Source organism: Nycticebus coucang, chromosome 12, assembly GCF_027406575.1.
Source record: "Nycticebus coucang isolate mNycCou1 chromosome 12, mNycCou1.pri, whole genome shotgun sequence".
Taxonomy (NCBI): Eukaryota; Metazoa; Chordata; class Mammalia; order Primates; family Lorisidae; genus Nycticebus; species Nycticebus coucang.
Window position 1 is genome coordinate 76116288 of NC_069791.1, and position 72089 is coordinate 76188376.

Consider the following 72089-nt stretch of genomic DNA (forward strand, 5'->3'; position numbering starts at 1 on the left):
CCTCTGTTTGCTTATTTCTCTCCATCTCTCTTCATTCATTCTTTTACCCTACTCTGTCCCCCTTCCACCTCCATACACACACTCTTAGGCTCTCTCTCTCCCTTGCTCTTCCTTTCTGCACAGGAATAACAGAAGCTTTCCCCATCTGTGTGCCCCAAGAATCTCTCATGTATCTAAAAATTTCCTTGCTAACTCTGTTACCAGTAGGTGAAATATCAACATTCAAAGATCCATCCTTTTTCATGGAGATACAGTCTACAGAAGCCCTTGATGAATGGGTGAGTTATTCCAGAAAGAGTGATGTGTCATAGCTAATTCATCAGATACCTATGGATCATTCACACAGAGCACCAAGTCACTGGGAGGCAGATGGGAAAAGAGATGCTTCTGAACTCACCATGAGCGAGGCTTCCTGGGTCTGGTGGTGCTGGACCGTGGCCAATCATGGCTATGACACAAGTCTCTGTTTCCTTCTGGATAGGTAAGTTCTAACCCTGTCTCCATGTTCCTGTGTAACCAAAAGTCACCTCTTTCTGAGTTCTTAAGTGTCCACAGTTATCACCAAATAAAATGTGAGACAATGTCACTTCAAGCTCCAGAACAATGCAGAAGGCAGAGGGAAAGTAGAAGCGAAGGGCAGAGAATAATGTGAGCAAATCTGCTTCATGGATTTGCTCAAGGCTGGCCACCTGAAAGTGTCAGTTACTCAGAGTTAGACAGTACGCGGAAATGCCGCAGACTTGAGGCTTCCATTCCAGCTTAAGTGTTAATAATGCTCCCTTTACTCTCAAAAGTGCCAGGTTTATATCAAAAATTATATGTTTATTCTGTTCCTAGTGAGTACTTCCCAAGGACTCAGAAAATAGGCACATTCTGCCTCTATCAAGCATGGGCCTTTCAAAATCTATTTTTAAATTTTTCTTTAGCTGCAGCCAATCATATTCAAGCACCCATTTGACCAAGATACGTGCACGCAAAGCATCAGGCAGCAGCGCAGAGAAATGGCAACCATTATCTCAAATCACAAAGCAAAACGCATTCTTGCACCCTGCACCTCATGTTTAGAGAGTTGACACTGTACTTTAGTTGTTGGCCTCAGTCCACCCGATCCCCTAAAATATTCAAAGCCAAAAAGCCTTACTGATGCTTTGAAGCCAATATGGCTGAATTCAGCTTCTGCTAAAAATGCTTAAAATAGAAAGTGATGGAAAGGTTTCTAACACCAGGTATTGCTGCAGAAAAGCTTGATGAATGTTTGGGGATTTTCCAACCGGGGCACTTGTGACCAATCTACAATGATGACTGTCATCCATAAGGTTGCAGGTGGGGAGGTGCCAATTCCCTTTCCAGCAGTAAGAGACATAATATTCAGTCCTGTCATTGGTCAACAGACAGGCATGCTCCCTCCTCCTTCTTACTCTGAAGAATTCTTTCCCCCAGTAGAACAATAATTTCTTCATCTCGGCTCTGTAAGACCTCCATTTTATGAGATCTTGGAGGCCCAAAGCAGCTATCTACCATCCAAAACAGCCTGCACTTTCATCTGCAGCTAAGGATCTCCAACCCCTTTTTCAAACAAGCATTATTACAACCATTTTATAAAACCCAGACAGAGAAAGCTCCCTGGTGCCTCTCTGGAGGTCTTCTCAGCAGGCCACACAGAAACTTCTCTGTTCCTGCTCCCACTTGCCCCCACTCATGGTAGGAGACGGGTTCAGGAGGATGAGAAGCTGAGCAATTGTCTTCAAACCACATGCCAAAGGGAGGGCAGGGTGGTGTGCTAAATAGTGGCCCCCAAAGATAAGATTAGGTCCTAATTCCAGAACCCATTAGAGTAAGCTAAGAAGCTTAAGACGGGGAGATTGTCCTGGATTATTCAAATGGGCCCAAAAAGCAATCACATGTGCCCTTACAAAAGGGAAGCAGGGGCAGATGTGACCCACGCACAAGAAGATGTGACCGCAGAGGCAGAGATTGGAGTAATGTAGCAATAGCCAAGGAATGCAAGCAACACCAGAGGCTGGGAGAGGCCAGGAGGGATCCTCCCCTAGATCCATAGAAGCACAGCCCTGCTGACAATTTCATTTTGGAATTCTGGCCTCCAGAACTGTAAGAGAATAAATATGTGTTGCTTTAAGCCCACTGGGTTTGTGTTGACTTGTCACAACAGCAATGGGGCTGTAATGCAGGTGGTCACTGTGGTGTGGCAATGTCAGACCAAGAGGCTTGAGGCTGCAGAGGCCGTGGTGGGGGGCAGTGCTGGGGGAGGGGCAGGAGCCGCAGGCACCTGCAGATGACACAGAGGGGCTCGGATTAGACATCTGTGGGCTCTGGTCCTGGCTTTGCCACAGCTAAACAATGTTTGGCATTGCTTAGCCTCATTTGCAATTCTGAAAAGAAAGCAATAATGTCCAACTTTCAGAGTTCTGGAGAGAAATATGAGAGTTGATAAAATAAAAAATATCTCACATGTAGCAGGTGATTATTTAGTGGTAATGACTATCAAATCTAATGCATGAAAAAATAAATGTATTTCAAAAGACGAGTGATACAGCCCATCTTAGGGAGAGAAGCAATTTTGTTTGGGTACCAGCAGGGAAGACACCTCCTTTTCTCAGCCACCTCTCCCCTTCCCTGCCCTCCACCTCACACCCTGCATGGCTCCTGTGGGTTAGAACAGAAACATAGGAAACTGAACTTTTTAATTCAACAAGAAAGGGGGGATTTAAAGTCTCCAGAAATGAGGGAATGTTCTGGGTTTGATTGTGTCCCACAAAAATATACGTTGATATCCTAATACCCCAGCGCCTATGAATGTGGCCTTATTTGGACGTAGGGTCTTTTAAGGTAAAGCTGTATAGGATGAGGGTGTGCCATAATCCAGTGACTATAAGAACAGGGGAATCTGGACACACAGACATGCACGGGGGAAAGAGACCATGTGAAGACGGAGGAGACACATGGGGAGAACACCACCTGATGACAGAGGCAGAGATTGGGGTGATGCCTCTGCAAAGCCCTGGCTCAGAGGCCTCCAACAGGGGCCACAAAGGACAGGGAAGGCTCCTCCTGGGCAGGTCTCAGAGGGAGTGCAGCCCTGCTGACACTTGCATTTTGGACTTCTCAATTCCACATCCAGGAGACAAAAATATTCCCTTGTTTCAGGCCACCCAGATCGTGGTACTCTGTTACAGCAGCCCTTTAACACAGAGATCGGGTGTGCTGGGGCATGAGAGACCAGAGACAGCTCCAACAGGCTGCTGGGGTCGGACAGGAGAGCGGTGGCCCGGGAGGAACTCCTGCTGGAGGGAGTGGCTGAGGGATGTTTAGGGAATTTATTGTTTAACACCCACTTCCAGATGATGCTGTGAGCCCAGCCTTCAGCACTGTCTTCTGTTCCCCAGGAATACCCTTGGATACCGATCTGCTGAAGGGAGGCAGCCCGGGACTGCCTGTTTGCTCACTCTGGGCAGAGAGAAAACACCTGCTGGATATCAGAACAAAACCTGAGCCCAAACAGGAGTCAGAGGAAGAGGCGGCCACCAGACAACACATAGCCCCACCGGAACCCCAGAGAAGAGCACGGTTTCTGCTTGCCTGCTAAAGGGCCAGGTGACTTGTTAGAAGGCTTGGGGGCCCCCAGGTGACAGACTGTGGACCATATGGGCCACATTCTTATTGCCAGTCATTATCTGAAGATGAACGGGGGTTGGGAGGTGGGGGGAACTCCAAAGAACAATGAGTTGCTCAAGTGTTTATTTCGACAACTGCTTCACTCTCGTCCACTAGCTGCCCCACACTGGCTTAAAAAGTCACTGTGCTCCTACCTCTGGCCTGGGGATGGCAGCTGGCCTGACTCTGAGATTCCTGCCCCCATCTCTTCTCTCCTCTGGAGAGCAGCCGTGCTCATGAGGGGACGCCAGCCTCGCTGCACCCTTCCTGGAAATCCCCCAACACTGCTCATGTGCCCGGCGCCTGACCTTGGCAGCGCTCCGGAGAGCAGGAGATCAAAGGAGTGAATGTGCTCCTTTCTGGTACTTCAATCAGGGAGAGAAGCAATTAAAATATGAATTAATCTAAGTGAGATGAAAATGCAGATGTAGAACAAGAGCATCCCGATCACCTTGAACCTGCACTGTGCACAGTTTAGCTCCTGTGATTAAAGACATTTTCATGCCATTAAAAACCTTCTCTTCTAATGTTAAAAACAGTATGTCAGTCAAACACTCTGAGCAGCCTCTAGCAGGACTGCCCTCTCCTCGGTTAAGTTCCTTGATCCTTTCAGAGTTCTGGAAGGGTGAGGAGGCACCAAAGGAGGGAATATTGGGGGACTGGGAGAAAGGCAGAAGTGCAGGATGTTGAATTGAACAGAAAGTGCCTCCTGTCACGTAGGTCCTCTTGGGGTCCTTGACTCTATTATACAGCCTGAGCCACGGCTGCCAGATGGGAGGACAGAGCTGGGGAACCAGGCAAGAAGTCCATTCCCAGAATGCCACAACCCCTCTGCCCTTTCTGATCGCCCTGTCATTTCTATGAACCGTAGCATTTGCATCTAGAGTTTTGGTTCTGCTTTCTCTCTGGTCTTAAGGGTGTAATGTTCACCCTTTGGGGAAAGGGCGAGTCTGTGACCCCGAGTGCTGGGGTGCCTGTAGGGAGTGTCTGTTGATAACCTCTGAGCCCCTCACTCTCCCCGGACTCCTGCAGGGGCCCTGGATTTGCTTCTTCCTGTTCATACCTTGTATCTGACCTTTGCTTTTTCTTCTGTTTCTGGCTACACATTCTCTCCTGGCTATTGTCAACAGGATTTGTCAGTCTCAGGTTTTGGGACTTAGAACTTGGAAGACTCATTCTGAATCTTCCTTTGTTACTTTTCAAGCCAGATTTCCTCTGGGAACTGTGGACCCGTCCTACTTGGATTGGAGATGATTTCTCTATCTTCCCTTCTGTAACTCTCCTAAGACCTACCAGTAAGATTGGACCCAGTGGTAAATCAGAACCTGCAGCCCCACTCACCCGAAGAATAAGTCAGGAAGGTCCACCCCCCTGGAGGTCATGACATCCTTTCTAGGCTGGGATAGGGGCCCTCTGGCCCCTGGGGCCCTGGGGCCATTATCACCCTCAGGCCAGGTCTCACCATCTCCAGAAGTTCCTCTCTAGATCATGAACACACAGATCCCCTGGATATTCACGATTTAGCTAATGTGTGTCTTACTCTAGATCCTCTCAAGAAAGGCCAGATGCTTAACATTCACACACTTTTAAATTGTAAACAGGGGCAATCATGGCAATAAGACTGTCATTAAAACTGTATGGAGCCCCAACATTTTGAAATGTCATTGTAATTGACCATAGTGGCTCTGCCTTAAACAAATGTGATGCAAGATGCCACTCATGTTTCCTCTCTGCCTCTGAACAGTCCCAGAGCAGAAGATCTACCACCAAGCTCCAGCCTCCCACATCCTGGGCCCACCTCTCTGCTGGCAGCTGCACCCCTAGTCCTCACCCAAGTTCATTCTCCTTGTGTTCATGTACCTCTTCTCATCTTGGAAAATTTCAGCAGGAGCCCGAAAGGTCTCTTTACTTCTCAAGGTTAAAATGCAAAGCCCAGAAGACTCCAGAAGGGCCAGCCAGCTTTGTACTTATCTTCTCAAGCCTGCCCAACCTGGGCACTTTAGTTCTTTGAGGGAAAAGGTTATCTTTTAAATAGAAAACATGATCGGCCACCAGAAGGGTTCTACAAAAGAGCTTTCTCTTTAATATGAAGATTTAAGAAGTATAAGGCATCAAAAAATCCTTGAAATTGTCCAACTTAAGGAAGGACAAGTGTGAGGGGGTTTCATTTGGTCCCTCCCCAGACTTTGTTTCCCCTCTGTCCTTCCCCTACTGAGGTCCACATTGTCTCAGCAGGGGATATGGAAGGAGAGGACCTCAGCTAGCCCTCTGCTTACCAGCCCTGGTCACGGGCCTGTCCACCTGCTCCCAGTTGTCCCGCACTGCTTTCCTTTCTCTTTCAGCATTTTTGAAGGCTACCAAGAATAAAAAGTATTAAGAGAGCAAGCATCCACTGCAACCCCAGCTCCCTGAGGGACATAGCTATGTTTCCTTATCTCTAAGGCAGTATTGAGCCTAACCACAAGAGATGTTGTGAAAATTAAATGAGATAATATGTGGAAAGTGTTTGGAATCACTCCTGACCCATAGCAGGCGTTCAGTAAATGTGAGTTGCTATTACTGTGGTTATTGTTATTATCACTACCATTATTACTACTTCTACTGTGAGCAACGAATTTCCCACCTCCCTGTGGATCCCTCTCTTTTTGTCCTGGCCCCATGCAGAGCACCACCCACTACTTCACTTTCTGTAAACTCCCCCCACCCCCACCCACCACTGCTGTGTCTACAAGTTGCTGTCAGTCCCCCTCTCCCAGGTTGCCCATTGCCTGTCACCAGCACCTTATAGCCAACAGTCCACTATGCTCCTCGCTAAAGTATGGCCCTCCTGCAAGAGTTTCCTATCCATTTGCTTCATCCTTTGATCTACTCCAACCCTCATCACATTTGGTACCAGCCTGGGAAATCACAGTATGAGGCTATTTGCTTCTTTCTTTAGTGTACTGAGCTCCCAGAGGGTTAATTTGCTTCACTATTGGGATCGGGGCCTGAGGTTTATTCCATCCAGTTGTGGTCTCCTTCCCCTGGTCATTGGAGGGTATAGAAATGGAGGGACCTGGAATGGAGGTTGTAATTCTCCCTTTTCACAGACTCTGCAAATAGCCAGCCTGACCAGGAGCTGGAGCAGAAAAACCCAGTGTTCTAGAAACATTGAGCCAAGCATGCTGAAATTGCTATAATTGGTAAATTGCTTGTCATTGGTCAATAAGCCCTGCTTAACCTCCATCTATTTCCTACAACAGAATACTTCAGGCACGTACCCCAAATGTGTGTGTGTGTGTGTGTGCCTGTGCACGCTGAAGATCTGAACATGAGAACTCGCCCGTCACCAGTGAGATGGATTGGACCATAATTGATTTTTCACGGACAAACGCTTTACATTTTGGTAAACCCTTTGTAACATCTTAGTCAAATTAAACTGAGCCCTTTCAAGTCAGATTTATAGTCCATAGGATTCCACTTAGCTGAGACAGGCAGTGCAATTTCAGGGCAGTTTAAAGGGTATTTCATTTAGACACAGAACCAATCCTTGTCAAGGCCCGTAGGTAATAAGAAATCTTCCTCCTCTTATTTGCTTAGAAGCAGTTGTCCATTCTGGGGGGGCTGAGCAGCACATGGAACATTGTGAGTGGTTCACTGTAGATTTTATGACCCATGTTCATTGAAGGGGAAGTGACCAGAAGAAGAAATAGAAAAGAAGGAGCTTGCCTAAGGCATGTAGAGTCTTTGTAAAATTTAAGGAACGGTGCCCACCTTGTGTGCACAAGACACCTCTTCATCCTGGCTGCAGCCCCTTGCTGGGCACAAGGCTCAGGATCAGAGCACTGTGTAGATTTCCTCCCCCACTTGCCCCTTGGACCAGCACCCTTGAGCAGGCTGCAGCCTGAGCAACTGTACAAAGCAGCTCTGGAAAAGTGATCTTAGGAACTTTATATATATGTACTACCTTCTTTAATGCTCAGAAGTTTAAGTTGCTGTCCCCATTTTACAAACAAGAATGGCTGGAAGAGATTAAACACCATGTTCACACAAACATAGGTTGAGCTGAGATTCTAGCTCAGGTCTGTCTGAGTCCCAAGCTCTCCCCTAGTTCACTACATAATAGGTGTTTAACTGAAGGGCTTGAAGGGCTTCTTTCCAAAGGAAAAGGAAGAACTGAGTCTGAGCCTCACATCTTTGAAGGTACTGTTGGAAAGGGGAAGCGAATTTTCTTAGGTGGTCATACAGCTTCTACTTCATGACAGACATGAGGTGGTGCAGTTTTGTCTGTCTGCCAAGGTCAGTCTTGCACCAGACTGAAACCTCCCTTTTGTTGACCCAGAAGAATGACAAAAGTAGTGCCCAAGTCAATGATTGCAGGTCCCTGCTCTACAGGACCCCATGGGCAAAGCCAGAAAGAGAGAGGGGGACTGGGGCCATGTCACCCCTCCAAGCCTCAGTTCCACTCTCAAGAAGTACAGCTGAAGTCCTTGTTCTGCTCATCTTTCAGAGTTTTGAAAATCAAAAGATGAAGTGAGGGGACTAAACACAATTGCAAGTGGAATTAGGAAATAAAAAGTGTTGCATTTTTAACAAAACTAAATTTACCCCCATTCGAAGAACTCTCATGCTGAGATGAAAACTGCTACTGCTTTGTTTTTAAAAATGTCCCTTATTTATTAAGAAGGTAATAGATGTGTTGTGTGTGTGAGCGTATGCATGTACACGTGTGTATGCACACACACACAGTTTTATTGTAATTTGTTTATGTTTTATAAATTCTTGATTTAGAAAACAAATTAAAATGAGTCAAGCCTATTTTGGTATAAAAAACGTGTGTGTGTTTTACATTTACAGGTCCATGGTCCCAACACCATGAGAACCATTGCCTTAGAGGAGAATTAAAATTTCCTGAGTGCCAGACACATCATTTAATACTCAATGACAACCCTGCAAGGTAAGTATATCTGATTCAAGATACGTTGCTACTCAAACAATCTGTTTATCTGGTCCACTCCTTCACGGTTAGGAAGTTGAAGAGTCAAACAGAGGCCTCTCTAATGCCAAAATACCAGAGTCTTCCTTTTGTTTGCTTTTCACTTTGCTACATTGTTTAATGCTGCCTTTTCTTCTTATACTTCCACAGAGGGGTACTCAAAGGAGATGTTCTGGTTTAGAATAGAATCTGTAAAATTTCATTATTCCCCACCACCCCCCCGGTTTTCACAATGTCAAATATATACGGCTCCAGAAAACACGTTTGACCCATCAAGACAGATGTTTGGAATCTGTAACCCAATGCAACCAAAAGAAAGCTATTGGACATTTTTTTTGTTTATTTTATTGAATTTCTTTTATTGTGCTTCCTAGATACTGCATTTGTTTAAACAAACTTAGTTTTATTTATTATTTGATTCAGGTTCATTGAGGGTAAAAATAATCAGGTGACACTGTTTGCATGTTAGGTAAAGAAAGACCCTCTTATAGTTGTGTCCTGCCCCCAAGAGGTGTGCCATACTCTGTAACCCCCCATTTCCCTCCCTCTTCCCCTCTCTTTGTTCCCTCGTTCCTCCCCCCACCTTGAATTGATTTTAAACCTCATTCCATGGGCTTCGTGAATTGCCTAAAGGGTGTTTCTTAGAAATTCGGGGACCCGCTGAAAATTAATCTGCATAAGCCAGGGGGTGGATTTTGTTTTGTTTTATTCTCTGCTGTGCTTTCTACACAGACCATAATAAATACTCAAAAAGAATTTGATGAAAGAATAAAAACTGACTCATTTGAGTAACTGATAAAAACTATGAACTATCTTCCCAGAAAAACAAACAAACAAAAAACCCACACATAGGCATGCGAGCAACACTATACATAGCATTTTCAGGGTCAATGACCCCTGAAGTCTATCTGTGGATACACAAAGGCTTAGACTATTTTCTTGTGAAGAAATAGCCCTTGACATTTTCCATGATGGTGAGAAACAAGGCCCTTTGGCTCTGGACTCTTTCTTCCATGTCAGTGGGCAACTGGCCAGTGTGAGGCCATGGACACTTTGGATACTCCTTCTGAATGCCCCAGGCCTTAGCAGACCTGAGAGGGTAAAAGAGGAATAACAGCCATCACTCAGTGAGGTTATGTATAAGCTGCCAGACACTATGTGTTTTATTTTACATACAAGTAATCAGACCTCATGGCAACCTTACCAAGGATGGTTTCCATTTTTCGGGTGGTAAAATTGGGTCCTGGAGAGGTTAAGTGACCTACCCAAGGCCACACAGCTAGGAAATACCTGAATCAGGATTTAGGGCTGCCCAAATCCAAAGCCCTTCTATTCTCCCAGTATGGCAGACTGCCTCATGACTTGCAAGGAGCACAGAAATTTTGAAAGCCTGTACTATCAGGTTTAGGAGTATATTCACTCGTGAGTATCTCCTAACTTAGACATCCAAACTCAACAAGCAAATAATGAAAATAACCAGGTAAGAAATGAACTTTACAAGGGTCAAAAAGTTTGTGCTTTTGAATGCATCACTCTTCAATTTTCTGAATTTTAAATAAATTTTCTTCACTGACATTTTTTCTTCAAAGACCTGTATATAATCACAGCCTGTTTCAGCTATGTCCCTTGGGATCAAGGGAGAGGGATTGGCATCATTCAGAAGCCTGGCCATGAAAGCAGTTAGGCCCAGGTGACAAGAATTAACCTACTGTATAGGGCTGAGTCTTGAGTGGGTGGCCAAAGTCGTGTGGTAAACTCAGACCTGGTAGCCAAGGAGTTCCAGTTCAGTGGTGAGATCTGAGTAAGACTGAAAGTCTTGAAAGTCCAGCAGAGGAGCCCTTTTCCCTGTCACAGTATCTGGGTTCTTAAATCTTTTATCCCGGGAAAGGGTAGTGACAACAGCAAAGTGGGGTCCCAGTGAAGATGGCTGGGAATAAGATCACAGCTCTGCTCTCAATCACATGCAATATTAAGGCCATTTTATATGATCTGGGTAAAGACAGAGACCATTGTGGGATAACTATGAAGAGGGGACACAGAGTTTCATGGGGTCCTGACTCCCTAGTCCACTTACACTAGACACAATATCAAGGGATGCAAGACCACACCTGTCACTTAGGTCAAGCTATCTACAGGGCAACATTACCTTGTCTGGGCTGGCCAAGGATACAGGGTTGTGGATTCAGGTTCTGGCCCCAGGAGCTCAGCAAAGACAGATCTTCGGCAGGCAGGTAGGCAGGTACAAAGGGACAGTGGTGCTAATAAGTGCTTTTATGTTGCACAATGCCAGAGAGCACCATTGCTATTGGACTCCATCCAAACCCAAGGCAAGAAAGGAAGTCTACTAAAAGATGATAGCAAAGAAGTCTGCAAGATGAATGCATTCCATCTAAGCACACTTGAGAGGCAGACCTTGAAAACCCACACCCAGTGTTTCTAGGGCTTGACAAAACAATGAAAGCTTCAGAACACCAGGGTCCAGTCTGCTTTGTGAAATGGACTCTCCTGGCAACAATTCCTTCATTTAACATAAAAACCCACTAAAGACACAAAACATGTCCAAAAACAAGATTTGGGTTCCAACATGAGCTAATACGATTGCAGAGTTTAAGAAAAAGAAATTATTGTGAAAAATCTCAAACACACAAAAGTAGACTAAATAATTCAATGAAGCACTATGTTACCTCAGCAACCATCAACTTTCTGCCAATCTTGTTTCACCTGCCCCGCTGTACTTGTATTTTCATTTTTTAACCACTCTTTTCTTTATACCCTCAAAATGCATCCCCCTAGAGCAGTGGTTCTCAACCTTCCTAATGCCACAATGTATTTTCATTGTTACAAAGGGGTCACGACCCACAGGTTGAGAACTGCTGCCCTAGAGACATTCTAATGGGGACAACTGATTCCTGTTTAAAGTAACCATAATTTTTTGTAGTTGAGAGAGCAAGGAATTTGTAAACAACATACTCTACTCATTAAATCTAAATTTAAATTCAAAAGGGAGAGAGAAGGACCTCGACTCACACATCAAGTAGACTTTCTTTCAATCCAGAATGCAGACTCCCAGGGATCTGTTGACTCAAGCTGTATTCCCTGAAGTACTAGGGCCTTTTATATTAGTTTCAGTAGGGTAGTTCTGGTTCTTATTTGTAGCAGAGCTTGGTAAATGAGAGGCCACCTGAGAAGCAATTAAACTAAACCAGAATTTCCTGTTCATTTCATCTTGTCCTTACATAGTTTACACATCAATTGAACTGGGAAGAGCCCGTGGTGGTTTATGATGATTACTCCAGTAGGGGTCAGTGCTTAATGAGTTGGGTACTTATCTGTGACCCTGACAAGATGGCTGTAAATGAACAGATAAGAGGACCAAAGGGACATTTTTCTCAAAGCTGCCCATGGAATCAAGATAACAGAAGCTGAAGGAGTTAGGTACACTACAAAGCAGACACTGAGGGAGGTCACTACATTGAAACACCCAGGGTTAGAAAAATAGTTTGTTTCTCTCTTGTTTAGTTGTTTGAGTTCCTTTGTAGATTCTGATGTTAGTCCTTTTGTCAGACGCACAGTTTACAACAAAAGTCCTGACAGGATTCACGACTATCCCCAAATGTGGCAATTTGGCATGTTAAATATTTTAGTTGGAAGGAATTGAGAAATGGCTGGTGCAGAAAGGACTTTCTGACCTTCCCTTGAAGCAGGTCATGGGACCCTTGTGTGAGAGGTGACCTCCTTATACCAGAGGGAGAGGATCATTCTTGTCTCTGAAAAGAGGGCACCAAAAGGAATCTGATGCATAGTCCTTGCCAAGTTTCCCCTACTTTACACTTCTGAGCTTAGACCCTCTTTGTCCTATCACATTTTCCCAGAAATCTCCATTCTTCATCAAACCTAGTATGAAAACAATTAGGTTTAACTGTTTATTTGGGTCTTCATATCTGTACAAAAATCACTGTGTCATGTAAAACTTCAAATGTTAAATAAATGTATATGCTTTTCTCTTATTCTTTTGTCTTTTGTTATAGGAGCCCAAGCTGAGAACTTTGTAGAAAGTTCTTGCCTCACAGCATCAATGCCAGTTTAGAGAAATAATACAATGAAGCATACCATCACAGAAACATACTGAAAATGGTAAAACAAATCAGCAAACAAAAGATTTAAGTGTGCGTCCAAGGTAAAGAGATAAATTCATAGAGACATATCCTGTGGCACCAGCAAAATGCTCAGTAATTGGCAAACTGAAGTAGGTAATCTTTGTTCCCACTCACTATTACCCAGTTCCCCCCTCTACCCCATACTGATGTTGTATAACAAACAACCAAATTGTGGTGGCTTGCAGCAACAAATATTTATTTCAAGCTTGTGGGTTTAACTGTGGCTGTGGTTTGGCTCATCTTAGCTGGGCTCAGCTGAGCTACGTTGGATCCAGGTTTACTCCCTGTATTTTCATTCCAAGGCCCAATCTTAAGGAGCAGCAGCCCTCTGGGGCATACTTTTCTCATTATAAAGAGAAGAAGCTTAATGGGACTGGTGGAAATTTGCCAACTTTTTCGACTTTCAGCTAGAAACTGGCACTCTGTGACTTCTACTCATATTCCAATTATCAAAGCAAATTGCATGGTCAATTTTAAAGATAAGTGGAGATATACACTCTACTGACTCTAGAGGAAGGAACCAGTAAGTCATAAAGAAAAGGGCATGGATTATTTTCTGAATATGAAGAGTGGGAACACTCATTCACCCTTCCGTGACAACCATGCCAAAATCCAATTTCTACCATTCCCCAAAATGTGTGTCAGTGTCTCCACACAGTTTAGAACCAAATACATTGTCTTGTGGCCATTTCTGTAAGAGAAACAATAATCTCAAGTTCTCAGCAACCTTAGAACAAGGCATGGGATTTTTCTGTTCTCAACAAAACATCAATTAATTACTTTTGTTACAGAAAGGGACAAGCCAGATACCAAGCACATTAAAGTAGAAAAAGAAGCTCCACTTAATCTAAAACACATTATTTGGGGTGGAGACTACCCATGTCTATTAAGTGCTTTAATAGAAGATCGTCCTTTTAGTTGAAAAGATTGAACTGGAAGGGTTGCACTCTTTTGGTAGTTAATTTTGAAGATTGATAATTGTCCATCTCTTTCTGGGATACTTGAGAGAAGCCAGAAAGTCCTATGGGATTGACACCAGAGGCAACCATTCCATCTCATGTTACACCACGAGTGTCCCATCAGAGAAGATGCAGAGGACAGAGGATTGTGGAGATCAGACAGCATGGCATCTCATGCGCTCGCCTGCTCACCCTGGGGGATCTGCATCACCCAAGACACAGCTCGCAAACTCACAAGCCTTCAGATACTAGATTTCTCACACAAATGAGTGGAACCAGTTGGAGGGCAAGACAAGAACTATGTTCTCAGGAGGACTGATGGCAACTGACACTCAGACTTAGTCTTGAAGAGACATCCACAGAGGGTCGTAAGGACTGAGACCATGTGGAGGGCACAGTCCCATCATTAATTAGCCCCAGCTAACTTTGCCAAATGCAAATGGGGGCCTATGTTGCCAGATATAATTTTCAAGAGAAGTCAGAAATCGAGACAAAATCTCCTATTTTTAAATGTTGATAAGGATAATAAATTTAATTTAAAAAAAGAAGAAGGAGGAAACCAGGAAGGGAGGAAGGAAGAGAGAGAGGGAGGAGATAAGTCACTTTGCGGCTCCATCCAGTGGTGCCAACAAAAGTCATCTGCAAACCAAGGACAGCCTGAGTGGCCAATCTGTGACCTCTGTGCATGAGATGACACTTTTACTCCCATGGGTAGCTGGGGAAAACCTTGGGACACTGAGCAAGGAGAGATGAGCTTTACTGCCAACTTCTCCTGAGTCAGACCTTCACATACAGCACCCTCATTTTGTAAGAAGTGATATGAATCCTATAAACAGCAAATCCATATTAAAATATAAATACATGAATGCATTTTTAAAGCAAAGCATACACGATTGAGTAATTATTCACTCCTTTGAATTACCCATGCTATTACTCCCAGGAGTGTGGAACACCGAATTTAATATCAATATTTAAATTAGGATCCATTCATTAGCTCAATAAAAAGAATGAGTGTGTGTTTATGGAATGTCCATTGTGGCCCAACAGTATGCAAGGCAATGCATAGACTGTAGAAATTAAATGCAAAAATCCACTGAGGCAGTAGATGCTGTGAAAAGAACAACTGTGTAGAGAGATGGCATATTCTGGCCTCACTCCTGCTCTCGCCTCACAGGCTGTGTGCCCTGAGCAATGAACCAACTTAATCTCTTAAACTTCCCATTCTTCACAGAAAGATGTAGGTACTTCTTAGAGCTAGGGAAAGTTTCCATGATAGCATATTTAAACTCTCATGTTCAATGCCTGGTGTTCATCAGACATTGGGAAAATTTCATAACATTTTCGTGCCTCAGTTTTCACATCTGCAAATGTGGATAATAATAGTTTCTAGCTCAGAAAATTGATATGAGGAGTAAATGAGATTAATGTATAGTGAAGTCTGGTACGTAGTACTCAATATATATGAACATTACTATATATTTTTAATATTATTATGTCAATCTTATGATAGGAAAAATGTTTGTTTGTTTTTTTAAGAGACAGAGTCTTACTTTGTCGCCCTCGGTAGAATGCTGTGGCATCACAGTTCACAGCAACCTCCAGCTCTTGGGCTTAGGTGATTCTCTTGCCTCAGCCTCCTGAGTAGCTGGGACTATAGGCACCTGCCACAATGCCCAACTATATTTTGCTGCAGTTTGGCCAGGGCCAGGTTTGAACCCGCCACCCTTGGTATATGGGGCTGGCACCCTACTCACTGAGCCATAGACGCAGCCTGAAAATGTATTTTATTGTAATGGTTCATCTATATACCAAATGAGATATTTTCTTTTATTTTTCTTATTTATCTTTTTGTTTAATTGAAAACAAAATTTTTTTTTTTGAGACAGAGTCTTACTCTGTCACCTAGCCTAGAGTGCTGTGGTATCAGCCTAGCTCGCAGAAACCTCAAATTCTTGGGCTCAAGTTATCTTCCTGCTTCAGCTTCCCAAGTAGCTGAGCCTATGTAGGTGTTCCAGGAGCCCCCGACCCAGGCTGGGGGCCAACAAGGGAGATGATGCTGATGGAAGAAGGAGACTTCATACCAATTTAATGTATGAAGTTAGGTAGCCTGGAGAGATGTACATTGCCTCACATGCCCAGTGGCAGCTTGAGGCAGTGTAGCAGCACTACAACTCTGCAGAAACTTTTTATTGATCTCTAAAACAAAGCATTTGTGAAAAAAAGCAAAGGTGTCAAAATTCATAAATAGGAAAAAAGGAATCCCAAGCCCCTTGGAAGGTTGGGTAGAAGAGTAACAGCTACTTAATTGGGAACATGGGATAATAGTTTGTCAACAATGGCCCAATAATACATTTAGAAAGGGGGAAAGTAAAACAAGTTTCATCTCCACAGGGCAAACAACCCAGCTTCCCTAATCTAACTGCTGATCAGGAATCCAAAGGTCTCATCCCCACCTGCCTGCTGATTCTCCATGCAGGCATGGTCTTGATGACCTTACCCTGTCTGGGCTGCCTTGGGGCTCTTTTGTCTTCAATGGTCTTGATAAGGAGCTGCAGGGATGGCCTGAATTCATGCTTTACCCTGAATTTGGGTGCCCACAGAGAGATCAACCTGTCTACCTTCTACAGGACTATGAGCACTCAACACAATGCCTGGCTAATTTTTCTATTTTTAGTAGAAATGGGGTCTTGGTTTTGCTCAGACTGGTCTCAAACTCCTGAGCTCAAGGGACTCTTGAGCTGCCTCACCTACCCAGACTGCTAGTATTACAGGTGCAAGCCACCAACCCCCAAAATGAGATATTTTCCATAAACAGAAATGCTTTTTACACTTTTAGGAACTTGTTGGCCTATCAGCTCACACCTTGTCTGTGGGTGGAAGTAATTAAATGTTTTGGTTTAAAAGAAAGAAAATAAGGCCTTCTCTCTGGGGTAAGAAGGATAGTCAAAGAAAAACATGTGCCAAGAAGAAAATGAGCTGCATAATTAAGTGTCCACCTGACTTCTGGACAATTAATATAAGTTTCCAGTCTTTCCAAAAGGAGTATAAATTTCATTCCTTCCAAAGGAGTGTGAATGAGAAAGGCAGGCAGGCTGAGTTACTCTTGACAGTGATCAGCCCCATGTCTCCAAGAGAGTAGCTTAATGACTATATTCCTCAGTTTCCCTTTTATGAGGATAACATTTAATTGTCTGAGAGGTTCTTAGATATCCTTGCAGCATGACACTTCATAGAAACAACTAATTCTCCATCTCCTTTGAGGTTTGTTCTCATGGCATCCAGACAGCCTGTGCCATACATGTCAGAGATGTATGTGGCCTGAGAGGCAGTGAGGAGGAGGATACAGGGAGGGGAGAGGGCTGCTCAGGAGACAGAGAGAGCAGGGTGGCAGTTTGAGAGTGGCTTAATAGAGAGCCCCACCTGCTTGGGAGGCAAAGCTGGCAGAAAGCTTTATTTAAAATGAACTGAGACCCCAGAACAGTGAGAGGAGACAAGAAGCGAGCTGAAGAAGGGCCTGGAGAGAGGACAGTTTTAGGAGAGGAATGGAGTCACCATCTGTCACCTCCCTCCTGTCACCTGGCAAGGAAGGAGCTCCCTGTGGTGAGCAACCTGTCCTGGAGCCTGAGTCGTGAGCCGCACCTGTTCTGCACTTTCCCTAGGCCCCTAGGACTTATGTACCCTGCTGTGGGAGGTGATACTGCGAGACATGTTGGTGGAGTCCCTGAGCTGCTGGAGGCTGGCGAGACAGAGGAATGTCTACCTCAAAGAGTGTCCAGGTCTGTGGCCACAAAACATGGGTCAAGAGCTGGAAGCTGAGCTGGATTCCAGACATAGTCACACACACCCCGCCCTCCCCCCACACACACATGGGTCCTGGCTCAGCACAAACTCACGTTATGTCCACAGACAGGGACATGTGTGTGTGCACACAGTTGCAGAAAGGTGTGCATTCAAGAAAAGGACAGGGAAAGGATAGAGATATTTCCTTATTCCCAAGGTGGTCAAGCAAAGAATTTTAGAAACAATCAAAAAATATATGTTTTGTATTGACATTAAACAGACTTTTCCAAACCCCAATGGCCCATACCAATGCATTTTGCACCTACCTGGAACTCAAAATGTATTATATGGAGAAATGAAGGCAAAGAAGAAAAAAAGGAGGGAGGGAGGGTGAGAGAGGATATCTGGCTTATTTCAAAGCAGAAAAGACTAGAGAAGGTGATGATCGTTTTGAAGGTCAAATTGCTTTTCCTTCAACTTGACCCACAAAAGAGACCAAGACATAAGTCTCTTTTCCTAGAAACTTTCACTGGGGGAGAAGGGTGACTGGGTCCAGGATGGCTTAGACTTAGCTTTTTCTCCATGTCCTGTTGTATCCTAAAATGTTCTCTTCTATTTGGGTGGTTAGAAGGGTAGAAAAGTTAGAATCTTTCTTTTCAGTGTTCTTTGCTTTGAGAGGTGGCCAGGTGACCAGTGATGGAGTCGAAGCAGGTTTGCCGAGAAAGGAAGGCCACGCCTGGAGATGGGGGTGGTGGGTCCTGAAGGAGTCTATGTAGCTGGACCAGAACTTTGACCCAGAGCGTAGCCATCTGTCCAGGAATTCTGCTCTGTCTTTATGCCTCTGTTGTTTTCTATTGCTTCTCTTTTTCTTACTATTTGGTCAAGTTTTTGTTTATTTCTAACATTCAGCCTCTCTCATCCACGCTAAGGAAAGCAAGAGAAAGTTATCTGTGTGCACGCATAGACCCGTGCCAGCAGATTAAAGCAATGTGACGGCCTTATTGAAGCAGCACAGTCAGAGTAGGGGGAATCCAACCAGGACCCCTCAACCCCAAAATAAGCCCAACCTTAGGGGACAGAGTTATTTGCTGAGCTAATGGTCCCATTCTTGAGATTTTCTTTCAGGTACTAAAGGTTTAAAGATTCTGGCTCTCTTTAAAATAAGGAATGCAGCATTTGTTTGAGTTCCTGAAAATAAGAGATTGTTTTCGAGAAGCCACAAGACAAAAATAGGAAAACCCCAGAGAGTCAGCACTGTTTCAAACCCAGCCCACCAGCACCAGCTATGAAACACGGGGACAAGCAGGAGTCCCGAGCCTCCCACAGCTGCAAAGCAGGGAGGACCAACAGCGTGTGGGGGCCCCGCAGTCTAGGCCCTTTGGCAAAAAAAAAAAAAAAATGTTACTGGGGACTAATGAGCACAGAGAAAAGTAGAGAATTATTTTCTCAGAGCTGAGAAACCAAGTCTCTGCCAGCATTTTCCTGGTCCCTGAGGGGCACCTGTTTCCACAGCAACCACAACCTAAGGAGAATGCTGCCTTCCAGCTAACCATCCAGGGAAATATTTAGCCCAGGCCGCCAATTCGGAATGGCCAGAAAGAGCGCTGAGTATGAGACACAAACCTCACTGGGGCTTAGGGAGGCTAAATTGGGTCTGTAGTTAGAGGCAGCTGTCAGCACTAAACATGATGTCTGCTGCCCCTAGTGACTCCTGACTGAGGTCCTGCTGCTCCCACCCCACTCAGCCTGGTCCCTCCTCCTGGCAACCTCTACCTGATAATGGAGTTGGTGATGGCCAAGGTGATGATGACGATGACAATGACAAGGTAATGATGACCATGATGATGACAAATGCCAATGATGATGAGGATGACAATGATGATAACAATAGTGACAATTATGGTGACAGTGACAATGATGAGGATGATGACAAATGCAAATGAAGAGAGCAATAACAATGAGGATGATAATGACATGACACCAACGACAATTGTGATGACCAATGCCAATGATGATGACAAAAGTGAGGATGATGATGATGACATTATGATGATGATGACAATGATGGGGAGGAGAGAATAACAGTAATCATAACAGAAATGAACACTAGTTGCTAAGTGCTGCCTATGCATTTTCTTACTTTGTTTTGCCATAGTTCTTTGGAGTAGATTCTATTCTTGATCCACTTTACTGTTGAGGAAACAGAAAGTCTGAGAGGTTACATAACCTGTCCAGAAGCACACAGCCAGCCAGGAAGACCTGACACCCAGCTCTGCGTAACCCCAAAGTCATTTCTTTGGGGAATGGGACAGCTTTAGAGATTGGATTCTGCCATTCTAGGATGGCCTCAATCCAATCCCAGTTTAACCTTTATCAGCTGTGAGTCAAATACACACACTATATGGCATCACTATAAAATAAAAACGGCAATAGTAGCACCATCCTGGGTATGTTTTAAAAGAGTTGAAGCAGTGTCTTTCAAACTTCCATGTACATACAAAAATTAACTGGGAATCTTGCTAAAACACAGTTTCCACTTTGACAGGTCTCAGGTGAAGCCTGAGAGTCTGCATTTCTGATGAGCATCTAGTCGGTGCTGGTGCTGCGGGTCTGCAGACCACACTCCAGTTAGCAAAACTGCAAATCCCTGGGGATGGTGCCTGACAAGCAGCAGAGAAGTGTTTGCTGTTATTGTTACTCTTATTATTTAGCTTTCCCTACCCGTACCCCACAGACCACATGACTTTTTCCAAAGGGCTGTATTCTGACAGCCACTTCACCCCCTCGGACTGCTACTGACCAGACCCCCTGGCATTTATTTTCCTCACCCTGACCCCCATTTTCTCTCTTCCTTCCCCCTGGGGTTGGACCCCTGTGATGAATGTCAGCCTTGGTTAAACCAAAGTTCCTGATTCTGGAAGGGGAGGAAGAGGCTGTGTCCACCACCCTCTCTATATTCCGTCTCCCTTCCCTGTGCTGTGCCCACCTCCCTGTTTCTTGCTCGTTCTGAAGGCCTCACGAACTTCGCATACCTGGGCCACAAAGCAGAAATCCAGACAAAACTTAAATCACTTTTAGAAATAAGTCAACCATTTTTACTAGACGTCATTTTGAAACATGGCTGAGTGACACTTCAGTTTATGTTAATTTGTGAAAATAGAGACACAGAAGCCGTAAAGTTGCAGTCAGCATAAGGAGCTACTTCTGTGACCAGTTGCTTCCATGGATTAAATAACTGCACCTGTGGCAGCTGTGCCTCTGCTGGGACCTTCACCTCAAGAAGAAAACAAGGGAACGTGCCTGTTTTCTCTCCTCTGTGACCCAAGTAGGAGGTCAAAGGGGGAACAAAGTGACTGTGTCCACGTGCCCACATGGATGGTCAGCAGGTTGGGAAGCCCAGATCTTCCTTCAGGAATGACTTGTTGCTTAAGGAGCTGTGGGTGCTGTCAGCAGGTAACCAGCAGGGTTCCTCCACTTTGGGGTTGCCTCCTGCATAGCAATGCCCAGCAAAGGGAGGAGTGTACAACCTGGCATCTCCACCCAAACACAGACAACTCTGGAGAGCTCTCCTGGCTCTAGAGCGCCCCGTGTAGTCAGTGGAGACCATCACTGCAGCACAGCATCACACCTCAGCACCTCTGCCCATTCCTGCTTCCTCTCATTCCCATGGGTGTTCACCCCAAGGACATGCTAGTGATGTCTTATGTCTGCTGTAACTGCTTACGACAGATTTGGTGTCTTCAAACAACAAAAATGTATGTTCTTGTAGTTCTAGAGGTCAGGAGTCTCACTGTGTTATAATTAAGATGTTTGCAGAGCTTTAGCCCTCCTAGGCTCTCCTGGAGTATCCATTTCCTTACCTCTTCCAACGTCTTGAGGCTGACAGCATTCCTTCATTTGTGGCCTCTACCTCCATCCTCAGAGACGGCAGTGCAGCATCTTCAAATCTCTATGATTTCTGCTTTTGTTGTCACCTCATCTAACTTCTGATCCCCTCTCCTGGGAGAACCCTTGTGGTTACATTGGATCCCTCCAGTCCTGCATAATCTCCCATCTCACAAACTTTAACTTATTCACATCCACCAAGTCCTTTTTGTCATAAAGGTAACATACTTGCAGATTCCAGGGATCAGGAGGCAGACACTTTGGGGGGTGGGAGGGGCTAGAATTCAGCCTTCCACAGACACTCCTTAATAAACACAGTGCACCTGTGACTCCATCTCAGCAACTGCTCTCCAGAGGATGAAACCTGCACTGCCATCATTTAGAAATATGGTTTTCACAGTCCATCTTATTTCAGCTCTAGATTATTTTCAATGAAAACAAATGAGAAAGGGAATAGCTATGTAGATTATCTAAAGCAAGTGACAAGTCAAATGACAAATCTTCCTTTGTACTCTATGACACTGTGTAGAGTTAGCTTTAAAGAATCAGTGTGTGCCCCTCTGTATAGTAAAGAATTAACTTTAGCTTTACCCAAAGAGAGGTCTGACCTTTGTCCTGGGCTCCTGGGAGATGATCTCTAAGCCTTCAGAATGTCCTGCCTGGGAAGAGTTCTTTCATTTACCTTGAAGGCCTTGGGCCGCACCAGTTAGTCTAACTATGTGATTTATGGTGGGGATTTTGGCCATATGGTGTCCGCTCCAACGCCAAAGGAGCTTGAGACAGGTCAGTCATTTTGGTGGACAACTATGTCTATGTGATGAAACACCAATAAGAACTTTGAATTTAAGGCTCAAATGAGCTTTCCTTGGTGGCAGTACTTCAAGGATCTTGTCACCCATCATTGCTGGGAGACAACAGTGCTGTCCAAGACTCCAGTGAGAGAGGACAACTGTGAACTCCATGTGTGACGCTCTCCTGGCCTCTGTCGCAGGCCATCTGCTCTGTGTCTTTTTGCTGCACTCAACTGTAATTATGAATCTGATGACTTTCAATGAGTCGAGTCCTAGCAAATTGTCAAACCTGGGGGTGATATAGGGGCCCCCAAATTTGTGCTTCACACCAGAAGTGATGGTGGTCTTGAAGTCTATTGAATTCTGCACTTTCTTTAGGCATTGCATCCAGATTTCTCCAGAAAATTTTCCCCCACCGGAACTTTATGTCTTCTTTACTTTAATAGTTCTAATTACTCAGTCACCCATTCCCTGTATCCACTTTCAAACTAGAGACAAATGGTTCTCTTGCTGGTGCAAAGTACAGCCCAGAGCAAAGCTGGGTCATTTTTTTAATCTTCATGGGACCTGGGAGGACAGAGAAATGTCTTGTTCAACAATTTGGACACAGAGTGAATTAAAGATTATAAACAGTTCAACTGATTTTTATTGTGCTAAACTCACAAACCAGAAATGCAGAGATGAGAAGGATCCCCTCTATAGACACAGGACACATGAAAGAGACAAATCCCAGCAACGGTGTGGTGAGTGATGTAACCATGCAGGTGCTTATTACAAATGGAAGGAAATGCCAGGGGTGCCTTTTCTTTGCAATACCTGCCAGTGAGCTCAGGAAAAATATCATATCAACTACATTTACCTTCATAGTCAGCAAAGCTTCTGTTTCCCTCTGTTGTTGGCCCTACATTTTTCTTTGTGTCTTTATTTTAATACCTGGAGTGTGGATTTATTTTGACTATTTTTAGTTTTGAACTTCCATTGTACAGAATTAAATAAATCATAATTTCAGCTGAAGACATACTGCTCACTGCTCCCTGCATGCTGTGGTGTTTGCTTGCTTTGTATGTTTGTTTACATATTAATTAATATATTTTTAACAAGGTAAGAAGCACCTGTCAGCCCACTCTCAAATCAAAAACAAACCTGTGACAATAACTTACATTTACATTTATTCTCTATTTCAAAACAGCTATAAAAATGTATACTTTCTTTTGTCCTCAGAATAAAATTAATAAGCTATTATTCAAAAAATTTTTGAGAATTTTCAAAATATAGGCTAGCCTAAAGACAAAAATATTACCTGGAATCCATTTCCTCATCTTTACCTATTTCATCAATGGCAGGTATTATCCTATTCTGGCATAATTACATTTAAATATTTTTCTATAGTTTTAAGTTATAACATATGGAAAGTTTCACATCCTGCTTTTTTTCACTTATCATTAAGTATTAAATACTTTACTTAAATATTTCACTTAACAATATAAATTAAATTCTTTCTTATTATTTTTGACACTCAACGTTATAAGCCATAATTGGATGGTGCCATAAGTGATTAACTGGTAGACTTATTTTAGACATTTAAGCTATGTTCTTTTGCAGGGGAGGTAGGGTAGAGGAAAATGTGATAAATAACAGTACCAAACAACATTTTATGCACAAATATTATTTCATTTTTAATTCAGTTTTTTGTATATGGTTCCAAGTTTTAGAAATTAAATGTATAGATCAAAGAATATTAAAATTTTAAAGTTGTTAAGGCATGTTCTTAAATTGTTTCCCAGTCACATTACACCAAGTAGTAGTGACCTTGGAAACAAGGCCTGTTGTATTGTTCCCACACCTTTCTGAGCTCCTCTCTGGCCTTCCTCAGACCAAAGTGATAGCCCACAAGGGGCCCATGACCTCTGGCCTTCTAGCTCATGCTCCAAGTACCTGGGGTCTTGGAACTGGTACTGTGGCTCCTCTAGGTACTGTGGCTCCTTCTGGGGTTTCTGTATCTCTTCCCTGGAGCCATGTTGGGCCTCAACTGCAGTGTGCACACACCCCTAGGCCTGTTCGTGGGTGGGTGGACACCTCAACAAATCTTGGATGTGCAGTCAGACTTTCCCATCATATTGACAAAATCCCTCATGACATGGATGGAGCTCTGGGTGAGAAGAGGAATGTGACAGGTCAGGAGACAGGAGCCAGGGATCTCTTTCTCCACATCCCCAAGTTCTATCAAAGAACTCCTGGGAATCCAATTATGTAGGTGTATTTGTCCAGGTAGAAAGACTGAAAGTTTAATTTCACAGTTTGTTAGCTTAATTTCAAACTTTTAAATATTTAGACATATGGTATGAGTGTAAGGACCTCCAGTTCTATTCCTGTCCTGGGCCCTGCACTTGTTGAGGAAGAAACTGACAGTCATTTCCATTCTTAGCAACCCTTCTGAGCATGTCTGCTCACTGACATTATAAACTATGATTATCCTTCACTAATTTGGTGGGTATAAAATAATCTCATGCTTGCTTTCATCTGGATTTTAAAATTATTTGGCCATTCATATTTTAGGGGGTCCCAAAGGTTGCTCATAAAGTCACCATATGTAGGGAAAATGGGAAATTCTAGCTACATGTACCTTTATTAACAAAACATTCATTGCAAAATTTGACATAATATTTACAAAATATTCTCTGTGTTGGCTACCTCTTTGTATGATATTGGTATGTACTGGTAGTCAATAACTGCATGAGGAATTAATTCATTGAAATAGCCTGGAGTTGGGTGGCGTCTGTGGCTCAAAGTGGTAGGGTGCCGGTCCCATATGCCGGAGGTAGCAGTTCAAACCCAGCCCCCGCCAAAACCCACAAAAAAAAAAAAAAAAAAAAGAAATAGCCTGGAGTCTAACTGACTTAAATGTGTCAAAGCAGAGTCAGTTTTTCTCTAAAATCATCTCTAGTCCACAGGGGTTGATCCAGTTAAAGCACAAAGACCCAAGTCACTACCTCAGGAGGCTTCATCCCATTTTCTTCTTTAATTTAATTTAATTTTTTTTTTTTTAGAGACAGAGTCTCACTTTATTGCCCTCGGTAGAGTGCTGTGGTGTCACAGCTCACAGCAACCTCCAACTCCTGGGCTTAGGCAATCATCTTGCCTCAGCCTCCCGAGTAGCTGGGACTATGGGCGCCTGCCACAACACCTGGCTATTTTTTTGTTGCAGTTTGGCCAGGGCCTGGTTGGAACCCGCCACCCGTGGTATATGTGGCCAGCACCCTACCCACTGAGCCACAGGGGCTGCCCCCATCCCATTTTCTTCTTTAAACGCCCAAGCAGAGTCTCTTCATTTCATTGGGATAGTTGGCCAGTAAATGCTTTAATTACAAGTTGAAAGGAATAAAATGAAATCATCTAGTGGAATGGTTTTAATTAGAATTTAGTGAGTTGGGCAAGCAATTAGCGCATCTAAGAATGGAGACGATATACACATATTTGTCTCCGATGAGCTTCACTGATTTAAATGAGCATTTGACTCACATTTTTCAAGATAAACAAAGGCCATAATAATGATAATAATAAGAAGAATGTAGCTGGAGCTAATAGGAAATTGTAAAAACTATCACTCTGTGTCCTCCCAGCTCCCAGTGGTTAGATCTCATGGCAGTGCCACCAGCCTCCATTTTAGAACATGCTGTGAAAAATCTCAAGATTCTCAAGATTGTTAGTTAATCACAAATTTTCACGTAGGGAGATGAGGGGACAGTGAAAGTAAAGAAAGGCAACTATCACATTTGAGCAGCTGGGGTATGCCAAGTACTAGATAAGGGATTTACGTATATCATCACTCTTCCACCTTGTACCAGCCTGGGAGGAGGAGAGGTTATAATATATGCAATTAAAAAAAAGATCGTAGGCCAGAAAGGCAAAGTCATACCCAGGTTTGGATGGACAGAAGGAACCATGGTTGGTTTTAATCCAAAGTTCTTGCTCTTTCCAAGGGATTTAGAATCCCTTAAATTAGCAGTTCTCAACCTGTGGGTCGTGAACCCTTTGGGGGTCTCCTGCATATCAGATATTTACATTACAATTCATAACAGTAGTAAAATTACAGTTATGAAGTAGCAATGAAAATAATTTTATGGTTGGGGGTCACCACAACATGAGGAACTATATTAAAGGGCTGCGGCATTAGGAAGGTTGAGAACACTGCCCTCAATAGAAGTTTATTGAACTCTAAAAAGAGAAAGTTGAATTGCTCTTGGAACAGCTTGATTTCTCCATCTCTGGAGTGCTCTCATTTTACAACAGGGTGGTGAGGGCCTCAGGAGCTGAGAGTGACACTGGCTCTTCCACAGGCTGAGCAGCTGTCACACCAGGGTCTGCAGTTGTGGCTGCACAACAGAGTCATAGAGCAGCTTCAAAGAACAATGATTCCAGGCTTATCCCTGGTGGTTCTGATTTTGTTGGGATGAAGCACAGCCTGGAAAGGGGACATCTTTTCAAACTGTTTAGGTGATTCTAACATGCAGCCATGGTTGAGGATCCCTAAGATCCATGTACAGTGTGTTGAGAGAAGACTGTGGAAGTCCTTTTTAGACTGAAAATGTCACTTCCCTGAGCTCTACAAGGCTGTGCCGAAGGTACTCCCTTCTGCTGCATTCCGGCCCTGGCCTTGGCAAAGACTCAACAAGGGCAGCACAAAGGATACAAATGAGAATCTGGCTCAGTCCTCTACTGGCAATGTAATTTTGGCCAAGCAAGTTAATCTGAGTCATAATTGTCTATAAAATAAGACACAGACAACTCCCTGACTGGATTAGAGTGAACACCAAAAAATGAATTTCTGCCATGCCTAGCAAGTGATATTGGCCAATAACTGATAGTTATTTGTGTCATACACTTGATCTTACCCAAAAGGCCAAGAAGCGATAATTACTTGTGTTGTAGAATCTCAAAGTCAGGTTCATGTGCTTGACGCTCACCTAACACTGAATATTGTGACAACGGTGCTTAGAGGTAGAGAAAAGTTTATTCAACTTGGCCAAGGTGAGATGACAGAAAGGAAAATAAATCTCTCAGATCTGCCTTGTCACAGAGTTGAGGCAGGGATCTTTTATGTGACTAAGAGCCACGTAAGGGATGGGGAAATTTTAGGGAATGGAAGAGGGGGTCTATCTTTTATTCTCAGACAACATCTTGAGTAACCAGACTTCTGGCTTCAGCAGCTAGTTGCAACTTTTTCAGGGGCATTTATTTCTTCTGTGAAACAAACTCAGATTTTTCTTGTGACTCCAGAGTTATTTCCTCTTGCTTGACAAAGAAACTGTGTATTAGCAGTGAAGAATTGCTGTGAGAATGAGGAATGTTGAGTAGGAAGCAAGCAGTTAACGTATGTGAAGAACCAAGGGCCTAGTTCAATTTTACATTATTTCAGTCATTCAGAATGCTAAAATCTAAGGGGCCTAGTTTATACTTGTTTAAACAGTGTGATCCTTGAAGTCAGAGGCCATACCTGTGTGAACCTTTCTTTTTTTTTTTTTTTGGCGGTTTTTGGGTTTTTGGTCAGGGCTGGGCATGAACCTGCCACTTCCAGCATATGGGGCCAGTGCCCTACTCCTTTGAGCCACAGGCGCTGCCCCTGTGTGAACCTTTCTATAAGCAATATGTTGAACATAATACAAGCTCAGTTCATGCAGGAATCAATACTACTATCCCTGAATTTTCCTTACCAAGAGCTACTTTCTGAATGAAATTTATGCTTTTTACCCCTTAAAAACACTAAGTATTATCATCACTCCCTAACACCCTGGCACAGTGGGGTTTTTGTTACTAGATCCTCCAGTAAACTAAAGCAAATAGGCTTGGGATGCATTGTATGCTACAGCCTCCCTTCTGGAGAGTCACAAGGCACAAAGCTTATTAAGACAGTTAATTCTTTAAAATTTTTCTGCAGTGATAAAATCTGTTTAACATTATGTATATTATCACATTCCAAAAATATATTATTACAAAATTTGATGGAACACTTCTTAGTATCTGCATTAGTCAGGGTTCTCCAGAGAGACAGAACCAAAAGGATATAGCGAGAGCGAGATATATAAAAGTGAATTTTATTTGGAGAATTGGCTCACACAATTATAAAGGCTGAGAAGTCCCAGGATAGGCTGTCTGCAAGCTGAGAACCAGGGAAGCTGTTAGCATGGCTCAGTTCAAGTTCAAAGGCCTCAGAACTTTGAGTTCTAATGTCCAAGGGCAGGGGGAGAAGAAGGTCTCAGTTCTAGAAGAGGGAGAGCAAATTCGTCTTACTTCTTCCTCGTTTTCTGCAGGCCTTCACCAAACTGGATGGTACCCATCCACAGTGATAGTTCATCTTCCTGTGTCCACTGATTCAAACACCAATCTCTTTGGGAAATGCCATTACAGGTATACCCTGGAATAATGCTTTACCCATTATCTGAGTACCCTTTAATCTAGTCAAGTTCACACTTAAAATTAATCATCGCATTATCTAATGACACATATTATGCAACTCAGTGTAGGAAACTCATCCTAATTTAAATAGTGGAGTAAAAAGATGTTCACAGGAAAGAGGTCGGCAAAATGCTTGCAAGGGCAAGACCTTGTATAGTGCCTTTTATGTGGGAACATTTGACAGCCAGCTTTCCAGGCATTCAATTCTTTCTGTTTACCAACAGGTTAGCTTTCTCCGGACAACATGTTCATAAATACTGAAAGCCAAAGAATTATCTGGCATAGCTGGATGAAATTTCATGGAGACTCCCAAACTGTTTTGATTCTGATTAACTTAATCAAGTTCTCCCATCTTCAGAAACCTCATCTGTAAAATGAGGACAATACATTTGAGCTACATCATCTTTTGGAAACTATGAAAGTAGTTTGTGCTTTTCACCAAATGTTCCCCACTGCCTTCTGGACACAGGGTAGGATTGTTTTATCCTGGTTTCCTTGGTGTGGAATCAGGTGGCTATCATGCAATGAGTTGTGAATGAAACCAGGCATATGTCTGTCACCTTTAGACAAGGGCACATTTTTGCTACTGTGAGCTGTCCAGAGCTATTTCTCTATCCAGCATGGGCCACCAGTGACTTTGAGAAAAAGGCTGTTCTATTAAAGCAGAGGCCACCTGCTGACCTGCAATGGGCATGTCATGTGAGCAAGACATAAACTTTCATTGTTTAAGCCAGGGAGGTTTAGAAGTTGCTTGTCATCAGCAAAGAGGGAGAGTTTGACCTCCTCTGCTCCTATTTGGATTCCCTTTATTTCCTTGTCTTGCCTAATTGTATTGGCTAGAACTTCCAGCGCTATGTTGAATAGTAAAGGTGACCAAGGACAACCTTGTCTGGTTCCAGTTCTAAGAGGAAAAGTTTTCAGTTTTACTCCATTCAGTAAAATATTAGCTGTGGGTTTGTCATAGATAGCTTCAATCAGTTTTAGAAATGTGCCACCTATGCCTATAGTCTTCAGTGTTCTAATTAGAAAAGGATGCTGGATTTTATCAAATGCTTTTTCTGCATCTATTGAGAGGATCATGTGATCTTTATTTTTGCCTCTGTTAATATGGTGGATAATGTTTATGGACTTGTGTATGTTAAACCAGCCTTGCATCCCTGGGATGAAGCCTACTTGATCATGATGAATGACTTTTTTGATGATAAGCTGTAATCTATTGGCTAGGATTTTGTTGAGAATTTTTGCATCTATATTCATGAGTGAGATTGGTCTGAAATTCTCCTTTTTGTTTGGGTCTTTTCCTGGTTTTGGTATCAGGTTGATGTTTGCTTCATAGAATGTGTTGGGGAAGATTCCTTCTTCCTCAATTTTTTGGAATAATTTCTGCAGTATAGTAATAAGCTCTTCCTTGAAGGTTTGATAGAATTCTGGAGTGAAGCCCCATCTGGACCAGGGCATTTTTTGGTTGGAAGATTTTTTATTGTTTCTTTGATCTCAGTGCTTGAAATTGGTCTGTTCAGGAGCTCTCTTTCTTCCTGGCTGAGTCTAGGGAGAAGGTGTGATTCCAAATATTTATCCGTTTCCTTCACATTGTCAAATTTCTGGGCATAGGAGGGGGGTAGGGCCTTGGTGTGTGTCACACTCTATGGGGGCAAGACATGATTGCAAGAGGGACTTTACCTAACAATTGCAATCAGTGTAACCTGGCTTATTGTACCCTCAATGAATCCCCAACAATAAAAAAAAAGGAAAAGAGAAAAAAAAAAAAGAAGAAGAAGTTGCTTGTTATTGCAGCATAACTTAGCTTAACCTGTATGATTCAAAAGTCAAATGAGAGAGCACATACCAAATGCCTATCACAGTTCCTGGTGCTCAATAATGTTAATTCTCCCCTTTCTAAAGTAGGAAGAGGGGCACCTTCTCTAGCTGACTCATACTGCAGATTTGAATACAGAGTACTCCATCTCAATAGCAGTACACTCAGCAAAACAAATGCATATCAAAAAGTATGTGTATAGCATTAGAACCAAATTAGCTAAGATAATTTGTACTTGAGGAGTTTTTTTGTTTGGGTTTCTCCTCCTCCTCCTTCTTCTTTTTTCAAATGCATAATAGGCTCCCAGAAAGTGGTTGATAAATTTGGTTGATAAATTGAGTTGAATTCCTTACCTGGTACATCAGCGGATTTTGCTGTTTCTCAGAACAAAATGAAAACAGGGCCCTGGTCAGACACCAAAGGACCCCTGGTGCAGAGAGGTGACTCCTGGTGCCACCCTTCTACCTCAACTCAAGTCTCCCATTCTTCTTCTCTTCCTTCTCAAATAATTCAGGATTTAGCACTTTGTCCAATTTTACCTAATTAGCTGCATTTTTACCTCTGACTTGGGGATGACAGCCTAGCCGTTGTTTGCATGAGATGATAAACACGAACGGAAAATGTTTTTCATTAACATGAGCTTGGGAGTCTCAGAGAAAGGTGAGCTCAGCTGAGGCAGGTCTAGCAGCCCTGCTGGCACTAGGCCTGCTTTCTTACCAATAAGGAGTAAAAGCAAATCTTTCTTTTCTTTTCTTTTCCTTTTTTTTCTTTTTTTTGCAGTTTTTGGCCCGGGGCTGTTTGAACCCAGCATATGGGGCTGGCACCTACTCCTTTGAGCCACAGGTGCCACCCACAAACCTTTATTTTCTTGAAGTATAGGCTGCTTCTACATAGGCCAGAATCACTAGGTCTGGTGCCTGGCCTCCCAGCCTTCCTCGCCCTACAGCTGGGGCCTCAGATACCCACCTGCCGATTCAGCCCACCTGCAGTTACTTCTCTGGGATTAGGGAAGACCAAGGGGCAGAAATACTGAGGGTACCCTATACCTAAGGTGTGACTTGGCCCTCGCTCTCAAATCCTTGAAATGTGCGGTATCCCAGCCTCATTCCCTACCTTGGTCTCAATTCTAGAAATAGACACTGAACCTTTTTTGTGCCACTAACTCTGATGCTAGGAATATTCCAGCACCTGTCACTGTCCTCTGTCCTGCTCTGGTCAACCCCTCCCAATCCTCACAGTTAGAGATGCCAATTAATCCAGATTACTCTCCTCTCTTCCCTGTTGCCTACCCACAGAATTCCCCAGGGCTAAGGACTTATGCATCTTTTATTTATTCTTCAGGGAAGTCTGCCGTTTTTTCATGCCTCCTCTCAGATTTGCAGATTCTGTGCAAATATAATTCTAGGCTCTTTCTCTACTTGCTACCAGGGTCAGCTTTGCCCAAGTGGGATGGGAGCTGGTCCAGTGCCCAGTACCTCCTTGGTGAGCTGTTATACCTCACCCCTCTGCTTATATGTAACAGATAAGCCTGGAAAAGATGGACAAATCTATTCAGGTGTAAATAAGTAAATAACAAAAAAATAGACAGTTGGCCTCCATATTTGTGGGTTCCACATCAGTGGATTTAATCAACCATGCATTGAAAATATCCGGGGATGAGGGGGTGGGGATAATGGTTGGGTCTGTATTGAAACTATACAGACTTTTTGTCTTGTCATCATTCTCCAAACAATATAGAGGAACATCTATTTACATAGCATTTATGTCGTATTAGATATTATAGGTAATCTAGAGATGGTTTAAAGTACATTGGAGAATATATGTAGGTTGTATGCAAATACTACAGCATTTTATATATGAGACATGAGTATCAGTGGATTTTGGTGTCCATGGGGGCTCCTGGAACCAATCACACATGGAGACTGAGGGACAACTGTATAGTGTATGGTGTGATGATTAATTTTAGGTGTCAACTTGATTGGACTATGTGATGCCCAGATAGCTAGTAAAGGATTATATCTGGATGTGTCTGTGAGGGTGTCTCCAGATTAGATTAGCATGTGATTCAGTAGTCTGAGAAAAGAAAGCCTGCCATCATCAGTTTGGGTGGACATCACCCAATCAATCCATTGAGGCTCAAATAGAACAAAAAAAAAAAAAAAAGGAAGGGAAATTCTGTCTCTCTGTTCAAGCAGGAACATCCATCTTCTCCTGTTCTTGGACTTCAATGCTCCTGGTTCTTGGGCCTTTGGATTTGGACTGAATTATCCCACAAGCTTTACTAGTTCTCCAGATTGCAGACTTTCTGGCCTCTATAACTGCATAAGCCAATTCCGTGTGTGTGTGTGTGTGTGTGTGTGTGTGTTTCCCATTAGTTGTAGTTCTCTAGAGAACTCTGACTAATACCTGTGGAAATGGCAAAGATCATAAAGATAATCATCACAGAAGCAAATTAGGAAATAGTATTTCATGGGATAATGTAATCCAAATGTCTATGCATTGAGATGATGAATTTCTCTCTCTTCTATGCAATGGGGCTAAGATCACCTACCTTGTGAGAGTACTGGAAAGGTCAAGTTCCAAAGGTATGTGAATCACTGGCCCAGTACCTGGTATACAGATTTTATCTGGTGCCATTGTGCTATTGTTTTGTCATTGCATCCCCCATAATCAGCTCACATGCTTTTGTCTCTGTATTTCCTGCAGAGTCCAAGTTGTCATGGCCAGAGCAACAAACACAGGAGAGATAGACACTCTTGACTAGGGGCCCAGCTCAGGCTGTCATGTGGTTCAATAATCCCACAAAGGAAGCAGAGCCTGCAGAGATATATCCTGTGAGATCTTTATTTCCTCCCAGGCCTGACCTAGATACTCCACCTTTTCTGAACACTATTCAGCTCTAATGCACCACAAGAGTCCAAAATGAAATCATCTCCAATAGGATAGAGGATTCCCAAGGCAGGTAATTCTGTAAACTTCTCCCGTGAGGTCAAAGCTCCTGGCAGCCAGGAGCTCTGCCTTCAAATGTGATTCTCTTTGGGCTTAGCCAGATGAGGACGCAAAGTGCAGAAACCTTGTACAGCATTTATATAACTCTAGTCAATTCTGTAGCAATCATTGTCTGAGTTAGCTAATGGCAGGGTATGAAGACCTCCCACTGAGATTCCATTACCTTGTAATTTTCAGCTTGTTCACTGTTGCAATAAAGCCCCTCTGTCTTATAATTCCCCAGCATTCCACGTCTCATCTTCTCAAGAACTGAAGTATGTAAGATGCTTTCTGCTGGGGATTCATTGAGATAAGTTATTGAAGTCAAGCAGAGAGGCAAGCTTCCAGCACTCAGCCATTCATTTCAAAATTTATGTTCATGCTTCCTTTTGAAGGTCTAATGTAATCACAATGTGCTTTCTATATGTTTAACAATTCATAAGTTTCCTGTACAATGAAGTTGGAGGGGGTGAGGACCTCGCCCACTTGGGTCTCATTAGCACTGGGAGGCTTGGAACAGCTGACTCATTTTTTTGATGTAATTTCTAAAAGACTAAGATGCCACAGTTGTTCAAAGCCATTCAGCAGGGAGGAGCAACACAAACTCATTAACCTGCTCAGGGAGCTGGGCTGTGTGATCTGCCAGATGATTACTTTCTTTCTTGAAAATTGCTGCTCCCTCCCACATCTTGTTCTTCAGGCTCTGAGTTATGCCCCTTCTCTGCTCTTTGTGCACATAAGCCCCACCCTTGTGCTCAGTGTTAACATGGCCATCTCATTTGTCTCCCTGCCCCTGGTGACCCCTCTTCATTTCACTCAGCTTGTCACCACCCTACTGGGCCTCCCGGAACAGCGCTCTCAAAGCTGCCCTCTGCAGGGAGCCCTTCTCTGCCTTCCAGTTGCCAAGGAGAGAATCTAATTTGAATGTTTCAGTGTAAGATTGAGGTGCATCCTTTCTGCCTCCCCTTGAATACAGAAGTATAGGTTGTGAGAGTTGCCACTGAAGGGTCCCTGGAGGGGGTGGGGGGGCACTTCCAAGAGGGAAATACAAGGCTTTGGGCTAATGCCCTTAAATCCAGGTTTCTCTTAAATCCAAGCAGCTTCCCACTGAAAGATGTGAGTGAGTACCTTGGGTGAAGGGAGTGAAGGCCCTAAAGCACAACTTATAATACACTCCTATTGAGAGGTGGGGGCCGTGTCTCACATTTTGGACCTAGGAGATCTTGTAACTGCTTTGGCCAATAGTAGATGGTAGAAGTCACCCTATCTGTCCTCTCATGCTTGAAGTCAGACCTCCACGAGCCACCATATTATAAGGCAGCCCAAGCTATGTGGAGAAGCCACACACTGGTGCTCTGGTCCACAAACTCAGCAGAGCCCAGCCTCTGAGTCATTCTGTCCCAGGCACCAGATTTGTGAAAGTGGAGTCTTCCAGCCCCCGGCCATTGGAGTCACCTCAACCATTTAAAACTTCTTGGCTATGAGTCCTAGACCTTACAGAGCAGAGACCAGCCATCTTCATTGTCCAAATTTCTGGCCCCAAAGAATCTATAAACATAGTAAAAGATTATTTTAGGCCTCTGAATTTGAGGTAGTTAGTTATGCAGGAATAGTTAGCTGGAATGAAGGGAGATGTGGAAGTACAACCCCTCACCCTTCCATCCTTCTCCAAACAAGTTCTCCATCCATATTGTGGGTGTCTGAAAAACACTGCCTCCCCTAAGGATTCAATGGGAGAAGCCCTGAGATCTTATTGCTCAGATGGTTTCTTATTGGACAGGGGAAACAAGCCATGAGACTCAGGGAAGACACATTTTGGGGAGGGGCGGTAGACTCCTTCCCTCCACTGACATGGGAGCAGAAGAGCGTGGTGTGAATGGTGGGTGCAGAGGGAGAAAGTAAGGAAGGCGCATGTCACAGGGCCACGGTCAATATCATCACCCATCTGAATCCATTGGGGACCTGGGTATAAAGAAGGCAAGTCTTCTAGAAATTCTGATTTCAACTCAGTTCTATTCCTCTAACAAGCACCCAGCATCTACTAACAAGAGGCCAAGTGCAGGAGGGAGGTATGTATATGAAGAAGATACTATGATCTCAGATCTGGAGAAATCATTCTCCCTCTGAGGTTTACTTTCCTTCTGGAAAATCTCTAAGCTATTAGGGATTGTACTAAAAGTCTTTCCAGAAATGGCAGCCCTGGAAAGGCCAAGGCACATCCTACTTTATGGTTCTGCCGATAGCCAGGATCTCTTGCTTTGAAGAGGAGGGGCAAGGCTGTCCCCTCCCTTTACATCATTCTCAGAGGATAAGGGACGGGCTCTCAGCATAAATGCAGTCTGGGGGTGGGGAGGGCTTAGCAGCACCCTCAGGCTGATCCAATGCTTGGCCAGCTGGCTGCAAAGGAAAGCCTGGGAAAGCCTCATTAAGCCACACAAAGCCAGCCTAAGAAGCGACAAAGTGGACTGCAGCTGCCTCCCCAGCCTGCTGCAGCTGAATGCCTGCGATCCCAGCCATCCCGTGGCAGGCAAGCTGCTGACATAGCCTGTTGTGTTGGAGACCTTATTATTGCAAATCCCATTTCCACCTCACAGATTCCTGGGAAATTGCAAACATGTCTGTCTGTGGCAGCCCGCTTAGAAAGGTCATTGCAGCAGCTAGTGGGCTCCAGTGACATTTCCCTCATTCACATATGTACAGACAATAAATACCCAAGGTCAAAGGCAGTCACGGCCTTTTAACTTGATGTTGTTTGCTCCTGCCCAGACCGAGGTTGGGCCCCTTGCAGAGGCCGAGAGGGCCTCCGTCCTCACGCAGCTGTGTCTGTAAGTATCCCCGAGGACTGTAATTTAACCAATCAGGTGGGAGCCCCTGTATGACAGGTGTGAACTGTGTATTTGAAAGCTCCCTGGTTGTGCACTGTGACTGAGAACTGTTGCCATGAGAAACAGGGCTAACATTTATTAAACCGCTACTATATAGCATGCCTTAAATGTTATAAATTCTCTCATTTTGTTTACAAAACGACATTGGCAAGATATCCCCTTTTGTGGGGAGTGAAGAAAATAAAGTCTAGAAAAATTAGAAGTAACTTGCTCATATTATTCTATAACCAACAGTTGAACTTAGACCGGTAATGCCAAGTAGAGGAAAGGAAGCCAAACAACTAGGCCTTTCCTTCTATCTGTTGTGTATTCAGAATGGTACAGCCTCTCTGACAAAGGCACTGTGGCCATTTCTCATAGAGTTAAAAATATCCTAATCTTAGGATGTAGAATTCCACTCGCAGGTACCTAACAAAAAGAAATGAAAAACATATGTCTGCACAAAAATTTGTACTCAAATGTGCATAGCCAAAAATCAACCCAAATACCCATCAACAAATGGGTGAATAAACCAGTTGTACTATGTCCCTCCAATAGAATCCCTGCCACAGTATAAAAGAGGAGTGCACTGGCATATGCATGGGTGGAGTTTTAGAAGCATGTGTCAGGTAGAAAAAAAAAGGAGACAGAGAGAAATAAAAGAGTTTATTAACATCAAATTTCAAAAGAGGCAATTTTTCCAGTAGTGACAGTGTTTGCCTAGAGTTGGGTTTTGAGGTATAGGGTGGCTGAGAAAAGTCACAAGGGAATTTTATGGGGTGATGTAGGCATGCTCTCCATCACAGTTCTGGTGGTGGTTAAACATGCTATCTATTAGCTTATCAAACTACATTCTTAAAACATTTATGGTTTGTAAATTGTACCTCAATAAAGTTGATTTGTAAAAATTGAGGCTTTTTAGCACGAATTGGTTTGATCTATGATGAAGTTTCCACAACTGTCCCCAGAAGGCCCATGTGAGTACCACAAGTCCCTAAGGGACAGTCCACTAACTGCTTCTTCTTCTGGATGTCGTTAAGACACAAAAGAAACTGAGCTCTGAGTAGGGGAAGGACCACCCCCAACCAAGAGGGTGCTCAGGAGGAGTGTTTCTAAATTTTCAGTTGTGAGAAAAATTCTGGATTAGTCCTTGTGTCCGTAGGCCTCCTAACATCTCCTCCCTCTTGCTGGGAAAGATAAAGAGTTTCCATCCATGAAGGTGAAATAGTTTGTGTTTTGTTTCTTCCTAGTTTTACTGAGATGTAACTGACAAACCAACATTATACCTTATTTAAGGTGGATGACGCGCTGATTTGATCTACCTATGCATTGTGAACCGATCACCACAAGCTGACTGACGTGTGCATCACCTCATTAATTGCTGTTTTCTTCTTTGTCTTTCCTTGTTGGTGTGAAGAACACTAACAATATACCCTCTTAGCAAATTTTAAGTGTACAATACGTTTAGGCAAACTATAGTCATTGTGCTATACACTAGACCTCCAGAATTTGTTCCTCCCCCACAACTGAAAGTTTGTTGCCTTCGATGGACATCAGCTCTCCATTTACTTTTCCCCCAGCCCCTAGAAACTACTGTTCTACTCTAGGAGTTCAGGTTTTTTAGATTCTACATGTAACTGAGATCATGCGGTACTAGTCATTTTTGTGTTGGCCTTATTTCACTGAGCACAATGCCCTCCAAGTTCATCCACGTTGTTGAAATATGGCAGAATTTCCTTATATCTGAAAGGATGAATAACATTTCATTGCATGTATACCTACAACCTAAGTGCCTATGGAGGGATGAATAGATAAAGAATGTGAATATGTTCTTTATACACACTCACACGCATATTAAATTCTCCAGTCATCCACCAGTGGGCATTTGGGTTGTTTTCACGTCTTGAATATGATTCAGCAATATTGTTTCTAGGTATAAATATCCATGGGAAATAAAATCAGTCTGTCAAAGACACATCTGCACTCCCCTGTTCACTGCAGCATTATTCACAATAGTCAGATATGGAAAATGAAAGTTTTATCAGGGGAGGTAGAACAGCACCCATGTTAAATACCCTGGGGCAATTTGTTAAAAATATCAAGTCCTCTTTAAAAAAAAAAAAATGTCTTGAGCAACTTCCGTGCTGTTTTACATAATGATTGTATCAACTGATGTCCCCACCATCAGTGTATTAGAGCTCCCTTTTCTCCACACCCTCGCCAATACTTGCCATTTTTTGTCTACCTGATAGTGATAGTAGCCATCCTACCCTGTGTGAGGTGATATCTCTTTATGGTGCTGATGGTGTTGATTTGCATTTTCCTAATGATCAATGTAGCTGAGAACCTTTTTATATACCTGCTGGCCAGAGCCAGCAATTCTACTTCTGGGTGTTTATACAAAGGAAACAAAGTCAGTGTCTAGGAGAGATCAGACTTTCTGTAGCAGAATTGATAATACCCAAGAAATGGAAACAACCAAAATGTTTGCAGATGGATGGATGGATAGAGAAAACACACACATGCGTGCACACACACACACATACACATACCGTGGAATACTATTTAACCCTTAAGGAGAAATCCCAACCATTTGTGACATCTTGGACCAATGTGGAGGGCACTGTGCTAAGTGACACAGGCAGACACAAAACCATAGTACTACCTGATCTCACTTATATGTAGGACCTAAAAAAGCTGAACTCACAGAAACAGAGGGTAGAATGGCGGATGCCAGGGGCTTGGTGGAGGGTAAATGGAGAGATGTTCATCATAGGGTACAAACTTTCAGTAATGGGGGAGGAACAACTTCTGGAGGTCTAATGTTCAGCATAATGACAATAGTTTGCCAAACGTATTGCATACTTAAAATTTGCAAAGAGGGTAGATTGTAAGTGTTCTCACCACACACACACACACACACAAAAATAAATAAATAAATAAGGAAAAGAAAAATAAATAAAATAAAATGGTAAGTATGTGAGGTGATAGACAGCTCAGCATCTACAAGGTTAATGAGCGTGTGTATGATCATTTCACAGTGTATGCGTGCACCAAATATTCATTGTACAGTTTGAATATATATCATATTTACTTGTAAATTATACCTCAATAAAGCTGGGGGGGAATACCCTGATTCCCTGACCTCATCCACAGGAATAAGATAGGACTCTGCATTCTTTTTTTTTTTTTAGAGTCTTACTTTATCACCCTTGGTAGAGTACCGTGGCATCACAGCTCACAGCAACCTCCAACTCCTGCGCTTAGGTGATTCTCTTGCCTCAGCCTCCTGAGTAGCTGGGACTACAGGCGCCCACCACAACGCCCGGCTATTTTTTGTTGCAGTTTGGTCGGGGCTGGGTTTGAACCTGCCACCCTTGGGTATATGGGGCTGGTGCCCTACCCACTGAGTCACAGATGCCACCTGGAATCTACATTCTTAAAATGCTTCCAGGCCATTCTGATAGGTTGGGAACCACTCAAATCCTAAGTTTCCTCCTAGGTTGGCTGCTATTTATTTACATAGATGTTCATTGCTTCCAGGCTGTTCTCAGTCTCCTCACCAACTACAGTTACATGTAAGCCTGGCGTGTTTTGTATGGTTAGCCTCAAAATAGGTCCTGGAAATGAGCTGCCCTCAAATCTCCCTTTGAGGCCTCCACCATTTCCAACATAAGAAGAGCTGCCTCTCTGGCCAAAGACTGGTGATAAAGATTCATAACAGCACCTGCTTCCAGACAGAAGCAGTAATTCCTCTGGGGAAACTGCCGGGGATAATCTCTGCTATGGCCTTCTTTCCTTTTTTAAAAAATTACAAGCAGATTATATCAAATTAGCTTGAAATATGAACCATAGGTTGTTACACATAAAAAGAAGGAAATGTGTGTTCTTAGAGCTTTCATCAGTTTCTGGGAGAATCAGATTAGTATGTGTGACATTACAGACCTGGGGAATTGCTGTTGAAGCTCTAAGTTCAGGTTCATGAAGTCATTTTAGGAAGAGCAACCGCCTGACAGTTCTTTGATTGTGCAGAGCTGTGTCTCCCTGAGGTTTTCTGTATGCAAAGCAACAGAAGGCACAAGGGAGCAAGTGAGGGGAAGGAGCGTGAAGATCTGAGCTCTGGGGTCTGCCGACTTTATCCACCTTTGACCTGGTACATAATAATCAACTTACAAACTGTCTTTAGATCCTACATCCCTAAGAGAGCTTCACAAGCAAAACTACTCGGTGGGGGGTGGGGGGCTCCAAAGATCTGTGGAAAGGAGGAGATAAATCTCAACTAAACATATCCATCCTCTAACAAGACCACTTCCCAAGGCAACATGATTAAAATACATGCTGACACCTATCTCTATTGCTCTTAGGGTGAAGACAAACTCCTTCATTTGGCCTGTCTGGGCAGACCCCAACAATCCTCTCCAGCCTCTTCTCTAAGCCCAATGCCCTTCCTTTTCTTCTCTGGCAAACAGGTCTTTTAGTGTCTGGGGCTACACCACCTTTGTCCAAACTGCTTGAGGCTCCAGGGAGTTTCTTCTCTACCTAATGCATGTCTCCTCATCCTCAAGATAGCAATTCAAGCATTCCTTGCCCCAAACCTCAATTATAATGTTCATAAGTTATGTAATCTCTTTCCTTTATCATCTAACTCCAGTAAGATTAGCCCAAAATACAAAATCCCAAGACCGGAGATGTTGATGTGGATGTGGAGAAAAGGGAACGCTTCTACACTTCTGGTTAGGAATGCAAATTAATACATTCCTTTTGGAAAGATGTTTGGAGAACACTTAGAGATCTAAAAAATAGATCTGCCATTCAATCCTATAATTCCTCTACTAGGTATATACCCAGAAGACCAAAAATCACATTATAACAAAGATATTTGTACCAGAATGTTTATTGCAGCCCTATTCATAATTGCTAAGTCATGGAAAAAGCCAAAGTGCCCATCAATCCATGAATGGATTAATAAATTGTGGTATATGTACACCATGGACTATTACGCAGCCTTAAAGAAAGATGGAGACTTTACCTCTTTCATGTTTACATGGATGGAGCTGGAACATATTCTTCTTAGTAAAGTATCTCAAGAATGGAAGAAAAAGTACCCAATGTACTCAGCCCTACTATAAAACTAATTTATGGCTTTCATATGAAAGCTATAACCCAGTTATAACCTAAGAATAGGGGGAAGAGGGAGAGGGAGGGGAGGGAGGGGGGAGGATGGCAGAGGGAGGGTGATTGGTGAGATCACATCTACAGTGCATCTTATAAGGGTACATGTGAAACTTAGTAAATGTAGAATATAAATGTCTTAACACAATAACTAAGAAAATGCCAGGAAGGTTATGTTATCCAGTGTGATGAAAAATGTCAAACGGTCTATAAAACCCGTGTATGGTGCCCCATGATCGCATTAATGTACACAGCTATGATTTAATAATAAAAAAAGTTATGTAATCTCTTTCCTTGCAGTAAGCACAATTCTGATCTGGTGGTGGTTTGTGTGGCTATTTGGTGAAGTTCCATGAATGCAGACACTTCAGTCCTCTCTCGTTCACTACTCGAACCTCAGTGTCCTGTACATGCCTGGCACATACATACACAAAATGTCTGTGAAAGGGAACACATGAATGCATGCAGGTGTAGTGCAAATCTCTCACCTTGCCAGCGAGGGGACGTGACATGCCTCAGGGAACCCACTGCAAGTTAGTCACTGAGCTGAGACCAAGACTAAGTGGTTTTGTAACTTTGAGCCCGTATTTCTTTCTCTGGCACTGCTGTTCCCACTACAAAAAGTGATGGCTAATGTAGGCAAAAAATAAAAATAAATAAAAAAAAAAAAAAACAAAAAAAAAACACATGTGAAAAGAACCCAAAGGAAAATCAGAGAGTTTTCTGCTAAATGGACCATTTTGACTATGCTCAAAAAGAAAGGACAGTACACAAAAGAAATTATAAAAAGAAGCAGGGGATATTATAAGCAAAGTACTTGATATGAATAATGATGAACAAAACATTTCTGCTCATTGTTTGTCTAATTTTGAATTTTAATGAATAGCAGGGATGGTAATTACTCAATTCCTATGTTTATATAAAACCAACACATGAAACCCCACAGTTCGATATTTATGAAGTGTCAGGTTCCCTTAAATACTCATCTTTGTAATTAGAAGGGGAACTAGTCATTAACATTTTAAACTAGATAAATAAAGAATAGAGTTGTTATTTATTCATTAAAGTTTTAAAAACTGGAAATTACATAATCATGTTTTGGGTGTATAGGTATCATTTAATTAGCTATGAGTCAAAACGCTGCTAAGAAGCAATTTATCTACATACCTAGAAATAGACATAACACCTATTAGCTAATGGAATGATTTAACCAGGTTGACAATTCAAATTCATCTTCCATTTATATTGAGGAGCTATCACCAGGAGCCTGATGACTTGGAAAGAGCACTGGCTTTAGAGTCAGAGGGAGCTAGGTTCAAATTATTTTTCTTCTGGGTGACCTTTGGCAACTTGCTCAAACATTCCAGTATCTGAACAATGGGATCATAGTCTTACATCACAAGGTGTTTGGGAGGCATTAGAGCATGTAACGTACAATGCCCAGCTCAGTGTAAATATCTTGTGAGTCTTAATAGGTGTGACATTGATTTGGTCCCAGCTCTGCCTTGGCAATATGGAATAAGCATCTGGCTTTCTCCAGGTGGCATTCCTAGACCGAATGGGAAGGTCAGTCAGTATATCGAGTGGTCACCCACAAACTGCTGACATTGGAGAGTTAAAGACCAGGGCTCTGTAGTAAAATCACTGTAAGCACCGGGAAGGGTTGTGTTTGGTTCATCACTATATGCCCAGGGTCTAGCACTCAGCATAGAGTAAGTATTCACTGATTCTGTGAATGAATAACTACGTAACTACCACTGTACATCAGCACTTCTGGATGTAGCTTCTGACACCCAGGCTAACTCCCTTTGGCACAAGTCACTTGGATTGCCCAGTTCTCTGCATCCTTCCAGGGCACTGGCAACCAGAGGAAGCCTTCTGGGGGAGCTGGTCATCTGGGATCTTTTCCTGACAACTCTATGTTCCAGGTGTCCAGGACTCCACCTTGTTCCAACCTCTAGAGTCTAATTTTCAGATGGGTTGAAGAACTGACACTATCAAACAGTATTACCCTCCTGTTGGTCTGCTCTTTTCAGAATATGCAGCCCTCTTAAATCTCTACATGATGTCTAGGGCCTGGAAGTTCAATGTTTGTCATGCCTACGCCCAGATTGAAGATGGAGTTGCTTCAACCCTGTGCCTGTGTGATGTATCTTCTGCCCATTTTCTTGCCCTCCATCAGGCTTTTGCTCTGCAATCATTGCCCCACATCTCTGCCAGTTTCTCTAGATTGCTCCTTCTCTCTGAAAGCTTTAGCCCCTTTGGGCCCAGCCAGCACACATGATCATGTTGCAGTGTTGTCCACCACCTGAATGAAGGGCTCCGCAGGGATGGAAAGTAGGCAAGGCCAGATAGGAGCCTCATGAAGAATGACCTGCATTCCCCAACCCTTCCTACCTGGTAAGCTCAGTAGGACTGATAAAACATATACTGCCAGGGGCCAATGGATGGCTCCCTTGCTTTCTGGATATAAGGTCTCTCTCAACCTACCAAGTGAGGAGGAGTGGATAGGGGTATCTCAGTTCTGGCTAGGACACCAACCAAGTTTGTGGAAAGGGACAATTGTGGGTGCCACTGTACTAAGCACGTCTTTTCATTCCACATTATGGCTCCTAAGATTTACTGACACTGGGTGACTGCATCTCCCAGGGCTAGCCCATTCTGAAAGCTAGTAAATGACTGGCCTGACCCTGTGCCTTTCACATGTAAACCAAACAACCCAGAATTCACACCATCCACATCCTTTACAAGGTTCTTACACCCCTGGCCAATACCTCCCTGCCCTAATGACCACAGAGCCAGGAGCATCCTCTATCCCCCAGAGTCCACTGAAATGACATAAACAGCCAATCCTACACCTGCCTACCCTGCCTCTCCCAGGCCTTCCTTCTATATAAACCACAGTAAAGCCTTTTGCCCATACTTCCCCCCCTCACTGCCTTGCAGCCAACCCTGAGGCTTCCCCACATGACCCAGTGTTGCATGTCCTCTTCCCTGGGTCTGTGAATAACAAACTAACTTTTCAGTGGCAGCTGTCCCCCCATCTGTCAGCCTCCCCCTAACTGAATCATAATAAAGCCTAGATTTAAAGTGGTTATTCATATTGTCTTCTGATCTAAGCCCTGGAAAATCTTGAGAAGAGTCAGGTCTCAGAAACTGACAGCACATGCTAAAAAATGAGCTGGAGTATTAGATGAACTCTACAGAAACAGCGAGCAAACACCTTTTAGATGGGTGTGGGGACCCTCCTATGGGGTGGCTCAACTTCATATTGTTAAGGGACAGCCATCTCCCTCCCCACTCCTTACGACAAAGAAACATCATGACATAGTATAAGAGTTATGTGAGAGGGATGTTCATTGGCATCAAGGTCATTTCATATGGGCAACTTGATGGTGGAGTCAGGCTGTGGTTGCGGCAACTGCAAGCTGAGGTCCCCTTTCAGTGGAATGAAGCACTGAACCCAAGCTGAGGACTGCTAATGGCCACCATGGCACCTACGGAGCTCCTAGAAGCCCCCTACAGACTCTGCTGGAAAAATGTGAGGACTTGAGTTGTTCTCAAAATATTTTGTTCTCATCAGATTCATTCACAAGAGAATATTGTGAAGTTCACTCATACCACTTTCTTTTAATAATTTCATAGTTTTAATGTTAAGAGAGGTTAATAGCATATAAATTATAAATTTTGTTAAAATTGCATAACATATTTACTTGTATTTTTATTTCAAAATACTAGGGGGTACAAACGTTTTTGATACATGGCTTGAGTCTGGCCTATAAACATGCCCATCCTGTGAACAGTGTTCACGTCCCATTAGGTGGGGTTTTGCCCCATCCCTCCTATCCCTTCCCACTGCTTGATTTCCAATGACTTTTACTTTCTTCTATGCAAATGTGTGCCCGTCGGTCAGTTCCAATTTAGTATATAGAATACATGTGGTATGTTTTCTTTTTTTTTCATTTTTCAGATACTTTAATTAGGATAATAGCCTCCAGTTTCTTCCATATTGCTGAAAAAGGCGTTCATTCATCCTTGGCACATATATACCACATTTGGTTAATCCACTCCTGAATTGATAGGTACATGGGCATTTTCCACATCTTTGCAATTGATGGATAATGTGATACCTCTTAATGTGAATTGTGCTGCAATAAAAATTTGAGTACAGTTGTCTTTTGTAAAAATGTCTTCTTTTCTGGGTAGATACTCAGTAGTGGGATTGCTGGATCTACTTTTAATCTTTGGGACATCTCCTTACTGTTTTCTATAGAGTCCGTAATAATTTTCAATTATACCAATAGTATATAAGTGCCCTTTTTCTCTGTATCCATACCAGCCTTTATTGCTTTTAGACCTTTTAATAAAAGACATTGTAGCAGGAATAAGGAAATATCTCATTGTGGTTTTAATTTGCATTTCCCTAGTGATTAGTGATGTTGAGCATTTTTTCATGTTTGTTGGCCATTTGTCTATCTTCTTTTGAAAATTTTCTGTTTATGTCTTTTGCCAATTTTTTAATGGGGTCATTTGATTTCTTCTTGCTGATTTGTTTGACTTCTTTGTAGATTCTGGTTCTTAGCCTCTTATCACATGTGTACATTGCTAATATTTTCTCCCATTCTGTATATTGTCTATTTACTCTGTCGATTATTTCCTTAGCTGTGCAGAAGCTTTTTAATTTAATCAAGTCCTATTTATTTATTTTTGTTGCTCCTGTAATTGCCATTGGGGTGTTAGTCATAATTCTATGCCTAGACAGATGTCTAGAAGAGTTTTTTTCTACATTTTCTTATGGTTTCATGCATTAAAAATAATCCTTTTATCCATCTTTAATTTTTGCAAGTTGTAAGATATAGGCATCCTGTTTCATTCTTCTGCATGTGGCTATCCATTTTTCCCAGCACCATTTATTTAGTAGGGTTTTGTTTTCCTAGTGTGCATCACTGTGCTTTGCCACAGGTCAGTTGGATGTAGGTAAATGATTTTACATCTGGGATCTTTTTTCCACTCCATTGGCCTACATCTCTATTTTTGTACCAATACCACTCTGTCTTGGTGAATATAGGCTTATAGTGTAGTTTGATAATGTAATACCTTTGTTTTGTTTTGTTTTGTCTTTTATTTGTTTTGCTTAGGATCTCTTTGGATATTCAGGTTCTTTTCTGGTTCCACATGAAGCATAGAATTATTTTTTCTAAATCTGTGAAATATGCCTTGGCATTCTGGATTGCATTGAATCTATAAATCACTTTGGATAGTATGTACATTTCAATAATGTTGATTCTACTGATCCTTTGGCAGGATATGCTTCTCTAGTTGTGTCATTTACAATTTCTTTCCTCAGTGTTTCTTAGTCCTCCTTGTAGAGATCCTTCACCTCCTTAGTTAAGTATATTCCTAGGTATTTTATTTTTGTAGCTATTGTGAATGGTATTGTGTTTTTTATTTGACTCTCAGCTTGACAATAAGTAGCATTTCTATATACTTATTTGTGTATGTTGACTTTATATCCTGAGACATTGCTGAATTTATTTATCAATTCCAGGAGTCTGTTGGTAGAGTCTTTATCCACACTGCTTGATAGTCCTCTAAACTGGTGGTGTGAACTGCTGAAGGATGTGTTTAAGAATATGAGAGCTTAATGTGATCTCAGAATAGATCTCATGGATATTCTGAATAATTAACTTCTTCCCTTCACTTACTACTTTCTCTTCAACTATCCCATTTTCTAGGTAAAAAAACTGAGGTGAAGAATGCACACATGATTTGCCCCAAACATATAGCCAGAGATTAAAGCCAAGTTCTCCCAGCTCCCTGCAGAGTGCTTTTGGTTAGTTGCATGCTTGCTTGCAACACAGATGCTGTTATGGGCTGAATTGTGCCCCCTACCACCAAAATTTATGTATTGAAGTCCTAGCCTCAATAACTCAGAATGTGACTGTATTTGGAGATAGGGTCTCTAAGGTTAATTTGAAATGAGATCCTTAGGGTGGGCCTTCAGCCAATATCACTGGTGTCCTTATAAGAATAGGAAATTTGAACACAGACATACACAAAGGAAAGATGATGCAAAGACACAGGGAAAAGACAGCCATCCACAAGTCAAGAAGAGAAGCCTCAGAAGAAACCCACCTGGATCTCTCCTTGATCACAGACCTCCAGCCTCCATAATTATGAGAAAATGAATTTCTGTTATTTATTTCCCCCACTTCCTGGCACTTAGTTACAGTAGCCCAAGCAAAGCAAGACAGGTGCTGTTCTCTCTCGCCAACACATGTTCTGAGAATGGGAAGAAAGGACTCCATAACACAATAGAATGTATTTGATTCATTTTGTTTTAATCCAGACTGCCAACAAACATGCTTATAACCCCAAATTAGATGTAGGTAGCAGTGCAAATAAAGTCATCACATCCAAACATGGGAATAAATAGTGCATGTTTAAATTCCAACCTGCAGATATTCTTATCTTTTCCAATGCCTACAGCCCTTGCCCACAATACAGCCATCATCAAAGGTGCTTTTGAAATGTAGAAACCCTAAATCATCCAAAAATCCAAAACTTCAATTGACTCTGTTATGCTTTGGCTATGTTGGCTGATCAAGTAGAGTTTAAAGGGTTTTAGGTACATGCAAATTAGAACATCAGACTTGCATAAATTTGGGGGTTCTTTCAAATGTAATATCAGGTTGAGAAGAGGATTATAGCCTCACCATTTATAAAGATGGCAAAGACTCTTTATATCGGTCTGGTGTGACAAGGTTAAAGCTGGATGCTTTGGGATGTATTTAGAGAATAAATAATAATATCCAGATTTCTAATTCAAGATGGTAATTCCTTAATGGCTACAAAACATGGACAAACAGAAATGCTGGCAAGTTGCCTGGTATAGGCCAGAATACTGGAATTAAAACCAGGAAACCTGGACTACTTGAGCAAATCATTTATTCTCCCTAACATCTGTCCCAATCTTGAAAATGAGCATCCACTCCCACCTATCACTCACATTGTTGAGAGGCTCAGATGGAAAGATCATGGTGGAGATACACAGAGAATTTTAACTGCCAAGCTGAGGTGGGTATGCCTTTCTTTTTAAAAGGCCATCATCCATAGGAGGACAACACTGAAGCATTTACAGTCATTCAGAAAAACGGTTTAACACTGTCTTCCTGCTTTATTCTAGATTTAACGTTCTATTTTAAGATAATGTTAGACTGAGAAGGCTGTTCCAGAAGAGCCTTCCTTCATTCAGCCCCCCACTCCACCAACGGTTAACATTTCACATAATGATAATAAAATTTCCAAAATGAACAAATTAATGTTAAGTATCATGACTAAACTAGAGCCTTTATTTGAGGTTCCCAGGTTTTCACTCAGGTCCTTTTCATGTTCTAGGATCTAATCCAGAATCTCACATCGCATTTAGTAGTCATGCCTCCTTAGTCTCTTCCAACTTGTGACAAGCCTGTCCTTGCCTTTCGTGACTTTGAGACTTCGTTAGTCTGTAGACTGTCCCTCAGTTTGGGTTTGTCTGACATTTTCTCATGATTATATTGAGGCTATGCATTATGGGGAAGGATCTCAGCAAGGCGATGTGCTCTTCTTGGCACATCCTATCTGGAAGTATCTGATGTTGCTACATTGTACAGCAATAAGATGTTAATTTAACCTTGATCACTTGTTTAATATGGCATCTGGAGGATTTCTCTACCATATTATTACTATTTTCCCTTTTTAATTCATAAATATTTATTTTCAGAGAGATACTTTCAGACTATGCAAATATGTTTCTCCTCAAACTTTTGCCTACTGAATCTGGCTGCTTTCAATGAATCTTGCCTACAGCAATTATCACTGTGGCATTCTAAAAGATTTTCTACTTCCCTCATTCCATTTCTCTCTACATTTATTACTTGGAATTCTTTTGCAATGAAGAATTGTCTCTTGCTCCCTATTCATTTGTGTCTTCCATTATGCATTTATATCAGCATGAGGTCATGGATATCTATTTTATACTTTGGGTTTTAATCCCATACCAGCTCTGGCCACTAGGAGCTCCTTCAGCATTGGGCCCTAGGCCCCATCCATATGTCCAAGCATTCTTTATTTTTGTTGCTTAGTTGGTTGGTTGGTTGGTTTTGTTTTGCTTTGTTTTCCATAATTCCTTGCTTTCTGGAAAGCACATATTAACCACAAGACGCTTTGGGGTCATGTTCAGTTTGCCTTCTTAGCTCTGCAATCAACCACTTCCCCACACGTTCATTATTGTATCAGGGAATGCACTTAAACTTAAAAAAAAATTGCAAAAAGTTATTATTAGAGGAATTAATTCATGCTGTGAAAGCTAAATGTGTGTTTAATTTATTTTCTAGGTTTCTACCAGCTTCCCTCACCAGCACTATTTCCTCCCATATAGGAAGAGCCAAATGGTCTCGTAAAAAAAGCAGGGACTGAGCACTTGGTATGTGGAAGGCCATAAGTCCACCAAGATTAGTGTGGTTTAATGCCATGCCCTGCACTCAAGGAGTTCTCAGTTTATCTAGGAGATAATTTCAGTAGCTGTGCCCCAAATAAATAGTTTTTAATATCCAGTAGTAAAAAATATATCAAACATGCATACTAAACACCTATTTGGCCCATGGAGAAGGTCAACTTGTTTTCAGATTGTGTATATTCAGGCAATGGCTTGGTACATGTAGTAGGCTGAGTGACCACTCTCCCAAAGATGTCCATGGCCTAATCCCTGAAACCTATAAACATGTCACCTTGCATGGTGAATGGGACTTTGCAGATATAGTTAAACACCTTGAGATGGGGAGATCTTTCTAGATAATCTTGGTGGGTCCAATATAATCACAAGTGTCTTTGTAAGAGTCAGAGAAAGTGATATGTTGACGGAACAGGCCGGTGATACAGAGCCAGGGCCAAGCAATGCAGGCAGCTTCTTGAAGCTGGGAAAGGCAAGGAGAAGGATTATCCCCCAGAAATTCCAAGAGGAATATGTTCCTGCTGGCCCTTTTAACCTCTGACCTGCATAACTGTAAGAGATTAAATTTGTGTTGTTGTCCATCCATAAATTTGTGACAATTTGTTATGGAAACTAATATAGCACATAAGTAGCATGACTACTAATGATCACAATTCTTTGGTCACCTATATTGTCTGTGAGTTATCACAGACTTAGGATTGTGATTTTGTGTGAACAGGAGACATTTGCTATGATGTCAGCATGAGGAAGACAGTACCATTCATAATGTCATTCAGTGGAAAGGGACTGGCAGATCTCGAAGTGGGGCTGGGGCATACCAGGAGAATATGTAAGTGTTTTGAAAACAGAAAGCCTTGTTCTACTCATGACATTTCATTCCTAATAACTTGCCCTTTGCCACACACACAGGGCTCACAGGCAGCATTAAAATAAGCATTTAATTGAATAACAGGCAAGACTAGAAGGAGAAATTATCTATTTTATTTTTTTCTTATCACCATGGCTGCCTCTTTTAACCCCTCCCAGGGCATAGAATAAAATTCTGCATGTGGCTAAACTAATGGAGGAATGTGTCAGAGGCTGGCTGTCCTTGAACTTAGCCCCCTAACAGCCCTTTAACACTTTGGAATTGAGAGAAAAGGGGGGGGGTCTTTTTAACACCCTTCTGAGGTCCAGACTTCTATGGAAGGCCAACTTCCTTCATCAAATGCCTGCCACCTCTGAGCTCTGTGTTTTCATTTGGTTAAAGATCTGTTTTTACAAATTAGGATGTTTAAATTCCCCAAACTTTCAAGTCTACCTCAACACAAAACGTATAACGTGAGTTAATAAAAGTAGACAGATCCATGAGGACACCCCTGGACTGAATGTGTAGGCAAGAAATCCTTCAGGGAATGGAACACACTTGCTTTGGTTTTTGTGTTCATGTTGTAGAATTTCTCCTGCCTTTAAAAAGACTGGGGGCTATTGGCTGCTAAAGAGCAGATGATCAGTTTGATGCGTCTCAGCATTGTGCATGTCATCCTGGCTGATTCCCCTTGCCAATTTCAAAGACAGAGTGAGTAGCTCTAATTCCCATTTGTACACCAAGAGATCAAATATGAATACTTCCTGAGGAAATGAGAATAGAATGGGAAGCACGGAGATGCTTCTATGCCCCAATTATATTCCATTTTCAGGTTGTGTTCTACTTCTTAAAATGATAGAAAATTGTGGAGTGCTACTAATCTTTGCAGCTTGGATTGAATCCATCTTCCCTGAATTGTTTTAAAGTGGGCTCGTGCTAAGAAGGGCTTTCAAAACAGCCAAGTAGCTGGTCTGGTTGAATTGAGACCTGGTCAATTGGAAAATGTTTTGTTTCTCTAAAATGTCACCCAATCACATCAAAAGCATAATGTATCCATTTTGAGTTTTATAGATTTATTTTCATGTATTTCTGCCTGAGTGAGAGAGGGAACCAGTGTTTATTAAATATCTAAAGTGTTTCCTGCACTGCATTGGTGTTTTACATATTTTATCTCATGTTATTCTCACAAGGCAGTCCTGCCCCTCCTATTCCTTTTAAGTGTAAGAAAACAAGGATGCACTTTAAGAAACTGCTGACATTCTCTAGGAGAACCAGGACTTAAGTGCAAGTATGAGACGAAGAGACAATGTAGTGTGATGAAACAACAGGTATTTTGGAATTCGATTAGTCTTTGAGCAACCTGCAGGCTCTAGGGCATGAACAAGTTATATAACCTTTCTGAACTGTATATTTATCAAATGAATACAGTAATAACTAACTTTTAGGGACACTGTGTATGCTTTTGTGTACATATCTTACAAGGTCTGACAATTAAGTTTGGAAATTTATCCTAGAAAAAGTGTTACATATCTCATTGGTGAATATCACTATGGTCACCTTCAAAATATTCTACTTGGGAAGCTATGCACTGATGCCAGCACCTACTCCATCCTCAAGGCAATTTTGGAACACTCTTTCTGGAATGACCATCAAAGCTGTCATTGTATCATCCTTGATGTCCTAAAGGTCATCAAAATATCTTCCTTTCAATGCTTCCTTTTTCTTCAGGTAAAGAAAAAAGTCATTGGGGGCCAGATCACAGTAAAAAGGGTGTTCCAATACAGTTAATGTTTATTGGCTAAATACTCCCTTGTGGACAGTGCCAGGTAAGCTGGTACATGTCATGATGCAAGAGCCATGAGCTGTTGGCCAAGATTTTCGGTTAAGATTTTTCTATTTCTCTCTCAGTGTTTCCTTGGTCTTCTATGCTTCTCACCACCAGCCAATGATTTTGGCACACAATTCAATGGAATTTTTGCAGCATTTTTGTCAGTTCTGTTTGTTACTGGCTGCCTGGACCTTTCTTCATCAATGATGCTTTCTCTCCCTTCAGAAAAACATTTAATCTTTTGCACACTGCTATTTTCTTTGTGGCATTATCCTCATAAACTTGGACTAACATGTCCCTAATTTCACTTCCACTTTTGCCAGGTTTAACAAGAAATTTAACGTTTGTTTGTTGCTTTAATTCAAGCTCAACATTCTTCCAACACATGAAATCATGCAATAATAACAAATGCCAGTCAGCAAGACATTACCACACATTGATACAAACACAGCTGCAAGACCCTAAGATACCAAGGTTATGAAATCTTAGCAAGTTGCTTGTACAGTGCTGCCAATCTAAGCACATAGAGGCAAGTTCATGACCTTGATGGTCAAAATTCATAAATGATAACTAATCTTATTCTATCAATAAATAGTTATTGGCCACCACCTATTAACAGGAACTATACAAGGCACTGATACTTAGGGTCACGATCGTTGCCGTCTTCCATTGTGTTTTCTCACCTAAAGTGATACCATGGATTCTTCTACTGCATTTAATTTGCAGATAACTTCTTATGTGCAAAGATAATGTATAGGCACAACAGGAGAATTAAGGCTAACATTACAAAACCAAAAACAAAAGAATTATAGTCCATAATGACCTTATGATGTTGGTGAGCCAGATATTCCAGGGAAATTTAGACTTTGATGAGTCTGCAAAGTCAAGTACAGGAGGTTACCTAAGGACTTTAAAGGGGCACTCAGCTTGTGTGGCATTAGGGAATCAATCTCCAGTTTGTAAGTTCCATTTGTATCTCTTGCTAAAAAAATTTTAACTAAGAACACACCTGCAGTTGACGTGATATGGCTTCTCAGCCCCCACCTTCCCTTAAACAATCGCCTTTCTCCCACTTTACAAAAGACAGACAAACTCTCACTCATCCCTACTTATACCACAGTGCATTACTCTATAGGTGGGGGGACTTCGGGAGTTTGAGCACTGGAGAATTTTAAGTGTTGAGGAAAATACCAGCTTTGTTACTGAATAACAAGTCCTTGCAAGTCAGGTACTACCTGATTCTTGGCTTTCAATTTGAAGACTCAATTACATTGTCAATAGACAGATCATGAAAATTAGGTTTTGATAGTATATCAAAATGAGTAATTTGCAAATAACCCTGAAAATAATTGAGTGCCATTGTTTTTATTAAAACTCTGCTTTCTTCTAGTAATTGGATAAAAAGAGTTTTCTAAGAACTTAAACAAGTAAAAACAGAAAATGGAAATAAAATTTATATTTATTATTTATTTATTTATGGAATAAGCAAGAGTTATTCATAGATGCATGATCTACACGCAAATTTTTCCTCTGTCTCATCAAGAGATATTACCTTCTAAGAAAAGTTTGATGTTTAGTAATGACTACAATATATAGGTGGCTATAAAGTTTGCACACAAACTATATATTGTACTATATATTTGCACTGTACTATATATTTGCAATTTGGGTCCACTGTACTATATATTTGCAATTTGGGTCCAGTAACTGGAATAATAATTATTACTGTTTGTAGCAGAGCCCACATTCTTTAAAAATACGTATTAGATTATAGAAAATTTAAAACAATTTCAGTTTACATACTGAAAAAGAGAAGACCAACTTCTGACATCCAGGGACTGGCTGGCAACTGAGAGTGAGGCCTTGGAGTTGTTAGGTAGGAGCTAGCCTGGTGTTCAGAGCTAGATCTTGGTGTCCTCCTATTAGATACCAACTATCTCATAGAAAACCAACATCAAACTAATGTCATGGGACTGTGATGCAGGGACACAAAATAACACACAAAACAAAACAATACAATTTTAAAGTTACAGCAAAAACCACAAAAAATACCAAACATCACTTTCTCCCAGCTACCATCTGTGACCGTTGCTTCTTTACCAATTACAGCTTTAACTGTGCTCTCACTTTCCCTTCTTCCAGGCAAGACTGGCCAAGATAAACTATCTAAATTACCCTTACCTCCCAACAATGTTTAATACAGAGGAGAGGACTCTTTGTTAAGCCCTCTCCCAAATTACTGAACCAAAGTCCAAATTCTATAAGTTCTTTCAAACATGTTATATTGAGATGCCCAGCAGTTCCTCCTGCTGAACTTTCTCCCCAACTGCAATGACAACATGCCCACTGGTTCAACCACATGTGTAGTACTTGGCAGGAGGCATCAGCAGGAAGATATGTGCCAACTAGACTTAACTGCACTCACTGCTGTGGACTGAATACCAGCATCCTAGTGTGGACCCTTTCTGTCTACCTATTTGAGGTTTCCTTTGCACAGGATGGAGGATAAATTCACGCTAAATTGAGCTCCAATATGTTGTTAAATAGCTCAGCATTAAATTTAGCTTGTTCTCCTGGGTATCTGCTCTTTTCTGGCATTTTTGTTTATGCCATTAGATTTCTATTGTTCTTGGGCAGAATTGTTTTCTGGTCTTCTAATACCTGTTCCTGTGGTCTGTCTGCTTGTCCAGCATTTTGAGTATTGTTTATCTATAACAGGGTAAGTCTACAGGGAGATGTAAAAATAGTAGAAGCTACAACACATTCTTCTTAGTAAAGTATCACAAGAATGGAAAAGCAAGTATCCAACGTATTCAATACTAACATGAAGCCAGTAGACGATCTAATACATGCCCACGTAAGAGAAAAACTCAATTCAATTCAAGATGGGAGGAGGGGGAAGCAGGTAGGGAGAGAGGGGAGGAAAGAGGGAGATGAGTGTGCTCCTACCTAATGGGCACAATGTGAGGGTATATAACACACTTTCTGGGTGCAGGACACAGTTCCAACAGGGATTCTTCCTAACAAATGCAAACATTGTAACCTGATTGTTTGTACCCTCACATTAATATGAAATTTTTTTTAAAAAGAGAGAGATTTATTGCAATGAGTTGGTTTATATAATTACAGGGCTAGCTGGGCAAGTCCAAAATCGGGGGGGGGGGGGCAGGCCCTCAGGAAGGAAGGGCTAGAACTGTGGGACACATGCTAAAGCTTCTATCCACAGGCAGAATTTATTCTTCAGGGAAGCTTCAGCTCTTTAGGCCTTTCAGTTGATTGAACCAGGCCCATCCTCATTACCCAGGTTAATGTCTTTAATTTAAAACAACTAGTTATGGACTTTAATTATAGCTACAAAACACCTTCACAGCAGTGCCTAATTTAGCATTTGACTGAACATGGGGAGGGGGGTTGCAGCCGAGGCAAATCCCAGGTAAAGGATGGGAATAGGTCTAACAAATTTGTCTGCAAGCTGGTTACAGACAAGAGGAGTTCTCACTTAAGTCTTCCAAGACTGGCATCTTTTTTGGAAAACCTGAATTGGGTCACCACTCTAAAACCCTACAAAGATGTTTCCTCAGTCCAATGTGGTGTCCCTGAGAACGTCATTATTTATTCTTGTCTTCCTGGAATCAGGAAGTTTTGCCTCCACTCTGTTGAGTGATGCAAACTTTTGTATCAGTCTTTGGCCAAATGCAAAGGCAAAAAGTCTCACAAGGCCCCACCTGAAGGACCACAGCTGTTGTCACAAGGTCTCCCCTGTCCAGGCCAAGCCCCCACTTTCTCTCCTTTCCTCATTCTCACTCTAACTTGTGTGCTCATCTCATTAACTGGCACATTTTCACCAGAGACCATTCAAAATGGCAGGGGCCACTTTGGCATCTTTTGACAGAAACAAGATCACTCATGGGAAAGGTACCTTAGAGCACGAAATGAAGAGGCAATTATTTATCTTGTTTGTCTAAAAGAGAGGTCATTTTGTTTAACCCACAGAGTCACCTCCTTCTTCCTTTTAGTACTTGGGAATTAATAATTGCTGACTTTTTAATTGTTTAGGCTGATAAAACTGTCAAGTGAGTGCAAGTTACAGCAAAACCAGCTGTGCATCATTCTCTTAGGTGCGTAGTTGTGTTAAAATCTCTCTTCCTACATTTAAACGTTCTCTTCTCTTTCTGGAGAAAATATTATTAGCTTTTTAAGATGATAACCTCATATTTGCTTGAAGCTGTCTCTTTCTCTTTCTATTCCTCTTTCTCTTTTTCTCTCTCGGGGAAAGACAGGTTAAAGATTTTTTTTTTAATTGTTCAGTTGTTATGTCAGCACAATGGAATTGTCTAGTTCAGATAAATAGTCAACAATGCCTAAAAGAAAATTATTTCAGCAATGTTTCTTTTTGTGGACTCTGAAAAAGTTATATAGCAGCCTTTGTTACTATAGGTATGAGGTCAGGGAAAAAAAAATGGCTTTAGCTCAAAGATAAATTAAGAGTTTGTGGCATAATCCAGTCTTTAAAAATTCATTTACCCTATGAAAATACTAACATCACAAAATTTCATTTGTATAAATACAGAGTTAAATATATCATATTTAAAATTTCTAAATTGGCTACATTAGTTTTATTAATGTTTAAGTTCCTATTGTCTCCATAGCTTGTTTAAAATAAAAAAATATACATATAAAATTATATTCAACCAAATAAAATTATAATAATGGATGTGTCTTTAAAGGGGTTTAATTTTATGAAATACTTAGAAAGCTACAAATCAAAAGGATTTAATATGTTAACTAAATTATAATCTTTAGAAGCATAACTAATTTTAAGACCTTAGATAAATGTTTAATTAATAAATGATCTTTCAATGCTTGGACACTTTCTAAATAAGAAATAAATTGAAAACACTGGTCACTAAACATCATTTAGCTTTACTTCTTAAAATGATAATAGATTAACAAATTATAAAGTTGTTTTAGATGATACTATCTATTTACATTTACTTATTCATTTAATTTTTTTCATCAAAATAATTAAAATAAGTACTCATAGAAAAGAAAAAGAACTAAACGGCTTTTAGTTTTCTATAACGTAATTTTCTCTACTGTTTTGAGAAGCCTCTGTTAGAGAACTACCCAGGCCTTTTTCAGAACTTCTACAGACTTCTTTGGATAGCTATGATTCAATTCTATTTCCTGGTTATTCATACTTAAAAAGAAAAAACGTCTAAAACTTGCCAAAAAGGCTCTGCTTTACACAGTTGAATCTAATGTGGAAATTTAAGCCTTTCACAGAAAAGTCATGCATTTCAATGGCTAAATTCATTGCCCTTGCCCAGAGCTACCAACTCACAAACATTAAAAGAGCAAATATTGAGAGGGGCAAAGCGAGGCCATGGTTCCTGGTACATCCCTGCTTCCTCGCCTCTGCCCCCAGTGCTCCTCCGCCCCAGCTCCAGCACTCCAGTCAAAGCCTGTGACCAGTGGCCAGGATGCTGGGAGAGGACAAGGAAGAGTCAGGAGCCACCAGGAGCCACCAGACTGGAAGGGCAGAGGCACTCCTGCTGAGGCACTTCTGGAGAGGCTCCCATCCAGAAGGAGAGTTAAAGGACAGAAATTTAGCAAGTGACCTGGTGGATTAGAGCTGCACCAAGAGAGAAGGTTGAAGAACACACATCAACCCCGCTGAGGCCAGCTGCAACCCCAAGGATACAAACAAAAGGTACAAAATCCATCACCAAGTGGATGGGAGTCCCCTCCCCCATGAGAACGGCTAGGAGTGCCCCACAAGCAAATGAGCAAAGTTCAAAGGTCCTCCCACTACACTCCATGGGAGAGACCCTCTAAAAACTGGACCTACCTCCCCTACTAGGGTGCCACGGCGTTCTCCTGCCAGGCATAAAACTGTATAAAACTGTATATATTCTCTACCTGCAATTCTGAGCTCCCAGCACTCCCCTCCACTCCCACTCTGAGGTCTAGAGCCCTGTCCCCAGGAGTCCAGATTCTTGGGTGATTTCTCGAGGGGTGTGGACAGGGCCTGGACTGCAGCTGGTCAGTGCTGATTCTGCGGCACAGGAGTGAGGAGAGGACTGTCTGCTGAAAGGGAACCATGCTGGAGCGGCGGTGCCCCAAGGCGCAAAGCAGCAACTGTTTGTGGTAATAATAGGGCTCACCCAGGATAGTCCAAAGCCACACCCCCTGTCTCCCTGGGCAACCAGAGGATGCCAGGCATCTTCTCAGGTGGCAACCACCGTGGAAAAGATCTGGGACTGAAACGCAGGCCCCATGAGTAAAAGGATTGCCTGAAGCGGTACCGGCCTGGGTGGAGTGTGAGGACTAGAAAATGCATGTGCAGAGCTGGGAAATTCCCAGGGCGGGGCTGACACAGAGGACCGCTTTACTGAGCCTAAGATGCACCTGGCCCTTAGGGGATCGTCAGCCTATAGACAAAGGAATGCAGGAGACTAGAACTGACAGCTAACCAGGCTGTGAATACAAACCTGTGGGAGCAAAGACAGGGCCTGTGGCGCAGGTTTCGGGAACTCAAAACAGCTTCTCTTCTGCAGGGGAGTTTAGCAGGAACAGAAACAAATTCCCAAAAAGTTGTTCTGTTCTGTCAGTAACATCAATCAGAGGTGGGGCTGGAACTGAGTGAATACCCCCCAGCCTCCATCAAGCGCCCAAGGTTGTTGGGCCTCACCTCCCCCTGCTGGATACAGGCAGAGAGCAGTGACACCTGGCTGAGCAGACATAGATTTCCTTGTGATTCGGGCAGGTGCAAACCCCTGAAGTATATGCTCATTGGAGGTAACTGAGCCTCAGCCCTGCGGGGCTATCAGTGACTGGGTGTGACAGGGGTGCAAGGTGGGGAAGGAGGCAACAACCTTCCCAGACTAATCTATTTTCTGGGTGGGTCTTCCTGATTTCATGGAGCACCGAAGGAAGTCATAGTTATCACCAGACCCCTGTGATCCAGTTGCCAGAGACCTTTTAAACTCTCCCACCTAACACAGGTGCTGACTGAGACAATTGATTTGGATCTTTTGAACTGAGCCAATCACCAGAGGACTATCCAAGTGGTGCCATGGGTGTGTGGTTGTAGGAAAGTTTGATTTTCCTTTTCCAATTGTTGCCTCTGGGGGGTGGGGTGACTTAATTGCTGGTATTTCTCCACAGCTGAGACTTCAACTCAGAGTAACTGTTTCACTAGGGTAGACAGAGACAAGCTGAAAACAAGACAGAACCATTTAGCCCCACCACACCAAATAGGTCCCCAGTTTCTCAGGCCATAGCACTGTACAGGTCCTCGACAAACCTCCAGGGGAAAAGTCAAACAGTGTAAAATAATCATGGGGCAGAATCAGTGGAAAAACTCTGGTAACATGAATAACCAAAATAGATCAACCCCCCCCCCCCAAGGAAAGATATGGTACATGTAACTGAAGATCCCAGTCATAAACAGCAGGCCAAGATGTCAGAAAACGAATTCAGAATTTGGATTGCAAACAAAATTAACAGAATGGAGGAAAATTTGGAATTAGAAATTCAAGGAGCAATTCAAAAGTTGGAATTAGAAATTGGAGGAGAAATTGAAAAGTACTCTCAAGAATTTAACGAATTTAAAGAAAAAACCACCAAAGATTTTGACACACTGAAACAAGAACTTGCAGTCCTCAAAGATCTGAAAAATACAGTAGAATCCCTCAATAACAGAGTGGATCAAGCAGAAGAAAGGATTTTCTGACATTGAAGACAAAGCTTTTGAATATTCCCAAACTCTCAAAGAGGAATAGAAATGGAGAACAAAAATGGAACATTCTTTTGGAGAGCTCTAGGATAATTCGGAGAAGGCTAATATCCACCTCATTGGAATCCCTGAAAGTGATGAAGTGGCCTCGCAAGGCACAGAGGCCCTTCTTCATAAAATTATGAAAGAGAATTTTCCAGACACGCCAAGAGATTCTGAAATTCAGATAGCACACAGTTTCAGAACCCCAACACGACTCAATCCAAATAAGACATAACCCAGGCATATCATAATTCACTTCACCAAAGTTAATATGAAGGAGAAAATTCTGAAAGCAGCCAGACGTAAGAAATCCATTACCTACAAAGGGAAGAATATTAGATTGACTGCAGATCTCTCTGCTGAAATTTTTCAAGCCAGAAGAGGGTGGTCATCAACTTTTAATCTCCTAAAGCAAAATAACTTTCAACCCCAGATCCTGTATCCAGCTAAACTGAGTTTCATTTATGATGGAGAAATTAAATACTTTAATGACATTCGTATGTTGAAGAAATTTGCCCTAACCAAACCAGCTCTTCAGGATATTCTCAGACCTATCCTCCATAATGACCAGCCCAATCCTCTACCACAAAAGTAAACTCACTCAGAAACTTTTGATCAAACTCCAACTTCCACAGTGGCAAAAGGATTAAAAATGTCCACTGGACTTACGAAAAACTCGATACCCAAAATTTTACCAGACTTATCAATATTCTCCATTAATGTGAACGGCTTAACTCTAAAGAGGCACAGGTTAGCTGACTGGATACAAAAACTCAGGCCAGAAAATTGCTGCATACACGAATCACATCTTACCTTAAAAGATAAAGATAGACTCGGGGTGAAAGGATGGTCATCCATATTTCAGGCAAATGGTAATCAGAAAAAAGCAGGTGTCAATTCTATTTGCAGATACAATAGGCTTTAAACCAACAAATGTAAGGAAGGATAAGAACGGTCACTTCATATTTATTAAGGGTAATACTCAATATGATGAGATTTCAATTATGAATATCTATGCACCCAACCAGAATGCACCTCAATTTAGGAGAGAAATTCTAACAGACATGAGTAACTTGATTTCCTCCAGCTCCATAATAGTTGGAGATTTCAACACTCCTTTGGTAGTGTTGGATAGATCCTCCAATAAGAAGCGGAGCAAAGAAATTTTAGATTTAAACCTAACCATCCAACATTTGGATTTAGCAGACATCTACAGAATATTTCATCCCAACAAAACTGAATACACATACTTCTCATCAGCCCACGGAACATACACCAAAATCAATCACATCTCGGGTCACAAGTCTAACCTCAGTAAATTTAAAGGAATAGAAATTATTCCTTGCATCTTCTCGGACCACCATGGAATAAAAGTTGAACTCAGTAACAACGGGAATCTGCATACTCATACAAAAACATGGAACTTAAATAACCTTATGCTGAATGATAGCTGGGTCAGAGATGTGATTAACAAAGAAATTGCCAAATTTTTGGAACAAAACGACAATGAAGACACGAATTATCAGAACATCTGGGATACCACAAAGGCAGTCCTAAGAGGGTAATTTATAGCACTGCAAGTCTTCCTCAAGAGAATAGAAAGATAGGAAGTTAACAACTTAATGGGACATCTCAAGCAACTGGAAAAGGAAGAACATTCCAACTCCAAACCCAGTAGAAGAGAAGAAATAACCAAAATTAGAGCAGAATTAAATGAAATTGAAAACAAAAGAATTATACAACAGATCAATAAATCAAAAAGTTGATTTTTTGAAAAGGTCAATAAAATAGATAAACCTTTGGCTAACCTAACCAGGAAAAAAAGAATAAAATCTCTAATCACATCAATCAGAAACTACAAAGATGAAATAACAACAGACTCCTCAGAAATTCAAAAAATCCTTAATGAATATTACAAGAAACTTTATTCTCAGAAATATGAAAATCTGAAGGAAATTGACCAATACTTGGAAGCACATCACCTTCCAAGTCTTAGCCAGAATCAATTGGAAATGTTGCACAGGTCAATAACAAGTTCTGAAATAGCATCAACCATACAAAATCTCCCTAAAAAGAAAAGCCCGGGACCAGATGGCTTTTTCATGTCAGAATTCTACCAAACCTTTAAAGAGGAACTGGTACCTATATTAGTCAACCTGTTCCAAAATGTAGAAAAAGAAGGAAGACTACCCAACACATTCTATGAAGCAAACATCATCCTGATCCCCAAACCAGGAAAAGACCCAACAAGAAAAGAAAATTATAGACCAACATCACTAATGAATATAGATGCAAAAATATTCAACAAGATCCTAACAAACAGAATCCAGCAACACATCAAACAAATTATACATCATGACCAAGTTGGTTTTATCCCAGGGTCTCAAGGCTGGTTCTATATACGTAAACCTATAAGTATAATTCAGCACATAAACAAATTATAAAACAAAGACCATATGATTCTCTCAATTGATGTAGAAAAAGCTTTTGATAATATCCAGCATCGCTTCATACTCAGAACACTTAAGAAAACTGGTATAGAAGGGACTTTCCTTAAACTCATAGAGGCCATCTACAGTAAACCCATAGCCAATATCGTATTGAATGGACTTAAATTGAAATCATTTCTACTCAGATCAGAAACCAAGCAAGGTTGCCCATTTTCTCCACTGCTCTTTAACATTGTAATGGAAGTTTTAGCCACCGCAATTAGGGAAGAAAAGGCGATCAAGGGTATCCATATAGGGTTAGAAGAGATCAAACTTTCGCTTTTCACAGATGATATGATTGTATATCTGGAAAACACCAGGGATTCTACTACAAAACTCTTAGAAGTGATCAAGGAATACAACAGCGTCTCAGGTTCCAAAATTAACTTTCATAAATTGGTAGCCTTTATATATACCAACAATAGTCACCTAAAAAAACACTTAAAGACTATTCTATTCACAGTAGCACCAAAGAAGATAAAATATTTGGGGGTTTACCTAACAAAGGATGTGAAAGATCTCTATAAAGAGAACTATGAAACTCTAAGAAAAGAAATACCTGAAAATGTTAACAAATGGAAAAACATACCATGCTCATGACTGGGAAGAATCAACATTGTTAAAATGTCCATACTACCCACAGCAATATACAATTTTAATGCAATCCCTATTAAAGCTTCACTGTCATACTTTAAAGATCTTGAAAAAATAAATACTTCGTTTTATATGGAATCAGAAAAAACATCGAACAGCCAAGACATTACTCAGAAATAAAAACAAAGCAGGAGGAATCATGCTACCAGTCCTCAGACTATACTATAAATCGATAGTGATCAAAACAGCATGGTACTGGCACAAAAACAAAGTAGATGATGTCTGGAACAGCATCAAGAACCAAGAGATGAATCCAGCTACTTACTGTTATTTGATCTTTGACAAGCCAAATAAAAACATTCAGTGGGGAAAAATTTCCTATTTAACAAATGGTGCTGGGTGAACTGGCTGGCAACCTGTAGAAGACTGAAACTGGACCTACGCCTTTCATCATTAACTAAGATAGACTCTCTCTGGATTAAAGATTTAAACTTAAGACATGAAACTATAAAAATACTAGAAGGGAGTGCAGGTAAAACCCTTGAAGAAATCGGTCTGGGTGAGTATTTTATGAGGAGGACTCCCCGGAACAATTGAAGCAGCTTCAAAAACACACTACTGGGACCTGATCAAACTAAAAAAGCTTCTGCACAGCCATGAACACAGTATGTAAAGCTAGCAAACAGCCCTCAGAATGGGAGAAGATATTTGCAGGTTATGTCTCCAACACAGGTTTAATAAACAGAATATAAGAAAAGAACAAGTGATCCCATCGCAGGCTGGGCAAGGGACTTGAAGAGAAACTTCTCTGAAGAAGACAGGCACATGGCCTACAGACATATGAAAAAATGCTCATCATCTTTAATCATCAGATAAATGCAAATCAAAACTACTTTGAGATATCTTCTAACTCCAGTAAGATTAGCCTATATCACAAAATCCCAGAACCAGAGATGTTGGCATGGATGTGGAGAAAAGTGAACACTTCTACACTGCTTGTGGGAATGCAAGTTAATACATTCCTTTTGGAAAGATGTTTGGAGAACATTTAGAGATCTAAAAATAGATCTGCCATTCAATCCTATAATTCCTCTACTAGGTATATACCCAGAAGACAAAAATCACATTGTAACAAAGATATTTGTACCAGAATGTTTATTGCAGCCCAATTCATAATTGCTAAGTCATGGAAATAGCCCAAGTGCCCATCGATCCATGAATGGATTAATAAATTGTGGTATATGTACACCATGGAATATTATGCAGCCTTAAAGAAAGATGGAGACTTTACCTCTTTCATGTTTACATGGATGGAGCTGGAACATGTTCTTCTTAGTAAAGTATCTCAAGAATGGAAGAAAAAGTATCCAATGTACTCAGCCCTACTATGAAACTAATTTATGGCTTTCATATGAAAGCTATAACCCAGGTATAACCTAAGAATAGGGGGAACAGGGAGAGGGAGGGGAGACAGGGAGGAAGATGGGCGGAGGGAGGGTGATTGGTGGGATTACACCTACGGTGCATTTTATAAGAGTACATGTGAAACTTAGTAAACGTACAATATAAATTTCTTAACAATAACTAAGAAAATGCCAGGAAGGCTATGTTAACCATTGTGATGTAAATGTGTCAAACGATCTATATAACCAGTGTATGGTGCCCCATGGTCACATTAATGTACACAGCTATGATTTAATAATAAAAAAGAGCAAATATTGAAATAAATATTGATATGACTGTTAAATGATTTAGAAACAAAATGATTTTCTGACCACCACAGGAACCCCCATAAAACACACACAGTTTATCTCACTCTTATTGCAATACATGAGATTTTATATTTATTTTCTTTCTTTCCTTTTTTTTTGATACTTATATTTCCAATATGGCCTGTGATCCACTAGCTCTTCTTCCTAAGTCAATATCAGGCTGATACTGGCCTTCCTTACAGTAACTTATCCTGTGTTTTAGGGTAAATATTGGAGACTACCAGACACGTAAAACTACTACCTCTCAACAGCAACCTCTGCTGTGAGGCAAGCCTGGGAGTCTCTGGTGCTCTCTTCATATGCATTCCCTGAGCTATAGTTCCCATAGTGATCTGAAACTTGTCACTGACTCCAACAGATGTCATAAATAATTGGACATCTGCTCCAGAATCCCAGTAAACTGGCCTAAATTCTTTAGCCAGAGTTGCCCTGGACAATCACATCACTCTCACTTTCCTCTAAGCTGGCTGCACTATGCAAATATCACAGAGCAAGGAAAAATTGCCAGGAACAGCAGAGAGGAGAAACATCCCTAGGTTTCTGAAGTAGATCCAGCTGGATTCTGGGGTATGTTTTCATTGCCTGGGTTTTATAATCTAGGCCTCTTACTTGAGACTTCTTACAAAGACCAATCATTATGTGGTTTCTGGTAGTTAGCTGTGCTACAGTTGGCTGGTATATCTGGTCCAGAGTCTTAAAATCTTCTTTGCAGTAATTGTCACATTCAATGATCCTGCAGCTCATTTTACAACAGAGAAAGGAGAAAGAGGGATTAGCCCTCATCTAAATACAGACAGGTTCAGGGAAACTCTCCTGATCTTGGCCAGCAAAATCTCAGCAATCTGGATATCATGAAATCATGTCCTGTGGTCTGACATTACCTGTCCTTGACTAAAAGGGTGAACAAGTAAAGAGAAAAGCATCCCCTTCTATGCAAGGGCAGTTGGACCTGGGTGTTCTTAGGGGCTGGCTTGTGCTAGAGATACACTGTGGCATCCTTCTCCTTGATACCAACAATCTTGCAAAGCACCCTCATCAATGTGATTCTGTGATTGTGATGAAGAACCAAAGTCACCTCATAATCGCCTGTGAGCTAGAAAAAAAAAAATCACTGTGTAAATCACAAAAATAGATGACCCCCACCCTAACCATAAGAGTGACTGCTGATTCTTCACCATTACAACTTTAACCTTCATTTAGTCTTTCCTCCTTCCACCAAAGATTTATTAACATTAAGATAGATCTTTGTGTAGGCTGCTGTAATGTAACACCATGCACCAGGTGTTTCAAAAAACACACATTTATTTTCACAGACTGAGAAATCCAAGATCAAGGTGCCAGCAGAGCTGGTGTCTGAGGAGGGAAGTCTTCTTGGTTTGCAAATGCCTATCTTCTCTCTGTGTCCTCACCTGGCCTACAAGGAGGGTGGGGGAGGAGAGAGGAGGAGGAAGAGGAAGAAACCTTCTCCTACTTCTTCTCTAATAATGAGGGCACTAATCCCCTTCAGGAAGGCTTTACCTTCTGGACCTAATTACCTCCCCAAAGCCCTACCTCCTAATGCTGTCACAGAAGGGGTAGGATTTCAACATATGCATTTAAAGGGGACACACTCATTCCCCTAACAGTAACCTTCGAGAATTGCCTCCGAGAATAGCACGTAATCTATAATAAAATCCAGCTTCCACAAACCTTCCCCCAAATTTCTTAATCAAAGCCCAAGTCCTAAGATACCTCCTACCTAACTCCCTCTTACTGAGATGCACAGTGATTCCCTGTCACATGTTTTCTCCCTCCCTTCCATGAGCAATAAACCCGGCATCGTCAGTTACAGGTGTGTTCCTGTTGGCCTTTGGCTGGATGGCACTTACAGTACAAATTTTTATTTCAGAGAAAAAGAATAATTAATAAAATCTTTGTAGGTCAAAACCTTTATATTAAAATTTTATGTGTACAAGAATTGGAGTAGACTGGAAATAAACAGTAAAGGAAATAGTAAATGCTCCCAAAGTTAAAGAAGAGCTTGTTTGTGCTTTTTTCAAACGAATGATGTGGTGTATCACAGTGTTATAATGTGTAGATTCCACTGGATACATCAAAAATTACCTTTTAGTGATTATTCGTTTATTTTTCTAAATGACAATATTTATAGTTCCCTAGAGAGTATATTCTTTGCAGCTATTTAAACTCATGAAAATATTTAGTTATTAGCTTAAAAATGTAAAAAAGATGATAAAGAAATCAGCCTATACACAATACATTAGTAGGGCATGTTAATACTTGAGAAAGAAAATCCAGAAAAGTCTCCCCAGAATGAGAGCTCTTTAATGTTTTACTGGAAATACTATCAAATCCACAGTATCGGTGTCCCTTTCAATCAGTCTTTTTGAAGTTTTCTAAGTGATGACTACAAGGATCAATCATTCCCCATCTAGGGCACTCCCTTCTCCCTTACTTTAGTTTCACAAAGCCCCTTCTTCCCTACTGACAATGAAAAATTCTTGTGGCTGTAAGAAAGCTTGAAATTTTGAGGTATTAGAGGACTGGGTTATGGAGGTTGTTTAGGGAGTGTTTGGTAAGTCGGTCTCTCCTTCCTTCCTTTAACCACTGCAGTCAACAAACTCCAGGCTATGGACTGGTACTGGTCCAAGGCCTGTTAGAAATGTGACCATGCAGCAGGAGGTGAGCAGAGGGCAAGTCAGCGAAACATCATCTGTATTTACAGCTGCTCCTCATCGTTTACATCACTCCCTGAGCTTCACCTCCTGTCAGGTCAGCAGTGGGATTAGATTCTCATGGGACCATGAACCCTACTGTAAACTGTGCATGTGAGGTGTTGAGGTTGTGTGTTCCTTATGAGAATAACATGCCCAGTGATATGAGGTGGAGCTGAGGTGGTGATTCTAGCAGTTGCAAATACCAATAATCATTTGCAGAGAGGTTTGGCTGCAGAGAGACATAGTAAATCAATTGTTTGCAGACTCCTATCAAAACCACCACTTCCCATCCATGGAAAACTTGCTTTCCATAAACCAGTACTGAGTGCCAAAATGGTTGGGGATAGCTGTGTAACAGACTTTTAGAACACAAAATCTTGTTTTAAAATTGATATCTGGGAGCATATGATAGTTTTGCAATGGGATAGTTTTTCCCATTAACTTAGGGAATTCTTAAACAGAAAGAGTTGAAGACTGCTGCTCTGGTTTGGAAGCTGCATTTATCTGTCACTGTGGGCTCGCAATCAGCAGATCATCTCCCACATGAGTGGCCTCCCCCGGTAGTAGGGACAGCACAGAATGAACTATAAATAAGTCACACGGTGGGGGCCAGGAGTTATGGGAGAAAAGAGGAGGCATATGGATGTAATGTGGCAGGGGAGGGACACTCGAGAGAGGTGGAGAAAAAGAAGGCCATCAGGAGTTGGAGGCTACAGTGAGCTATGATAATGCCACTCTAGGCAGGGCAGCAAACTGAGACACTGTCTTAAAGAATAGACCACACACACACATATGGCTATAGCAATAGAAAAGAATAATTTCCTTTCCCACGAAATGAAATTGGAGGCACTTTATTGACTATAAGTCACCTTGAAAAAGTTGCCTGTCCTTACTCTTTGCAAATTCTCTGCCTCTCCCTCACCTCACTCCCATTCTCCATAGAGGACAGTCAAAATCAGGCTTTGGTCCTCATCACTTCACTGAATCAGCTTTTGCTAGAGAAGCTAGTGATCTCCTCATTGCTAAATCCAGAGTTCAGTTCTCCCTCCTTGACCTGAACTGGCAGCATCTGGTGCAAATCTTTACTCTTTGCTTCCAGGACATTCTCTCTTGAGTCTCCTTCTGCCTCTTTTACTTCAACTTCTTAGCCTTTCATGCTCTTTCCCTCCTCGCATTTCCCATCTGTAAACACTGGAATGTCCCAGTGTCCAACAATTATCCTCTTTTTCTTCTCTATGTGTAGTCATTTCCTAAAGGACTTCATCTCTCCCTATGGCTGAAAATACGCACAATGATTTATGACACCTACATCCATCTCTGCAGCCGGGGCATCTCCTCTGATCTCTAGTTTATGTTCACCAGTCTCTTTGCCATCTCTACTTAATTGGCCAACACAATCTTATATATTGTGACTTTACTTCCCTAACCCTCAAACCTGCTTTCTCCAAAATCTTCCCTGTTTAAGTAAATGTCAACTCTATACTTTCAATTGCTCAAGACAACAGTCTTAAAGCCATCACCGAGGCTTTTCTTTCTTTCATATATTCTCAATTGCCTCCTTCATTAGATACTATTGGTCTATCATTGCAATATATCCTGAATTCTAACTCTTTTTCTATCACTTCTCTACTACCATCTTGTTCCAAACATCATCACATCCAGGTGTGCTTCATTTCAAAAGTCCCTGAAATTTGTCTCAGTGATGCTGCCTTTATGTTACACATTACTTTGGAAGAACTAACGCTAGCTGATGATTCAAATCCCCGAGTGGCAGTGGCTTAACATCATAAAACATCTTATATTTTGCTCATATCTCAATCTAACAAACATATCTCAATCAAGATAATATAGCTCCTCAGTAAGTACTGACTCAAAGACTTGGGCCATTTCTATGTCACAGATCTACTATCTTGGGACTCCAACATCTCTCTGGCATCCAACAATGGCCAGATGGGAAGGGGCTGGCAAAGAAAGCATGAAGAAGGCCCACCAATTATTTAACTATTTGGCCTTGAAACAACACACTTCCCTGTCACATTCCTTTGGCCAAAACAAGCCCCATGGCCAATCCAGTGTTAAGGAAGGCTGGGAAGTGCAGAGGCAGGCACAAGCTCTTGGTGGACACTCACACTTTCTGCCATGCCTCACTGCAATACATTTCCTACATGAGAGCCAATAATGAATCATGCTACATTTCCAAATGCTAGAAAATTCTCTGGTATACAGGAAAAGATTAACTTTTACCCAGTTACTACCCCCATTTACTTGGTTGCCTTTCAGCACTGCCACTCTTGGGTTTAAGCCATTTGCTGTTCTAAAGGAGCAGACATTGTTGTTTTTAGCACTCTACTCCCTTTCCCTTTCTTTGGAAACAGCATCTTGATCTTCCTTTAAGGCACCATCCACTGGCTTCCCCTCTGTGCAAGTGAAAGAGAAATAACGTTCTGGGATCACGTGGCAGCAGATACTGTATTGCCCTCCCAAGATTTCTTAGCAACATTATTCACAGCCATAGGGGCAGGAGACCTCTATCATGTTTTGTCAGTTCATCATCCCTTCCTCCCCATTATGAATTTTCTTGGGGAAGCATACATTTCCATGCTTAGTCCCATGAATTATTGGAACTGACTTGATCTCAGGCTCTCAGATTGGGCACTAGAGCCCCAGAAAGCCATTTTGTCATTCATCCTGTAAATACTATCGAGCATCAGGTATGTGCCAGACACCATCCTAAGTTCTAAGGATATAGCAATAAAAAGCAAAGATGAAAACCCCAGTTCATGGGAGGATTCAGGCAATGAGTGAGTGAGTGTGGTGTGGTGGTGGTGGTGGTGGTGGTGGTGGTGGTGGTGTGTGTGTGTGTGTGTGTGTGTGTATTTTCCCCCTTGGAGGACATCCTACCTAGAATTGGGTCAACATAAACGAAAGCACAGCTGAGATTTGTAGTGAAAATTCTTTGGAGCACCTGATTGATTCCAGCAAGTGTAAAGCCAGATCTACCTCTAGACTTGCCCACTATGGGAGCCATAAATGTGTTTTGTTCTAAAATCTATTTGTGTTGGGTTTTGTCCCTTGCAGTGGAAAGAATACTGACTCTGCACCATGTATTAGTGGAGGAATGTCTATAACCCAGATCATACCCACCAGCTCCTGTGGAAGCACTCATTTGCACATCAGCACAAATCTGAGGAGATTAACTGAAAACTGTTCTCATTGGATACAATCAAAGAAAGTGGGAACAGAACCCTCTTCGAATTTCAACTAAAGACCTCAACACTGCCTGCCCCACCATTTCACAGAATGACAAGAGAGACGTTAATTACCTCTGAAACAGAACCCAGAATTTGGGGGATGCATACCACACCATAGAGATGGCCTCTTTTTTCCAGAAAGCTGCCTAGCCAGTAATGTTGCAGACCAATCCCTAAATGGTTTCAAGTCCAAGAGGGCTCAACGTACCTATGAATATGAGAAAATGCTTTAAAATACCTGCCAAACATACTAATTTTTGTCTTGAAGGTAATCATTTATTCATTGGCCCTCGCAAATGGAAATAGACTAAAAATTTTATCCACACATTCAAATATTTATCAATCCAACTTTTCTTTAGAATTTAGAACATCTTAGTGGACATCAACTAAGAAAAGAAACTCAGGGAGGGCGTGCATGAACAGTAGTTATTCTTGGCACTCTCTTGATAAAGTTATTTTTTAAGATAGTCCTTAAATCTTAACTGAAGCACTTATTAGTTAACATGTATGGCTATCAAAAGAATATTTCTCAGAATCACTCTCAGGAAATATATCACCATGTTCCTACCGTTCTCATCAAGAAAAATGAAAGTTGCATTTTAGTAACTTAACATCAACAGGCCACAAAGAAACACAATTTAAACAGTTACCTAGTTATTTTCTAGTTCCCTCTATACAAGATAGAGGTGCTTCATCTACAGTAGAACATCTGTAAGTTGACCACCTGAAGGACTGTAACAGGCTGGTCAACCTACAGAGGTGGTCAACACAAGGAACGAGGCCTAATATACTGATATGTACATGTGGC